Source organism: Calonectris borealis, chromosome 15 (assembly GCF_964195595.1).
Source record: "Calonectris borealis chromosome 15, bCalBor7.hap1.2, whole genome shotgun sequence".
Lineage (NCBI taxonomy): Eukaryota > Metazoa > Chordata > Aves > Procellariiformes > Procellariidae > Calonectris > Calonectris borealis.
Window position 1 is genome coordinate 4,713,658 of NC_134326.1, and position 64,090 is coordinate 4,777,747.

The 64,090-nt window shown below is 49.2% G+C and overlaps 1 protein-coding gene and 1 long non-coding RNA gene across 2 annotated transcripts; both read right to left on the minus strand.

The window, feature by feature from the left end:
• Positions 1-3,799: 3,799 nt before the first annotated feature.
• LOC142088606 (uncharacterized) lies at positions 3,800-6,384 on the minus strand. Its single transcript, XR_012675882.1, has 3 exons — positions 5,978-6,384; positions 5,670-5,706; positions 3,800-4,609 (listed from the first exon to the last, which is right to left on the minus strand). It is a non-coding gene; the product is annotated as an uncharacterized LOC142088606 (long non-coding RNA).
• Positions 6,385-20,226: 13,842 nt separating this feature from the next.
• Positions 20,227-33,694, minus strand: NPM1 (nucleophosmin 1). Its single transcript, XM_075164083.1, has 11 exons — positions 33,507-33,694; positions 32,672-32,751; positions 29,555-29,674; positions 28,644-28,737; positions 27,797-27,900; positions 27,199-27,260; positions 26,630-26,684; positions 24,890-24,979; positions 24,244-24,345; positions 21,562-21,636; positions 20,227-20,583 (listed from the first exon to the last, which is right to left on the minus strand). Exons 1-11 carry the CDS (start codon positions 33,568-33,570, stop codon positions 20,545-20,547), a joined length of 885 nt encoding a protein of 294 aa, XP_075020184.1. The 5' UTR covers positions 33,571-33,694; the 3' UTR covers positions 20,227-20,544.
• Between the last annotated feature and the right edge of the window lie 30,396 nt (positions 33,695-64,090).

A 64,090-nucleotide genomic window follows, 5' to 3' on the forward strand; every position in this document is an offset into this window, starting at 1 on the left:
GTCCAGCTATCTCAAACAGGGGAAATCTGAACCCCGCACCTACTACACCCTTCTACGTGCTCTCCTCAACAACACCCGAGTCCTCCTTGTTTCTCTGAAGCACCTCGCACCTCTCTAGAGCTTTGGAAAGGCCAACCGCAATACGCGCAGGTGTGCGGATCGAAGCCTGCAAGCAGCAGCTCTGCTTTGCAGAGCACAACACACCCAGAAAATGCCAAGCCCCCAAATGCTGAAGGAGTTCACGTTCGTTTCTGCCTCGCTGGGATGGGAATCTGGAAACCAGCCTCGTCCTTGCAAATCTTCCTGCTAAACATGGGTTTGAGGGGTTTGCTGGCAGAGGACCTGTCCCAGCACATTGAAGGGCTGGGGACCGTGGGGAGCAAAGGCAGCATGTGCCCAGGGCAGGCAGCCGCCAGCCGCCGGGGGGGGCACGGGCTGCGTACCCCCATCTGTGTAGGACCAAAACCCACATCTGCGCTGCCCCACATCTGCGCTGCCCCACATCTGCGCTGCCCCCACGATAATCTCGGCCTCGCTTCTCCCGTGAGAGAACCAGAGCGTGCATCAGCACAGGCGCCAGGGCTGCCGCTCACCGGGCCGGGCTTCCCGGCTCCAGCCCAGGCAACTGCTCCAAGGCGTCTCCTGTCCCTCCAGGAGCCTGAGCTCTCCACAGACCGGGAGGCAGAAGCAGGGCACGAGGGGCAGCTTCAGACACGACACTTCACAGACCGGTCAGCAGAGGCGAATGAAAGCCCCTCGTGGCAAGCAGCATGGTCGTTTCCTGGAGAGCAAGGGGGTTTTAAACAGGAACAAACGACTTAAAAGGCCACCAAAGCCTGCCTCTGCGGGTCGCAGGCTGGCGGAGCCACACGAGCAGGCGTTGCACCCGCCGCCGCGAGTGCAGCAGCACAGACCCAGAGCCGTGGACCCTCTCATCAACTCCAGCCCGTGATGGGGTCACGCACTTCAGCAACATCGCTGAGCTCCTCCTCCTCTAATTAAATCAGGCTTTGCTTGTGCAGTTTCTCTTGTCTTCTCACTGCCTAATTATTAAGAGTCGGCTGTGATCGGAAAAATGAACAGAAAACTTCCCAGCCTTTCCCAGATCACCTTTGCCATATTTTGTCCTTCACAGCATCGCTACAACCCGTGCGTTAGCAGCCCCGCACGAGCAGGGTGGGCCAGCCCAGGCGGGCGCTGCGGCGCGGCAGCACCCACGGCGAGACAAGGCTGGAAAGCGGAACTCACTTCAGACGTCTCATGGAGGAGCGCTGCCTTCATCCAAGGGGATTCAGACACCCTCGCGGAGCAGGAGGCAGGTGCTGGCCGGGGGACACTGTGCCGAGGACTCGGTGGTCCCGGAGATGCCAAGCACAGGATCTCCCAGCCTGGGAGCCGCAGGGTGCTGGGCCCCCGCCGAGTCTCGGCACGCCGGGCTTTGCCGCGAGGAGCGGGGTGGTACGCCGCATCGAAGTAGCACCCGCCGGGTCCCACAGCGTGGGCTTCAAGAGCAGTGCAGCGACCCCCAAGTCCCAGAGCCTCCGTCCCTGGCAGCCTCGGCCACCATCGCAAGACAGACGCTCGTGCCACCCACGGAGGGCGAGGGCAGGTGGGTGCCCATCCGCAGGGAGGGCAGACATGAGAATAACCCCGCTGGGGCCGCGCGGTCCAGCACCCTGCCTTCGGTGCCGGCCACCAGGGCGAAGGCAGGGCCAGCCGGGACCCTTGGCTCCAGCACCGCTTCATGCCTGCAGAAGGGCGGCCAGGAGCCCCGGGGCAAGGCAAGCCCGGCGGGCTGTGACACGGCCCACGCTCTGGCTTGTCCACAACGGTGTCCACGGTGCCGTACAGTGGCACTCGCCTCCGACCGCCCCCGGGGAGGACGGCTGCGGAGGAGCAGACGGGGAGAGGGGAGGGAGCCGCTCGGCAGGCTCACGCCTCCGACATGTGCTGCGCGCAGCTTCGCCAGACCGCAGGATCTGGCTCACTGAACGTGTGGAAGCAACACTTCTCTGTGTCTCACTTTACAAAGCCCCAAACAATAACTGTCTGTCGCTGCACAGGAGCTTAGGAGAAACATAAGTTGCTATTGGCATGGCGCGCGGCAGCCTTCCTCTTACACAACACCAGCAGATGTGAAAATAGCCCGGTGCTGCCTTGTGCGCTCCTCGGACCTCCTGTTTGCTTCTGGATCAGAATCCAAAGCTGGATCTTAACCTACAAGAGCCGTAAAAGCAAAGGATTTGGCCCTATCAGGGACCTCTTCATAATCTAAGACAGATGCGCTTCATGTAGAAGAACACGCCGAGGTTTATCAGGGCAGGGAAGAAGCTGAGGCAGCATCAGCCCCCGCTCTGTGGCATGGCTGGGGCAGCCCGCGCCAGCATCGCCCCGAACTCCGGCTGACGAGGCGCTGGAGGCGGCCCGGGGCAGAAGAGCTGGAGCTCTTGCAAACCAGGGCAGCACCCAAAACCTCGCATCCTACCCCTCAGCCTACACCGAAGCTGCCTCCAGCCCCCATCCGCCCCAGCGAAGGGGCACCTCTGAGCTCCTGAGGTCCCATGTCCCCGACCCTGATGTCCTCAGGGCCACCGGGGCTGCCAGAGCCGGCACAGCACGGGAGATCCCCTCCATCCACGCAAGGTGCTCCTGGGGTTTCTTGCCTGCGTGAAGAGCAGGGACTGACTCCAAAACCAAACCCGAAACCACTCCGGGACAAACAGAGGGAAAAAGCACATGGAGGACAAATTGCTCCTGGAAATGTGAAAAGGCAGCGGGAGAATTAAGCTGAAGGATGCTGAAGATAAGCGATAGAGGGAGTGCGGTGAAAGGACATCCCTAAGAACAACCTGCATAAACAAATTAATCTCTCCAGTGTCCCCAAGGATATCCAGTGTCCCTGCTGCCTTCGGGACTGCAGCAACCCCAAGCAGCAGAGGAACTTCCCAAGACGCAAGAGAAGAAAACAAGACAGGGACATTGCTGCCATGGGGGAAGGGACGGGAGAACGAGCTGTCCTCCTCGCAGCCCTGCAAGGTACAGGGCTGCTCTCACGGCCGTGCCGGCGCGCAGCCGCCAGCACCCATCGCCTGCGCTCCAGCAGCGCTCCCCTCTGACCCACCATGCGCTACTCCCCGGTGTCCCTCGGTGGAAATGTGTCACGACGGCAAAGCCCTGGAGGAGTCCGACTCATCCGAGAGTCTAAATCCTGCTCCTGAAAACTCCCGTCCCTCCGACCTCCCCACGGTCCGGGCTGGGGAACGCCTCTCCGGTGCTGCCACAGCCCGCCCAGGGGTGATGCTACACCCGACGGGGTCACCTACAGGCGGCTGCGGAGGCGGGCGCGGGGTCTACGAGAAAGCTTTTAGCCAGCAGCTGAGCTACCACACCACCGAACTGCAGGCAGCTTGCGCGTCAACGCGCCGCAGCCTTGGTACACGAGTAATTAATAGAAGATACAAAATACCCGAGCCGTGGTGTTGTGCCCCAGAAGAGCTCCAGCCCCAACGCACGCTGGAGGGATTTTTACCTTTGCGTGCAGACCCACGGGGTAACCACCAGCAGCAGAGGAGCGCAATTCTAAGACTAACACGTGGGAGGACCCGCTGATCATGGCTTGCACGGGAGGGCGAAAGGCGGCCTTAGAATATAATCCATTTCAGGTGCTCTTAAATCTCCCCAATACAACACAGAGCCCTTTAAGCAAAACTAAACAACTTCCTTTAGCCTAAATAAATATTAAACCTAAGTGATGCATTAATTTACTCCAGTTCACCAAAGGCTAACTCCTACCCAAACTGATCATTATAAAAGAAATCCTATAATCCCTCGCTCCCATTCAGGCTCAAAACATGTAATCCTGTGAATAAATCCAGAAAGAAAGTGTAACAAAACGGGCAATAAAAACTTACAGCATTCACATCTTTTCATCTACCATTAATACTGTAAACACTCTCTCGAAGGCCCTTGAGTATGACTAATCTAATGTTTTGGCTCCCAACGCTAATCGCCGAAAGAGCTCGCCTCTCCGTGTAACACCCAGCGAGATCCGCCGCCCCTCCAGCCGCGGCCCAGGACACCTCCACAGCGCCCATCCGCAGCGAATCCCGGCCTCAAATCCCGCAAAATGCTGCAAAATCAGCACGAAATGGAGCAAGTATGGTTCTAATAGCACCAGAGCGCAGAGCTTTTTTTTTTTTTTATTATTTTATTGCTTTGGAAGCCTGCAAGCTCCAACTGTATAAATGCCAATAACTTCCCAAGTTTTAAGGCTGCTGAAGTAAGAGATCAGATTTTAGCAAGTGCTTTCCAGGCAGCCAGCCAAACTTTTTCTGATTCACTAAAAGCAGCAAAGGGAGGGGGAGAGGGAGGGGGCTGGAGGGCTGATTAACTTCAGTTACCGCACAAGCGCAAAAAAATGTCTCCCCGCTGCAAAGGGTGCCGTCGCTGCGAGCCCTGCGCAGCCTGTTATTCCTCGGGTTTGAAAAAAAAACGCACCGGAGAAATACAGCAAACGCCTTCCAACCGCAGGGTAATTTACGGCTGTGGATCCTCTCCTGATGAGGAGGCTGCTCCGCCGAGGGGAGGCTCTGCTGGTGTTAGGTTCGAGCTGCAGTTTTCAGAGGGGATGAGAAAAAAAATGTGACGGGGGGATTTTTTTCAGGGGTGGGGGAGCAGGGGATGGGGCTGGTTTGGGTTTTAGCTCGGCCGGAGGGACGGAGCCCCCTCCAAGGCTGCGGCTGTGCTCATCCAGGAGCAGCCCTCGCTGCCGGCGGGTATCTGCCAGGGGCGAGCAGGTGCAATCCCGGCCAAAGCACCGCGCGGGGCCGAGGGGGTGGCAGGAGCAGCCCCCAGCCCCAGCGGGACGGTGGGCTGGAGCCGCCGGGGCAGCGGCACCTGCTCTGCCCGGCCCCACAGGTAGGTCTGCTCCGGGATGCCCCGCTAAAATCCCCATCCCAGGGAGGTGCGTGGCCCCGGGGCTGTTGGGGGGCAGCGGCCGCCCCGGCACCCCCAGCCGCCGTCCCCGTCCCACGGGCGCCTGGGCTGCAGAGCCTCGCCGCTCAGGGTGTTCCTCCAACGGCTTCATTCCTGCCGAGGCAGGATCAAAGGCAGGATCTGACTTGGACGGCTTTCTACTGAATAATGGGGAGGGAGCACGCAGCCTCCTTCTCCTGGCTAGGGAAACTCGTGTTTTTCAAAGTATCAGTTTTTGGGAGCAAGTTCCCTGGGAAGGGGGGGGAAAAGAGGGGGAAAAAAAAAAAGGAGGGCGAGCAGGAGAGCGCCTGCTCTTCCAAGGCAAGTGCATCAATCAACATTGTGCAAGGAGGAGAGTCCAGCACTCCCTCTCACATCATTAGCCAGGCTAATGCACTCCAGAGGATCCCGCTACCGGCGCACCCGGCTGCGCCCCAGCCCGCACTGGGCGGCCGAGCGCCCGCGGTGCCCAGCACAAGCGGTCATCGCAAAGGAGCCCAGCGAGGGGGACAGTCCCTTTCCAGGGCCAGTGACACTCCAGCAGCTGGCGCGCGGATCAGTTTAATACAGCTATAAAAACTAGAAGGGGAAAAAAGTGAAAGCCCTAGCCAAAACTGCCTGGCACTCGAGGTCAGCACGCCGCCTTTGTTTCTATTTTACAACCAAAAGCGAAAGAGGACAGAAAGGACACGTACCTGTACCTGAAAGCACAGCAGCAGGAAATGTAAACATCTGGAGAGGAGAAAAAAAAAAGCAACAAAAGATCAAATGATGCGGTAAAATGGTTAAAGTTGATTTTTTTTTTTTTGCTTTGTTTTTGTTTGCAATTTTTTAAAGGGTGCAGAGCGATGCTCCGCTTATAAAAAGGCTCGGGTCCCGATTACCACCTGATTGCAAGGAAAATGCAACCAGAGCCTCCAAAATGAAAGTTTAAAAAAAATAAAAACAACAAAAAATTTTTAAAAATAATAAAAAATATTTAAAAATATGCCATAATCCTTACAGGCAAGTGCAGGCTGAGAGCAGTGAATACATCGCTGGGCGAGGAGAGGGGGGAGGTCAGTGGCTTCACGCTAGCGGAGTGCAGTCCCCCACCGCCGCCCTGACATGGGAGCGATCCGGCCGGCGAGCTCCGCTCTGCTCCGCGCCGCTCCGCGCCGCTCCGCGCCGCCGAGAAGTTGTGGTACCGCCCGCTTTGCCTCCTCCGAGTGACTCGCTTAGGCATCAGCTCTCCTCTCCCCCTGTCTCTCCTCCTCCTCCTCCTCTCCCTCTCTCTCTCCGCCTTTGGGGGGGATGAAGGTGCTTATTGTCAGTAACTTCCGATCATCAGCCCGTGCCCCCCCGCCGCCCCCCCGGGCCAGCCCCGCCAGGCGGATAAAGCCTCTCCGCGGCCCCGCGCCCGCACAGCCCCGCCGCTCCGCGCCCCGCCGCTCCGCGGGGCGGCATGGCGATGCGCGGGGCGCGGAGCGGGAGGCGGGACCCGCCCGGGCAGCCCCCGCGGGGCCGGCACCGCCTGCGCGGAGGGATGGGGCACCGCCTGCGCGGCCCGGCCGGGAGGGCAGGGGCGGCGAGGAAAGGGGTTTTTTAAAGCAAAAGGAAAAAAAAAAAGGGGGGGGGGGAAGGGAGCGGGGCTGCGGCGGGGCCGCGCCGCCCCGGCCCCCTCCGCGCCCTCCCCGGCCCGACGGAGCGGGCGGTGCCGCTGCTCGCCCGAAAAGCGAGGGGGAACCCCCCCACAGACCCGCCGCTGCCCCACGGCCGGGCTGCCGCCCCGCTCCGTTCCGCGCCCCGCTCCTCGCAGCCGCGGCCGCTCCCGCACCGCGCCCGCCCGAGGCGGGGGGCGGCGGGCCCGGTGCGCACTTACCTCCGAGCGGGCAGGAGCGCGTCCCGTCCGCGGCGAGCCCCGGGCGGGCGCAGCGGGGCCCCGCCAGCCCCGGCGCGGCCCCCCGCGGGCCGGGGCACCCGCCCCCGCCGGCCCCCGGCCCCGCCGCCGCTCGGGCAGGGCAGCGCCGCGCCCGCCCGGGCCCATTAGCCCGGCCCGGCTCCCACGGCGGGATATTTACACCGGGGTCAGGTTGTCGGGGTTTGCCCGGCACTTCCCCGGCCGGCGGCCGCCGCTGCCCGCCCGCTTCGGCACGCTTCGCCTGCCCTCCAGCGGCCGCGCCGCCGCTCCGCACCCGCCGCACGGCCCGGCCCTGCCGCAGCGCTCCCGCAGCCCGGGGTAGAGCCGAAGCGGCTTCCCCCTCCTTGCTTTGTTTTAGGTAAAGAAAAAAATTCGCACGCTGAGAGCGTGCGGTAACTCTTTCCCTGTCTCTGAAAGCTCGTTTGTAGCAGAAAAAATGCCAGGAACTGTTAACCTCCACGCACAGCCTAACTCTCCGAAGAGAGCCTAACATCAGTTAACACCTTATTAAGTGAGAACATAACCATAGCTCATAACTCCGAGCTTTCCAAATTCTCCGCTCGAATAACAGCGCACATTGGTGCAGAGCATTTGGCCCTGCTGCTCCCACATCTGTGGGGACCGAACCGCTCGCTCCCCCCGTGTTTTCGGCCACAAATCAAGCAGCATCTTTAATCCCTGGAGTTCATCGCTGGGGACTCTTCAGACATCAAATCATACTGTTTTTTAGCCCATAGTTTCAGGCCCAAGAAGCACGGAAAACATTAAGAAGTTTGAAAACAGTGACCAAAGCAAGGTCTCATAAACCCTCCAGCAATAACACACGTACAGGATATATCTAATGGACTTTACGTTTCTGGTCTTATGGATCCACAAGCCAAAATTAAATCCAAACTGCTGTCAATTACTGATGCCACCGACATCAGTGGCACCAGGCATCCCTGTCACAGTGGTCCCACGGCACCTTGCCACAGCTGAAGGCTCTTTCCAAGGATGGTCAAGACCACCAGAGCCCCTTTCCTGAGCCCTGCAAGTTGAGCTCACCAAGATGCCCACGCAGAAATGGTACAAATAGAATTTGGGAACTCGCAGGATGAGAGCATTTACCTTAGATGTGAAAATATTCAGTATATTCCTAATCATCACCAATGTCTCTCTTCCTCGAAGCAGTTTGGGTGGGGAGGAACCTAGCCTACGCCACCTTGTGCCGTTGGGCGCTGCTCAGTCACCCACGGGAAAGGCACCCCACGGCGTGGGGTCAAGCCCAGCGTTTCCACATGCATCAGCCCATCACCCCGCTAAGTCCAGTATCTGCCGCCCAAGGAGACCCTGCACAACGCTCACGGCAGTTCTCCAAAGCCAGAAGGCAGTAATTCCTCCCTAATACTCACAGCCGCTCGTAGTCATCTGTGAGCATGAGCTTTGATTGCTCCTTCTCGGCTTTCCTGACCACCAACACTGAGAGCAATCAGAAAATTAATCTGAACTGTCTCAGAAACAGCCCCAGGGCAGGAGTCAGGCCCCGATGGGTTCTTTGGCCCTCCTCAAGTAATTTTTTTCCCTTTAACTCTTCTTTAGGCACAAACGCAAGGCTGTAAAATCCTTCTGCTGTAAATCACCTGCCAAGGGGGAAGATGGTAGAGGTTGGCTGTGGGAAGTCCTCATGGCCTCTCCGCCCAGCAGAGCTCGTGAAAAGGCCACCAAGTCTCCCACAGGTGGCCAGCGCACTGCAGACCGCACCAGGCCAAGGGTGTCATCCTCAGCTGAAACCCCATTTCTCCTGCTCCACCAACAGCCCCTGTCACCCTTCTCTCTTCCCAACCCGAGAGTTATCCTTGAGGAAGCAGGATCTATGCAGAAAATGGGAAACGGCAACTCGGGCCCCATCCTTGCCATGATGGTGCCAAGCTGCTGCACTGTTACAATTAGGCATTAGGTTCGTCCTGCCAAGCCTCAAAGCTCAACCCTTCATATAGGTGACATTTTGTGCCAGTTTTTCTCCTTCCACAAGACCAGAAAACACTCAGCAACTGCAATATGGAAGTCAGGATTTCTTGGTGAGGTTTGGAAACCCAAAGTATCCCACACGCGACCTGCCCTCCTCTCCCACCCGAGCAGAGCCTTCCACACACTGAGCGCATCAGCTGCTTCACATTACCAACACGTGGGCTGGCCTCGGGGACCTCAGGGTCTGCAAGTAGGACGCTGTTTTACACCTGTACACCCCAGTGATGCAAACGGTCTCTAAAGGGAAGTTCACGCTTTTCTACTGTCTGCCTTCGTAAGACCAGTCTGACATAGCAATGCCGTTGGCGATGCCCCGGGGAAGGGATGGAAGTCCCTACAGCGGCCGCGAGCACCCATCCCACCACTTCGGGGCTTTGCATGGCGGCAGCCCCATCACCCGCCTCTGAGAAAAGGCTCCTTAGACAGTGGCTGGTGGCGTTGCCCCACACCCGAGTCGGCCCAGGGCTGCTGCGCCCGGATGGAAGCGGCACAGCTAGAAAAGTAATTTGTGAAGCTGCCGCTCGCATTTATAATTTCAATTCCCCCAACAGCAGGGAAAATTACAGCAGCTACAGCAGAGCTGTGAGCTACGCATGGAAACACTCATCACTGGCCTGCGCGGTGCCGACATGCCGTGTGCCGGCAGCACGGCTGCCGTCCACCGCCGCATCCCGACCGGGGCTTCGGCTGCCAAAGGGACCGTACCTCACCTTCTTACGGCTTCACACAGTAGCCTGTCTTGGATTTTATGTTCTAGAAACTGCTGCTGTGACTGCGAGTCTTATACTGGAGGCTGCGTTTTGATGCTGTATTCCTGTACCACTTCTCGAGAAGTATTGGTAAAGATTTTGCACAGAGCAAAAGGCACCGGGACACCTCAAACAGAGAGAACTGCCAGGGTAACACCTGGTGGGTTGTTTTAAAGAGGGCACATTGGATTTTTCTATTTTCAATTATGAAAACATTTCATTTGCAATCACACACGAGTTCTTTATTTAAACTAGATCCACACTTTGTGCCTCAGTAATCTGACAAAGCCTTTTAATCTTTAAAATCCCAATAGTTACCTGGAAAATAATACCAATATTAAATGAATCTTAGGCTACCAGCCTGAAGAACACAGTTGAGCACAGAAAATAGATGACGCAACTCATGTACCTGTGGAAAAACAGAAATATCACTTAACTGCATGTTTCTATGAATATATGTGTGCGTGTGTAGATATATATATATAACATTAAGAGCTCTGTGCCCACACCTATTGCTTCACTGCTGAAGGCTGCTATTTGGTCTGATTCCCAACACAAACCCAGCCAGCACAGCCAATGCCCATGGAAAATGAACACCTTTCTTTTCAGCTGTTTATTTTTCGTACGGCATACTCAGGGTGCGAAGGCCGGCGCAGCCGAGAGCTTGAAGTTCATGACGTTTTGTGAAGCAAGACGCGGGCCAGGTAGGGTCTCTGCGCTGCAGGGCGCTCGCTGGGATCTCCCAGGGTTACTGCCTTTCACTCACCCGTGCAAATGCCTGAATTAAGACTATGTCTTACAGTGCCTCAGTGGCTTATTGGATTAGTGACTGCTCTTCAGCAGCTCAAATCGAAGTGGGAGCAGCACGACCTTTCGCTTGGAGGGCTGTGAAGGTGCCCCCGGTGAAATGAGTTTCCCTTGCCCTGCTCCAGTGGTCCATATCACCCAACGCGCGGACATTTCACAGAGCATGAAACCCCTTCAATGGGGCCAAGGACTTAGCAGCATGCTTGAGTGGGAAACCTTCCCACCCGCTGGACGCCCCTTCGGAATGTGAATGAGAAGCCAGCAAAGGCTGGCGCAGGATCTGGCCCCGCTGCACCCGGCACGCTGTGCCACCGGCGCCCTTTCTCCTTTAGATCCGAGATTTAAAGGAAAAAGAAAAAAACCTGGACTGATGTTTTACAAAGACCAAGTTCAGCTCTACATCTCAGCCCTGCCGCTGGCGAGCAAACCTGTGCGCCGTTTGCTCCCGTCACCTTCTGCATCTCCATCCTTGGGTGGCTTCAACAAGCGGTTCTTACTGAAAATGAACTTGAAGAGGATTTCTACATTTTAAACCCTCAGCAAAAGGAAAGACAGCTTTTAGAAGGGCTGCGGTGCATATTCTGTCTTTATCCAGTTTACACACAAAAAGGCAACTTCATCCCAAGGTAAGACGGGGTTTTAGAAACACTTCTGCCACGTAGCCTGGGCAGGCAGGGCGGGGATGCTCTGCAGTTACTGCCATTTGACAGAAGAGCCGCCTCAAAACAACCCTGAACTGATACCCGGGAGGACAGGACTTAAGCCTGAGCACCGCGACATTCACCCACAACCTTGCGCAAGGAACACGGTGAAGAGCAAACCGTCAGGACTCGGATTCAGCCAGCCACAAAGCGCCGGGCTAAGGCCCTGATCTGAAGCTCTGGAAGCACAAAGCACAGAGCCACACATATAGATAGGTAGAGGGGGAGAGAGAGAGAGAGAACTTGCATGAAAATTCTGCAAGCAATTTGCAAGTCGTCGGTGTCTTAGGTGGCAGCATGGCCAAAGCCCGGGAGAAGAGAGGGAAAGGCCGTACAAAAGGTTAACAAGCAAAGCTGCAATTTCTAAATGAAAACGCATCCCCTGAGACAGAGCCCTGCGAGCAACCGCGTGGGAAAGGTGTTAGCGAGGGGCAGGTCAGAGCAGCCAGGAGCAGCAGAGGTGGACAGCTTTGTTCACTTTCTGTAGCCTTCTTCAGCCCCTACCACTGCTAACGCACCCTGCGACGCTTCCCCGCGTTGGACGGGTAGCAGCAGAAAGCAGCAGCTCCGCACTCCTGCGTCAGCAGGGTTTGAACACAAGAGGAGCACGCGATGGCTTGGTGTCGAGCAATTTTGACGCTTTGCACCCACGGCTGGTCCCCAGCACCTTGCTTCACCGCAGGCCGTCAAACAGCAGCTGCGGGGCTGGAAAGCTGCTGGGTGCTGGTGCTCAGCCCCTGGAGCTCCCGGGTTTCACTGCATACCAAAAGGCGCAGGAAGGCTCACTTATCAGTTAACTCCAGATGGAATTTCGGTTTTAGCATGCTGAACTTTCTCCCTGGACATAAACAAACCAAGCGTGGAGGAACAAAAGCAACCCAAACCATACATCGTCAGCTTTTACACTGGGATTTCACCAAGCCCCGAGACAGACGAAGAGCCAGGGAGATCAGCAGAGACCCACTGCGTGTCTGCAATCGCTCTGCTGGTTGCCTGGACTTTGAAAATGCATGGAGGCAGGGGAAATGAACTGAAACTCCGAACAAAGGCATAAATACAGTGAAAGCAGAAATGCTGAATTCCCACACCAAGCATTTGAAACACTAAATCAGAACATGCGTAACAGAGCTTTCCTTCACTGCACTAAAAAAAGAACCCAAAATAATGCTTTTGCTGCTGGGTGCCTTATGCTCACCGAGCTTTTAGCTTGTGACCGTTGAGCTGTGCTTTTTAAGCCCCACAAATCAGATGCCAACCTGGAACACGCGAACTGCCACGCCAGCCAGTGGGGATGGCACCAGGAATTAGAGACATTAATCCTGCAAATACAGAAGCATCAATCCCATGCGGTGACCCAGGACCTGGGTGGGTCAGGGTCTTGGTCAAGAGACCTGAAGACTGGCACTGTTGAGACGCAGGTGTGGCATGACCCCAGCTTTTTAGCAAGAAGTATTTGCTATTTAATAGCTGCTAGGAAGAGGTGAAGGTCTCTATCTGGAGCCTGGATAAAGACAACACATCCATTGTTCAGCGTTAAGGAGAGAATAGCTGTGAGGAATGATCTGAAGTCCCTTAACGGTGAGCAAGAGCTCACACAGATGTATCAGTACAGCTCCATTGGAGTTTTCCCTGCCACGACCAGGGGAGGCCTCTTTTGGCCACCAGGAACTCCCGCCTTGGTCTGTCTTGGAGAATGAAGACTGAAAAAGCACATAATGCACGCCAAATATAAGCAAACATAAAATAACAGAATAATGGAATAATATAAAATAAATAAGAAATACATAGAATAGGATATCAAGCATGGCAGCTTTCATCCTGTGGCATTAATAAGGGACCACAAACTGGGACACCCTTCTGCAGACTGGGAGGGAAGGGAGCTGGGGCAGGGCAGAGCACCTCCCAGAGCCCTGGGAGGACGGAGGCGGCCAGGAAATCCCCAAAGCTGCCACCAGCCAGCCCAGCGCTGCAGACAGGCCGTCCTGGCTCCAGAGAGAGCAGGGATGCTCCTGAGAGCTTCTGCAGCCAACGGCCCTGCCTGGCCTTCTTGGGAACAGAGGCAAGAGCAGCGTCTCTTCCAGCTCTAGACCATCTGCACGTCTCATGACCCCATGCAAAGGCAGAACCCAGCATGCTACAACCCTGACTCGGATGTGTATCATTATCTAACAAAGCCTCTTATTCAGCAGCCAGGATTTCAGGGTTTGCGAAGGTTTTTCTCCACCAAAACACCTCCTGAATTTCAATGGCATTTAGGAACTGAAACCTCCGATTCCTCTGAAAGCTCCAGCACACTCGTTAAACAAATCTCAGTGCTTTATCAGCAGAGGAATGAGGAAAACCAAATCACTGAAAATGATGGACATCAAGCTAAAGGAGAGACCAGTGGACTCGTTCAATGGGCTGTTCTCCTGGGTAGCCCACCTCTGGTGCCCAGGACTCCTCACCCCATGCCCCCCAGCCTGGCCACCCCTGCTCCGCTGTCCTGCCTGTCCTGCACAGGAGGATGCCCATGGGCTTTCCTTGGTCCCACCACTCCAGAGCATTGCAGCTCCCCTCTGAAAGCATGTGGCAGCTGCTCGAATGCTTCTGAAGGGAGGCAAGAACAGGCAAACTTCTGCAGACAACCCTACACAAACCAGTGGGAAATTCCGCTTTCCAGCCTTTGCACTGCATTAAATCCTAGGGCTTGGCTTCTTGGATTTATATTCCTCCATGGTTTCATTTTTCCCTTAAAAAAAAAAAAATCACAAGCTGTTAAGCTTCAAAACTTAATATTTCCTTAACTTGGAGCTTTTCAGCTCGACAGCTCTTAAACATAAACCTCTTTGACTGAAGTCTCCTGAATTAAGCTGTCTCCAGCAAGTCACCATCTCAACCCTCGTCTGCAAAGCCTCCTTCTCTCTGGGATGACCGATCCCTTCCCACGCCACCGTTGTGGGCTCCTGCCCGCTGCCCCTGCACTGCTCCGGGTGCTACCTCCCAGGCAGGACCTCACATGGAGCAGCAGGACCACACGTGTCCCCACAGCTGGCGTGTGCCACCCCTGGGGCAGTTCGGGGTTGATGCACAGACAGCTGCAGGCGCTGAGCAACTGGTGACGGCCTGGACCTCCGTGTCACTGTCTTCAGTGATGGCACAACTGAAGGAGCAACTCGGAGCAACCTCGGAGCAACTCAAGGTGGCCTTGAGACAGACACGGGACTCTTTCTGGAAAAAAAAAAACCACAACACTGAAAAAAGTACGTTTCTACTAATCCTTCTGAAGAGGAGCTGTAGGCCACACCTCGGTTCAGAGCAAAACTCAAAAAATATAGCAGATGGGTGGGTCATCTTCTTTGCTGTTTACATAAAAATATACCCAAACACGTCCTTTTTCTGGAAAATCAATGTCACAGGTCAGCAAGGAGACATCTCTGGAAGTCCCATTCTCCTGGGCACGCACAGGCACCTCGCAGCCCTACAGCAGGTAAGGCTGGATGCTCCATCCACTTGCGGTACAGCGGCAGGGCTGGGCTTTTATCACCAGCTCTCTTCCCCGTGACTGAAACAAGGGCACCCGCCTCTGATGGGCTCAGTGAGACTTTGCCAAGCAATGCAGAAGGGGGAACGGATTCACGCAGGAGCACCGCGTTGGCAATGGCGTTCAAGGTTTTTCTAGAGACTGAGGGAGCAAGACTGACCAGGGAAAGACAGTGCTGCTCACAGCTCTGGAGGAGAACTGCTAAGGATCCGAAGTAAGACAGAGAGGAGAAGCCTGAGGAGCAGTGATGGACCAAGTTAGCAAGGAGAAGATGTAGAACTGCGAATGAGTTGGAAGGGACTATCAAGAACCATAAAGCTAGAGGGAACAAGCAGAAGCATCTCTCCTAGTTTGAGACCCTAAAAAAAGAAGCCAAGATCCCCCAATCTCCCTGTCCTTCTATGGTCTCTGGAGATCACAAGGCCTGGGTCCCCTTCATTATGGTGATCCCATGACACGTTATTGCTCTTAGCTACAGAGGGGGTCATTTAGTTAAAACTTATTTCCATGTGGAAAATTTTAAGGAAATGCTTAAGAGTATGGGAAGAAGAGCTAAGGGGCAGGGAAGAATGTCCTAAAGGCCCAAGGTGGCCTTATTACTAAATTGAAAGCTTTGCCTATTAGCCGTAGTTGTCCACTGTCCTCAGTGTCCACACACGCATTTACATACAGGGAACAGCTAAAGCAGCAGGCACTTTGGGAAGCAATGCTGGGATAATATATACTGTGATCACTAGCAGCCTCTCATCAAGGACATTCTTGGGAAAGTAGCACAATTAGAAGCTTTGGGACAAATGTAAGGAATAATGGGAAAAGTTACACAAATCAGGCACTGATAAAGGTGGCTACAGCAGTGAAATGCCAAGTACCTCGACAAGCTATAATAAGCCTTCAACCCTCCCTGCACTTATTTCTCATGAGAAAAGATCAATTAGAAAACCTCAGGCTTAATTTGAAAATAGCTTTGAAAATTTACATCCTCATTCAAGAGGAACTTATTTTCTCTTAAATACCAGATAAGTCAACAGAATTGGATGGGGCTCGGCAGGCTTAGGGCCCCAGCAATTAGTGGAAGGGATCTTGAGTAAGACTGCAGGACCTTCTAACAAAATCACCTTTAGTTTTAAAAAAAAAAAAAAGACTGTTTCTAGTACCAGCATAAATCAAACACTAAGTCTAAGATGAACCAGGTGCATCAATTCTGTTTTGAATGGCCTAATTATGTTCCCTCCTTCTGCCATTTGCTGTTGGAGTACGCCGGTTTCCACCCCCTCGGCTGGAGAAGCCTCTGGGCAGCAGCACATCGCTGCCTGCGGGGCCACCTCTGGCAGCGGCAGGCACCGGTGGAGGTCCCTGCTGAGCACCCCACCGAGGGTCTCCGCTCTTCCCATTCTCACTCTTGACCCTCAACCGCCTTTTTAGCTCTTTTGATTCATTGCCCTTTCTTGTTCTTTGTTTTCTCCCAGGATCCTTTTCCTATAGAGGCTCTTCTGGCTCGGTAGGGAGAGCTGAAGTGGTGGAAGGGGAGAAGAAAGTTTCTGAACAAAGTAAGGAGCAGAGCAAAAGTCATCCCCGTACAACTGACCACAGGCCATGCATGCATACAATTAGAAGAGTCCAGTGGTCTCCATGGCACACTTACGTTCATCTTAATTAACATTTAATATATTTGATTGATTTATTTGGTCCAAATTAGGCATGGCTTAAAACCCACTTGCGTAACTGAGAACCCAACAGCCAGCCACTGAAGAGCTGATCCAACACCACACACAGAATTGCTCCCAAAAGTGTAAATGTAGATAAAAAACCACCGGCGAGCAGAGAGCAGGGGATTCCCTCTGCTGCCTGCCAAAGGAAGGACAAGTCAGGCCCTTTCAGACACACCTGGAAGTCCCGAACAGCTTCTCCTGTGCCCCATCAGGCAAGCTCAGCTCTCCTCGTTCAGATTGCGAGAGCCAGGACTCAGACAAAGCAACCCTTAATAAATACCAGATCAGAAAACCTCCAAACCTCACACAACAAAACCAATTGCACTTGCTGCTGCTTGCCAGGACCTACTGCCCATTAGACAAGGCCAGGGAATAAAGGCGCTCCATCTAACACTTAGCTCCAAACCACCCAATTCATTTGCAGCTTTTTCTATGACATTTCGAAAGTAGGATCCAGTCTTTAATTCCCCTTTGGGAAAACGGCAAGAGGAAAAGGATCTATGTGCTCGTTCCACAGGGAAAGAGGGAAGGAAAGAAGTTGGGAGAGTTTGGCTGCTAGTCAGTAATGGCACACTGGAAGGAGACAGGACATAGCTTGGGGTATCTGGGTAAGATTTCTAGAGAGGGAGAGGACAGAGAGCATGTTCCAGCATGAACTTAGCCCCTGAGGGACTGTCTGGGTGGCAAGAAGCCCAGAACCGCCACCCATCCTGGCCCTGTTTTCCATTACCTCAGCCCACACACGCTCCCTTCCACCCTCCTGCCAGCCATGCTCCAGTCGTTCCTCTCCAAAGGCTGCAACGAGCTGAGCACAGGCAAAATAACAGAGCCCCATACTCATCATAGCGCTTGGGGTCAGAGACACCGTTTTAGCAAGCTAGTTCGAGTCACAGGAGCAAACAGAACCCTGAGACAAACCTAAGGTGGCCACAAGTACTTTTCTTGAACACCCCAAGGAGTAAGACACAGATCAAGACCTGAAGCTGGAAAAGGTTGTTTTGCTGTAGGACAGTATCCCTCTCTTACCACCTCCTCTGAAATCAGATGCCCAGAAACGCTGGGGACTTGGGGACAAAACAATCCATACGGAGCAGCTGTAGCTGCAGCCAACACTGCGCAGCAGAGGACCGCGCTGCTGCACACCCTGCGTGGTCCCGCACGCCCGCCCAGCTGTGGGGCCTTCCCCGTGTCCTGCGCAGGGGACCGCCACCGGCTACCCGCTCATTGCAGGGAATGAAACACGGGAGGAAAGGAAGCATGGAAAAAGCAAGGAACAGAAGGGTCCTGCAACAGGAAAGGCAGCAGGGGGAGAAATTCATGGAGAAAGGAGAGGTCAAGGGACAGCCACCCAGAGAGGCATTTTACCATCCTGTAAAGGGAAGGCAAGTTGTTTTCCCATGTAGACTGAGAAAGCCTCTATTTGCATCGATGCACTTGACCATGTACCTTCCATGCTCTCAAATAAGCCATCCTCAAGGACCAGGATCACACAACCCTCAAAACTACCAAAACATGAGGGCTTTGTTGCAATCATGCCATTATTACCATGGTAAAAACATGTTTCAACTCCGCAGAAAGTCGAGAACAGTACTTCAATAACCCACATCTGGTATTTGGGATCTTCTCTTCAACAGGTATTTTCACATCTGAGCTCAAACTAAGATTTTTGGAATTCAACCTTCGAGGCTCTGTTCAAAGTAGAAGAACTGGCAGCTGCATGTAATATCCTAGAGGATGCGGCTGCACAGCCCAGCAGCCCCACAGGAGTCATCGGATGGCCAGTCCCAACAGGAGCGAAGTGTTTGGAGCCGTGGCTGGCAGGAACAGGCGAGGTCTGTTCCTGGGAGGGATGGGGCAGACCGCCCGCAGCCGGGAGCAGGGCAGGGGACAGCCACGCTGACCCCCTTGCACAGCCAGAGCTGTACGAACACACACTGGCAGAAAACGGGGAGCAAGCTAACCGGGGCCAAGTGAAGTTATCATTTTTATGCCATGATGCAGATGCCTCAAAAGATGCCTCATGATGCTTAACGGCAGCCTGACAGAGATTTGACTTACATTGTACCTTGGCTACAGCACAGGAATACGTCTTCCTTTAGAACTGCCCATACGGGCTCCATCTTCTGCAATCCCTGTGCCAAGTGTGGCTGCACCCCGCAGACCTGCTTTGGTCAGCGACCTATAGACAGACAACACCCTGGCTTTTCTTAAAAGTTTAATACTCGGAATATTTTATTGGCTGGATAGCCTCTTACTGAAATTACTGCACAATTTTCACTTGTTTCAGCCAAAATTGAGAGCAATTTTGCTTAAATAAGCCTGTCTGTGCCATTAGCTCTATTTCACCAGGGAAATTTGCTCTCACTTGTGCATATGACATAATCTATTGACATAACCCCACCGAAACAGGCATTTCAAACCCTTATACTCTGCCATTTCACATACTGCAATTATACTCAAGCTTAAATGAATCTTTGACACTAGACTTGCACTGCATTTCACTTCTCTACCATGCACTTTGCTTGGCTTTGTTTTCCCAAGAACTATCTGCTTCTGGAGACTTGCGTTGCTTTCCATCATGCTCAGAATCTCAACTATAGAAACTAAGGTTTTTGTAATAGCAAACCTTCAAAAAATATTTCCAGTGACAATTTTACAAACCAGATTATATATTTTGCTTCTAGAACACCTTCGAAAAAAGAACATCCAGCAAAAAGAAAAAAAAAAGACTCCATGCCCAATTAGCACGACCCAACAAAGGCGTTTACCATGTCCTGTGAAGGTAACCGCTGTAGGACCCCACTGTGCAAGTCCTTCAAGTGGAAAAAACCTCAACCTGCTAAAGCCTGCTTTAATGCCCTGCTGTTCTCAAACTTAAAGATTTTCCTGCTGCGAAAAATAGAAGCCAGTTGCATTAATTCTCACACATAGCAAGGATTAAATCAGTTTAATAGTTACCATGCAACTGCTTAAATGTTTTAAGTATTCTGTCTTCATACCATTACTGCAGTTACTACACATAGATACAGCTTCAAGCATTTGAAGTGAAACAGCATTTAGACAAGAGTCTTGAGGAAGAGCCCAGTGCCAGGCGTGATATCCACGTACCCTTCTACCTTGGCATTTCTACTTCACATGACAACCAAGAATGGTCCAAAAATTTGTTTTAACTCAGCCTCTTAGTATCATTGGTAGGCAATAATCAGGAAAAACCCAAGGAACTGTGATAGGACTACGTACCCACCTGAGCTTTGGGGATTTGCTGGAGGATTAGCTCCTCATCATTCCCAGGAATTTATCCACTGGCATTGATCTCCCTCAGTGAGCTCTCTAGGCACACCCTACAGCATTCAAGCTAATTCCCTTCTCCACAAAACCCTCACAGGAGTCATTAGTGAGACAATCTCAGAGACTGTAGCCCCTCAGAGGAACAGCACAGCCAGCAATTCCCAAATCAAAAGTATTACATTTTACAAGTGGAGTCACAAGCCCTACCAACAACTCAGTTGTTAGAGAGAAACCATAAACCAAAGAGCAATGAAGCGGGTCAGAAATCAAGATGCAGGAAAGGCTGGTTTAGGCAATTATGTAATTAGTGGTCACTTCCAGACAAGAATAAAGTCCCACTTACCACTTAAGTCTTCTCACCAATCATCTGCTCAGTAGCTGTAAAGCTCATGGAATTGGAGTAAAGTTGTTTTTAAAGTTGACAACATAAATGAGACTATCTGATGTGTACTCGGTAAAGTGAAGTAGCTAAAATACTTAGGAGTAGTTGCTATGAGAACTTTAAAGCGCTCTTATGTTCTGGGTTCAGTATGCAGACTACCCCCAACCCATAAAAAAGAAACGATAGTACTTTATTAAAATACTAAATTTTATTTTTTTTCCACGTACATTTAGTCTCCCCACCACTTCCATTTGTCTGACCACCACCACCACCATGCCTTATCAAAACATTCCATACATACTTAAAATGAAGCTGAGGGTGGAGTCCCGTCTTTAAAAACTAAACAGGCATTTTGGACAACACATTCTTGGCAAGGTAATCTGGATGACATTTATCAGACACGGTAGGGAAAGCTCTTTCAGCATTTGTAAAAAGGACAGCCAAATAATGGTTACAGAAGTAAGACTGCAGATTTTAATGAACTGTTTAAACTGTTTTCTTTTCTTACAGAGTCTGTCTCCACTGCCAGAGAGCTTGAATGACCTGGAAGTGTACACAAAAAGTTAGAAATTGAAATCCATTTTTCTAATTATTTTCAGTTTACTATCGCCACTTACTCCACAAAATATTGACATTAAATTACAACCAAAAATGCACTCCTTTCAGAGAAAAATCAAGTGGAAAGCAAGACGTTAGGTCCTTCTGCTAGGAGACTGTTATTCACTGTAAGTCACAATAGTCAGAATTCAGTGAAGGTAAGTGAGAGGATGGGTGTGGACCAGCTAGGCAAATATTGGCTGAACTCTGCCTACCCTGGCTAATGTCAGACCAACTCCAGTAGCTGAGGCTAACTGCTTTTAAACATTCTTTCAAGAACCTATCAATTTGTCTATCAGACAAGTTTACTCTGAACCACTGAAGGAAGCAGGAAAGCATAAGGAATTCTGTCACTGGAAGAAAGTTTTAACTTAGAGGAATTTTGATAGGGAAATCTAAGACACATTTTAGCCTAGTGTATGTTGAGTAATAACTAATTCAGAAACTTGCTTCCTGATACCACCTTTTGGCTTGCCCTCTTACAAGAGTTCAGTTGACTTTGGGAGAAAATGTAGCAAGAAAGCCATAATCTCAATCGCAAAACAGTTCCCCCTCCCAGACACCCTCCCCAACAAAAGGCTGAACGGCAGACTGGCCTAGGTGGCCAAACTCAGCAGCAAGGAAAACCACAGCTCATTTCCTTAGCCAATATGGTGCCAAAAGGAAAATTCTGTGGGTTTAGTAAGCAAGAGATAATTTACCAACCATATAAAAGCTGGAAAAATGTAATAAAATATTAGCTTTCCTATCTAAGCCAACTAAACCCTTAAAACCGTTCCCATTTATTTAATTTGAAGTATTGTTCGTGGTTTGTAACCCTTTTGAAACAGTCCAAAGCTTGTAAAGATTAAGAAGTGGAAAAGAATCCCTAAGTCAGGTTATAAAAGTTTTTGGACTTTATCAAGTTCCAATAAATTCAGTTACCTTCTGGTCCTCCGTCCTGAAGCAATTCTTAACATAGTTGGCAAATTTGGGTTCCAGCTTAGGAAGGGAAGAACCCTATTTTGAAAAAAGCAAGCTTTAGGTGTATGCAGGTCATTTAACGATTCCAATAAATAACTTATGAAGCTTAAACCCTTTGCAATACATATGGAATTTTACTGAACTCACCTTGCAACATCTCAAACCAATCTGCTTTTAAGCCATTTTAAAAAGTTTGCTTCTCTACAGTACCCAGGTATTTCTCACAGGAGTGAGTGCCTACGCACCAAAATGGCTGTACAAGCGTCTTTGCTCATGCTCAAAAACGTAAGAGCAAGCGTTCACCACTTAAGATACCCTTGTTTGTAGTCAACATTCATAAGCTATTCAGATAAACCAGAACTAATTCCATTTTTATGGATTCTTACTACAGCATGCAACTTGAGACATTACTATCCTTCACAAGTAGGTTTTCAACTTCAGCTCTCTAAACTAAAAAATTAACTGATCTCCCACCTACCCTTTAAGACTCATTCTAATACATTAGTTCTATGAATTTAAAGAACTGTTTAGAGACGTTTGCTTGTATCTCTGAAATTGTCTTTGTATGTACTCAAATGTACAAAGCAGATTCAGTAATTCATGCATCTAGGTTTATCTTCACGTCTTCTATCTCCAAGCAAAATAACACAGCACACTATTTTAAGAGACATCAATTTACACTCACATGCCCCATGAGTAATGTTTTTCCCATTTTTCAGGTGCATCAGTTGAAATATACCTAGCCAATTATGACAGTACACTTAGCTGCTACTCGGCACATTGCAGAAGACAGCAATTTTATGTTCAAAGGAAACAAAGCTACATTAGGAATATCTGAAACTGCAATACTGCAACCAAAAAGCTTAGATTTGGACAATGCCTTACCCCTTGGATCTGTCAAGTACTGATGCTTTTCTATTAGCTTGCTGACATCTACGTACTACATAATACAGCAGTTCCACTCTAATAATTTAATAAAGTGATTTTTTTTTTTAAAGCTGCTAACTTGCTGGCTGTCAGCTAGAAGTGCTATTGTATATGGCAACGCACAAACCTTTTGCCTCACTAAGGTATGCTCTAGCACCATCTTGGAAAACATTGAATTAAGCTGCCTGCTATTGCTTCTACGAATTTGTGCTTACACAGCATTTCCCAGCAAAAACTCCTCAGCAACAGAAAGTATATTCTAAAGCTACTTGCCAGTTATCTGGTCTGCATGCTTCCCTCCATAGGGACATCTGTCTACTGTGAGCAGCTCAGCCACTTCTGCTTACACTGCAGAAACAACACTGATCGCGGCTCCTCTGAGTCATGCAAAAAACCACCCTAGCATCCACTAGATCCAAGAGGTTAGTTTGACCTAGCAGAACGATACCATCCATCACTGTCAGGTTCACAATTTAGGGATATGCATTTTAATCCTGATCACAATCTGTCGTCACTCCCCCTGCACCCACTCTATATTGAAACACTTTTTGTCTTACACTTTTTGTCTTATTTTGCATTCCTGGGACAAAACTGCCTCAAAACATTAAGAAACTAAGCAGAAGATAATCCTAGATTGCCAGTGTAAGGGGGGAAAAGTTTATAATCTCAGACTAAACTAAAAAAAAAAAACCACACAATACACAAAACAGAATTCTTCGTAACACTGACATCACTGTAGGCTTTAGCCAAAAATAAGTCTCCAACAGAGAACCTGGTTCAGTCACAAATGAGCATATGATCTATAAGCACGCTCCTGAGCTAGTGAAGTAAAACCAGAACTCTCATAGTCTAGATGTCAGGTCCTCACTACCACCTATTCCGCAGTACACGTGTGTACTGAACTTCACCCCTAGCTAGCACACAGGTTTCCAAACTTGGCTAAGGGGGAAAGAATTGCTACTACCTGCTACACTTTTACCCAACCAGCCTATAACTAAAATGCAATCTTCTTTTTTATACTTAAATAGCAGCTAAGAAGAATACTCATATGCATAACCTTGAAGTGCTAGTCAAAGCTGATAGCAACCAAAAGCCGAGTGACTGCCCTGTGACCTTCAAAAGATGAAACATCCATTGAGCGGAGACTCAATTAACCCCAGATCTCCAGTTCAGAAAGCAAATCCTTTCAGGTCTTCGCTGATTCACTAATGCATATCACAAGCACCTATCTCCCCCTTCTGGAAGTTATCAAGCCTTACAAGCATCTGGATATCCAAGTTGGATAGTGCTTTAAGACCAAGCAATTCCAAACATGTGAAGAACTCTGCTTTACTCTAGTTGCCTAAAATAAAATGCGTACACTAGTTAAGACAACTTTAGAATAAATATCACCCAAAGTTTGCTGCTTTGTTTATTGTTGTTTTGTTGTGGTTTTTTTAAAAATTTTAACTGCAACAGTTCACTAAGAAATACCAAATTACTAGACACCACTACTGGAGGAACACAAAAACAAAGTAGGTGTTTTTGTTTCTCCTCAGTACAGAGGCTTCTTTTTGTCCCAAACAAGTTTTCATTTCTCTAAGCTTCAACATCAACATACTCTGATAACAGCACAGCAATCGGTGACGTGCAACCATTTCTTAAAAACACCCAATTCTTCTGGTATGTGGAAGTGTAAAAATAAGGCTGACAGACCTGAAGTTTCTGAAAACTCACCTTATCTATGGACGCTTGCATTTTTGCTTTAATCTCCTCTAGCGACAGAGGGACTTTTGGTGTTTTTGGAGTTAGAGATTTATCCTTCTTGGAATCTGGAGTCTGAAAATTATTCATTTTGTTAGGAACTTGCACATACATAAAGCTGCTTAGTATACAAGATCAAGTTTTCTAAAAACAAGAATATTAAAACCTACTGTAGAATTTATATGGAATGAAAGAACTAGCTATTACATAAGCTTGACAACTACAAAGCAACTGAACAAGAAAACTGTTAGTTCTCAAATGGAGCAGTTAAGTGAGACTTCCTTATTAGCAGCAGCCTCCTGTGGTACTGCAGTTGCCACTCATCCTCTTGTACAAGCAGCTACACAAAAAATAGTCTTGTGTTTTAAACCGTGGGATCACCAATACTCACAAGGGACAGCATGTCCAATTTCGGATCTTGGCTGTTGTAGTTATATATTGATCACTATAGAGTTTCACAGGGGAACACGAAGCAATGAACAGTATCCCCAGCATGCTTCATATTAAGATTCAAAAACCTAACTTAATGGTTAGTACCTTATTTAAAGTTACCATTAGGCAAGAAAACTAGCTTCCACACTAGAATAAACATTTGCTTTACCCATTTGTCTTCACTCACTTTTGATTTAGATGCTGGTGTGGATGGCTTAGAGTCTTTTCCATTTTGCTTTGCTTTCTGCATATTTTTTCCTGAAGCCTCACGGACAGGCTGAAAAGAAAGCACTTAAGTTCATTTCCCATGAAAAACTGCTAATAAACGTTAAGCTCGTTAACATAATACTCAAGACTTAGTGACAAATACATACTATTTAACATCAAACAAAAAAGTATTCTCATTGCCCATGCAACACGATCAGAGTGCATTATTTAAGCAAAAAGCATGTATGCTACAGGAACTCAAATGAAAAATTGTTGGTGCAGCACAATACATAACATAGCCAAGATCAAGTTTTGTTATGATGCCATACAGCTATGTGGGACCTCCACTACATTTTCCTTATATATTACATCTTTCCTTACATATTACCATGCAGAATTCTGGGGGCAGATACTGCATCAGACTAATTCTAGATGGCACTGCAATTCCAAGATCTGAGTCAGTGCTACTTGTTTTTTGTAACACAACCATTACCTCTTGTTTGGCATTTCATACAAAAATATCATCTGGGATGTCCGTGGGCAATGCCACTTGTATATTTAAGAACTGGATTCTTATATTACTATATAAATCACGGGATAGGATTTTGTTCAGCCACGCTAGATTAGATGGCAGGAAATCTGCAGTTCAGATTGTCTTTACGAGGCCTTAAACTATTGTGCACTATCACCTATAGAAATTCATTAGGACAGAGCAGCATATAGTGAAGTAAAACATTAAATGTTTGCTTCTAAACAGCAGATATGTAAACATAAATTCAAGCCAAAGTACACAAGTTCAAAAAACTACTACCTCTACCTCTGCAGTTGCCAAGTCGTCTTACAGTTTATTTTACCACCAGGTGGCACTCAAGGGTTGATGTAATTTCACATTCAAGCACTTGGCTGCCTGAAGTGAACCTTTTCCAACAGGCTCACAGATTTAGATCGTTTTTATTGAAAGTTAGGTTGCTATAAAGACCTTTTTCACAGCATGCAGGACTAACTGAAATGGCAAAGCACAACCCACATCTTTGAGCAGGACTTTGTTTGCTGCCCGACAGCCATACATGAAATCATACCAGTCTGACAACTGCACGCGCGCATACGCGTGCTGTTAAAAACCCAGCCACTCCTCCGCAACAAAGTAAATACAACATGGATTGGATGCGCATTCACACTGAAGTGTTCTAATGTCTATTAGAATTTCTTTATACAGACTAAGCTAAATCAAAAGCATCCCATTCACACATTCCAAATAGCTGTGCTTAAACTCATTGATTTAAGGGACTATCTGCCTATTACTGTCATCCCTTGTATTGATATCTAGTCCATTATAAAACAGAACACTGCCCAAAGACAAGGACACTTCAATTACCTTCTGCATTACAATAAATGCAGAGTTCAAATCTGAACAGCTATCTCACTTATGCAAACACAGTTCTCCCCCACAAACACTTCTGCTTTAGGGATCTTCATATGAATCCTCAAAGATGACTCAAAAATCAGGACAGTTAATTAACACCTATTATTAAGTTAAGAGGTGTTAGCACTCGCTCCCCCTGCCTGAGTAAACTTAGCTGAAGATATTAAGTCCATCTGGTGTTATCACTCACTTCCTTTCAAGTTCATTAAAAAGGCTGTTTAATCCTTCGTGGGTGAAGTGAAGATGGTCACAATGTGTGTGAATATATATATATATATATATATATGTGCCACTTACTTTCTTCATTGGTGTTTTAATTTCTTCCTCATCATCCTCTAAGTCATCCTCATCACTACAATTAGAAAGTTAGTCACTCACCATAACAAGATTCATACAGCTTTAACCACATCAGGAATTAGTCTTCCCTCCCCCCCTCCCAGTAAAACGTTTTATTCATGAAAGAAGCGAGTATAATCTTCCAAAGTCTACCTTATACCTTGTTTTAACACATGGCGAGGTGTTAGGCCAAATACTCTACTTACTACTGCTAAAGCAGTTAAATGCATTCCCTTCTGTTTTAATACTGAAGGCACATCTTATGGCTTCCACTACTATAATAAAGAAATTCTAAATTTATTAGAAGTTAATGAATTACATGAAACTACGTTTTATATCCCAGTATGACATATTTGAGTAACACTAATTTAGATTGCATTGTGGAGATAAACTTGAGGTAATTCTGCTTTTTTTGTAGCCAAGATAAAAAAGTAGCTTCCTCACTTAACATGTAGTCATGTCACACAATTCATATTCTGAAGCAGTTAACCCTGTATTTCAAAGTACGTTACCGAAACATGAATACATACTCATCATCATCCTCCTCATCTTCATCATCATCCTCATCATCTTCTGATAATTTTGCTTTTTTCTTAAAAAAGATCAAGTATGTCAAGCGTCAATACCATTTTGTCTTAATAAACAGCAACCTTGATCCAAAACAATTTGTGGCATAATTACAAGACTATCTTCCATGAATTTAGCTAAAAATCAACAAGTTACAGCTGACAAGTCAAATGCTATTGACAAATTTACAGCATGCTCTGAGGATATGAACCTTTCCTTCTACACTAGAGAGCTTCAATCAGCATTTAAATTCTTGCAGTACACTGATGTTTATAGTAGAATCTGCACACACTCAGTTACTGTAGTGGACAAAACTTCCACATAAAAGTAGCCTTCATATTAGCCCCCTCCAGCAAAGCTTTGGAAACTATCTGTACTTAAGGACACTTCTGTAATTTAGTACTTGTCAAGACCCAAGTACAAAATAATCCTTCCTCACAGATGTCAACAGACCATGTATTAAGTAAATCACAGCAAGCCATCTAACTGCTTACTCAGAGGCAGTGTTAATACCAAATCAAAAGAAAATTCTGCAGACAAGCTGATTGAAAGTATATATACCTGTGGTGTTTTAGCTCCTCCTCCACTTGCTGGTCTCTTTGTTGAAGTGTTCACAATTTTTGTATCATCTTCCTCATCGTCTGATTCTGGTTCTTCCTCTAATGCTGATAAAATGATGGCAATGTGTAAAAAAACCCCACCTCATTTAACAGTAGTTAAAACAACATTGCTAGTAAGAAAAACGGAAGATATCACCCACAACTAAATAGGCACAGTCTTACTGAGGTGCTGAATTGACAGGAGGAAGCTTCCTACTAGCAACCTAACCACTGAGATCAGAAACTTTTCCAGTTGACTGTATGCAGATACTACTACACTGAAATCCAAAATGGATACCAACCATACACTGCCTGTAACGCTCCTCACCGAAAAGAAGCCACATAAAGTCAGAAATAGAATTTTCTCCATTTCTAAGGAGACACATTTAAGAGAACTTCTAGAGAGAAAGATCAGTTTCAAAGGCAATTCTACAAAGGAGAAGGCTAGTCCTGGCTTAGTTTTTAGTGCAAACTCAAGACTATTTCATGGGCAGTCTTGTCACACTCTCAGCTAATAACTGAGACACTAACACCGGGAACCTAATACCCATTTTTAAGAGGAGAAATTAGAATTCACATTGCAAGACTGACAAATTCCCCTTACCCATACAAAACAAGAGGCAAGAAAAGATATGCAAGCATTCCTCTGAACTCCTTTGTCCTACAGTTACCTTGTGCTTCTGAGGACAGTGAATTAAAGATGCAGAGGGTCAGTATTAGAGATACTTGAGACACCAGATACATCACCCAGGTTCTGTGGGTGCTGACAGGTAGCAAGATCACGGATTAGTAACCAGAGTAACACATACCTACGAGATGTTGACCACTGACGTAAACGGGCCCTGAACCACATTTCAACCTCAAGACCACCGGTGGTGTGATCTCAAAGCCACCTAATGAAACCTAAGGAAAAAAGCATGTTATTTATGCAAATGTTAAAGGCAAAGCGTGCTTAACAGACAATTCATTCAAATGAAACCAAGAGCACCAACATCTGTAGACTCCAAGTCTCCAATACCCTTACTCTAAGTTTCCATCTGACAGAATATTCTGGAAGTGCTTAGTCAATTCAGGGTCAATACGCTACAACAGGGTTTACTACACTCTTGTTGCTTACCGTAATTAAAGCACACTTTTCAAAGCCAGACCAATCCACATTTGTTTCTACTCATCTTGGCAGCCATGCCAATTTGAACATTATCCATCACACCTGCCCCCAGCATTGTGCAGTTCCACTTGTACATCAGCAACACTGATTCAAATTACATTCCAGATGGCAGGAATGACAAGTAGGGTTGCCCTTAAATCCAGAAAGGATAGCAGTCATCTTTAGAATCTCTCAAAGAGCTTGGGACCTGCAGTAAAATTAATTTTTCTCATCCCAGGCTCAAAGAAAGCAATGCAGGCTGTAGATGCATCTGCTTGCAAACGCATACATTTGTATACATAGAGATGACACCATAATTACTATCGCTTCTTTAAAAAAAATGCATAGTTTGAACAAAAGTCTATCATCTCCAGATGACTAGAGTAAGACTGCTAGGCACAAAAAACAATATTCCTATTTAGCTTGTATTTACTACACATGCCAAAACCAACACTTGTCTGAACCCACTGACCACCGTGCAGTTTCACTAAAATTCAACCAAAACCTCTTCTAACTTGTCTTTCTCACCCGAGACCCAATTTACAGTAAATTTTTCCAAGTTCCTGTACTTACCGTAGGCTGCACCGACATTTTCAGAGATGCCAGTACTACTTTAATAGGATTGCCTTCATAGTCCAATGCTTCTGCTTCTACAACGTGTAATTCGTCTTTGGCTCCAGCCCCTAAAGTAACCTGTGAAGTAAAGAACAGTGCGCATTCTGAGAATCTTCCCAGATATTCTGAAATCTTTTAAACCCCATTCACTGTTCTGCATCTCTTCTCTCAAGACCGAAGTTTGTATTTCTGACTGCTAATGATTCACTTGCACTCCTCCCCGAGTCAGTGTCCTCTTTCCCCATAACACTGGCACTTACAAGATGCAACTCTAGGCATGTGCTTTGATGAGAGTGAAAAGTACACCTTTTGCTACTGGATTATTGCATTGAAACAGGTCAGTGACAAGTCCAGTCCGCACTGAAGCTGGCCCAAGGGAAGAAGTATAAACACATGCCTAGAGGAAGGGAAACAAACTGCTATCACTACTCCAGAATCACAGCCTCTATCCTTCCCCTTCGTGCCATGTTTCATCTGCCAACTACTTAACTACCACTTACACTACACCCTTTTTGCTTACTTGACGTTCAATGAGGAGGTAAGCCTTAACAACTGCTCAGTTCAGTACTGTCATTTATGCATATGCCTTCCACACTAGTTCACCCAGGACTGAGAGCTGCTGTCCCAGAGCGTTTTAAAACTCAAGTGCCTGGATTCCTTACACTGGGTACAAGTCTGGCACTTTCTGAAGATTCAAAAATCATAGCTGCAGGGAGGCAAATGAGTGACAAAACATGGGACAGGCCTGAAATTCCAGTTCTCTGAAGCTCTGGCATCTGCGTCAGGATTACATGCAAGACCAAGAACCCCTTGAAGTACTATAATCATTCCCGAGACAAGTGAACAAGGCTTTCTGTTTTCTTTTCCAATGCCCATGAAAAGAAAGCTTTCCATCCTCCATGGAAGATGTGGGTGTGAACACTTCAAGCAGAGGCATACAACTCAAATTTCCATTCTCCAAGAGCTGAGTTTTAGGCAGGCTGTAATGATCCAGACTGATGAAGATCTATCAGACTGAAAGCTGAGAAATAGGTTATTGGATTCACTACTCCTGGCAAGTTTTGTTACTGTAGATTTAAAGAGGTGAAATTGCTGCTCTGATCTTACCTCTCAGCAACAACACTGAATCATTCAGCTGGTGGGACTACCCAACAGGCCAAGAGTTTAAGAGCATGCCCTCCACCCCAGTTACTCCTGCCATTTGCACCAGTTCAAGCAATACTACGGCACTTGTGTCTGGCAAGTATCCATTCTCGTGCTTTAATTTCTACACTGAAGGAATGCACGCTAACAATAAATAGGTAATGAAGCAGTGACCATCCCTCTTTATGTTCTCAGCTATCATTAGTAAGACATCTACAGAAACCCTCATGCCACTTCCTACCTCTACATGCATCAATCCTTCTCCCCTTTCACTTTTATGCTTTTTTCTCCCCACTTCTTTCTGTACCTCATACCCAAGTCCATTGTCACGTGTACCTGAACTGACATGTGTCAGTCAATCTTTATGTATCTAGTCTTTTATCAGGTGCACAGATCTGTCACCAGGTATTTGCTACCTTCAGACTTTGTCTTCCATCAACTCCTTCCTCTGCTTGCCAAGGCATTTTCTGTTTGTAGCTACTTCCAAGATCTTCCAAGCCTCTTAAGACTTGTAACTTGTTATTTCAAACCCCATTTCTCCTGTGTATCACCTTTTGTCTTTAAAAAGACAGGTTACTGAATTAGACTTTTTTCCTACAACCCTAAAAACTAAGTACTGGTATGCATTCATTCTGCTTCATCCCCCGTGAAGAGCACACAGCATCGGAAGAGATGCTATTTTCCAAAAACAGGATCTTTGGATAAAGCTATACCACTCGAGTATCACTCAGTGACTAATTTCATCTGCATGACAAACTATGAGTTCTCACAGCTATGAGAACTATCCACATGAACTTGTCCTATACATACTTCACTGTTATATTCTTCCCTCAAAAGAAATTCTAATTAAGAACAAATTACTCGTTGTCAAGTCCAGGCTGTAATTTTCATAAAATGCAAGGACTGAAGACACATGATTCACAAAACTGTAATGCCTATATTAAAGTGTTGTAAGTATCACTGTGAATAAGTTTGGAGAGCATTATTATGCAAGTCTCCTGCAGGAAGCAATTCTGCTGTCAGAAGTAATCCACAATTACAACTCTCTTGTTTCCAAGTATCATCAAGGTATCTCTTTGTATTTAAATAAACACAGTCATAAACCATGAAGTAAAGCGAGGCTACAACTCTTCAATTCCTTGCCTGTGAAGTTGTGGCACGTTATCTTTCTGCTAAGCAGAAGTAATGTGCTCAGCCCAGAACAAAGGCCTTGAAATACTGTATCTTGCTTGTGTGGCAGCAGAAAGATATAAGGACACAGCTAAGAATTCTCAGTGTACAGATCCTGACTTCCAGGAGTATCCTGCTCAGTGAGTCTGTTAGATGAATTACCTGAATGAGAGACAGCGTTTCCCAGTTACATCCTTAGAGAGGACAACACTAAGGTAAATAAATCAAAACATAATACCACCCCCGCCCCCCAATTTAGATTTGGTTATTAGCTGCTTATGGAAAAAAAAGGACTGGAATTATGTTTGAGGAACATATGGAAAAGCTTTTCAAAATAAAGTTTCTAATAAAGTCTACTAAAATGTGCCCATCCATGATTCGTACAAATCTATCCTCCCCCTGTGCTCCTGCACTATCTGAACTATTGCATTAGAGATGTCAGTGTATATTCTGGCCTTTAACTCCGTTTAGTATACATTTATTAACTGTGAATTAATTTTTAAACTTTTCCAGCCTCGCATTGCTTGCTGTAAACAACAAAACACTAGTGGGTATTTTAAACTTTTTTTTCAACACAGCAAATATTACGTGACATGGTATATTCCACTCCTAATAAGAGCTTATTATGTGACAGATTCACATAAAAACACTTACCACTAAAACAAGTTTAAGGAAATAAATTTACAGGTTTAAAAACTCACTTCTTGCAACATCGCACACCACTGATGAAAAATATAAACTTAAAAACCAAACAATACTTGCCGTTCTCAAAGACAACTGATGCTCATTTTCTTCGTCATCTACTTTGAACTGATACTCCTTATCTGCTTTAAGCTCGCAGCCTGTGAAAAGACCATTTAATTATAAGCATACCGTTTCATTTAGACGCAGGTATTTGCTAACCACTCATTACTTTAAAACTTGCTGCTTCAAGGCTCTGTACTTGCACCGAAAACCACCAGCACTCCAGGCACATGAGAAACACGTGGGGTGGGGAAAATCCCAGGCGAGTCCGCGGCCTACTGCCGACCACGCAGCTCCTAGCGTGGTCCTTTCAAGCCCATCCGATGTAAGACCATCCACGTTCAGCGTCCCCCGCGCTGCCCGGGGGTATGCCATCTCCCGGGACGCCCAGCGTCGGCGGCCGGGCCTCCCCCGGGCCGGCGGCAAGCAAGGCGCGCCGCGCCGCGGCCCCACCGCGCTCCACGTGCTCCACCTCCCGCCGCGCTGCCATGTGCTCCGCGGCCGCCCGCGGGCTGCGCGCTGCCAGCGCGCCCGCGTCCCGAGCAACGGGCGGGGAGGCTGGCGGGCGGCGCGGGGAACAAAAGCGGGCCGGGCCGGGCCGCGCCGCCGCCACGTGCGAGCAGCGCGCCACGTGCGGCGCGCGCCGCGGGGGAGCGCGCGGGGGTAACGGCCGCGGCCGCCGCGCGCCCCCTCCCCCGACAAGACCCTCCCCGCCCCCCGCCCCACTGAGGCGCGGCGCAAGGCCGGCGCCAGGCCGCGGCCCCCACGCGGGCCCCGCCGCCGCCCGCCCGGCACCGAGGCCTGAGGGCGCGGAGGGGAGGGGCCGGCAGGCACCGGGAGCGCGGGCCGTTACCGAAGAGGAAGGTCTGGGGGCGCAGGGGACCCATGCTCTCCATGTCCATGGCGCTGTCCTCCATCTTCTCGGCCTGCTCGCGCGGGAGGAGCGGGGCGGGATGCGGCGCTGCGGGCGGACGCGCACTAAAGGAAGCCCCGTGCCCGCCCCCCTCCCAGATATAGCCCGCGCGCTCTCGCGAGACCCGCGCCCCGGCCACGCCCCCTCGGCCCGCCGCACCGCCTCTGCGCACGCGCCGCCGCGCGCTCACGCGGAGGGGGGCCGCGAGCGCGGCCCGTGGCGCCCTGCGGCGCGCGGGGGGCTGCGGCCATCACAAAATGGAGGCGGCCGGGGCGGCCTCCGCGCCCACCGGAGCGGCTGCGGGCCCGCCGGGCCGGGCCGCCTCGCCCGCGGGTGGCTGTTCTCTCACGCGTGGGGCCGGCGTGGCCTCGCCAGCACGCCTGGCGGGGAAAAGGTGGCGGGCGCCGCCCACGCAGGTGCCCGCTTGCCGCTATCACCTGAAGGGACCGGCCAGGCGGCGGCGTGAAATGGCTGTCCGCGGGCGCGTACGGCTGCCGGGCGGGAAGGGGCCGACGCCGGAGGGTCCTGCGGCCCAGGGGAGGCGCAGCCTGGGCGCTCGGAGGCTGGCTGCGCCCCGCCGCTCTCCTCGGGTGCCTCCCCCGGCCGGCCGGCTGGAAGGTGCTGGCGAGGGCGAGGCGCCCTGCCTGGCGGTGAGCGGGACGGCCTGCCCGGGCAGCTGTGCCGGCAGCGGGGTGCTGTGGGCAGCCTCCCTCGGCCGGCCCTGCGCCCAGCACAACTCACGGACCCCGGAGGCTCCATCACCGCCCTACAGGCCAGGGCCTTGCTAATCTCAAAATTACTTTTACCTGAACACCGGCTCTTCAGAAATAAAAGTATATAGTCTCTTAGTGCTCATGTCTTGCCATTAATTTGAAATGTGTAGTTTGTATTCATACTAGGTGCATTCATATTCATGAAGTAAGAAAATTAAATTCTGTTGCTGAAGATGAGACAAACAAAAAAGAACTGACACAGCAGTAAAATAAATCTGTCAAAACATGGCATTCACCTTCTTTCTCACTCTCCCACAAAGCTCACCTCTTTGAAAAACGGTAAATACAGTTCCACAGTACATACACGTCAGCTTATTTTCAAATGTAAAGTCCTACTTGCAAGATACAATTAGTTTTCCAATTACAAGGTTACTTGAGCCGTGGGTTCGCCGGGATACGTCCTCCTACAATCCTGTTAACATTAAAGCAGATTGTCTACTGAGGTGCCGTCGAGTGGATTGCCACAGGCTAACTAAAATGCAATAAAATCGACTTGTGTGTGAAAACAAAGTCTAGGAATAAATAGTAGTGCAGCTTACCAGGTGAGCGAGGAAGGGAGCTGTGGGAGCCCTCTTTTAGAGCCGCAGGATCATTTCGGCTGGAAGGCGGCTCTGGTCCGGCACCCTGCTCACGGCAGCACCAACGTGGGCCATGCTGCGAGGGCTCCGCTCTGCAGTCTGAGCCAGCTTGCTACAGCGGAGCAATAACTAATACTAATTACAACTGATTTGGAAATGCTGATACGGGTTAAAATTAGTGGTTTTTTTTCTATTTCTCATCTTCCTACCAGCTCTTCTCTTTACTTAAATATAAGGTGACACACTTGTAGCATGTATTTCAGCAAAACCAGAAAAACTAACAATCTTTTTTTTTCTTCCTTTGCATTCTATAGTACAGACATTAATTTGCAACCTGTGCACCACTTGTATGTGTAGAAATAACTCCCCAATGGATGTCAAAGTCAAAAAAGAGGAGAGCAGAGCGATCACTTCAGCATCATGAACCACCCTTCCCATTTACTCCACTTAAAATCTCCCTAGAAAACCAGAAAAGGAACAGCATTTATTTCATTTTCTAACCTTTGGTTTGGTTCATTTCTTATTATCTTTAAGAAGCAATTACTTCTAAGGGTGGCCTTTAATGTAGGAAGAGTGACAGTTTGGCAATGCAGCACAGAGAAGATACGCAGAGGGATTCGTGAAGCGGCAGAGGCAGGAGAACCCACTGAGCGTGGTGGCTGGTGTCACCGGCAGAAGAAAGGCATCATTAACTGATCAGACATCTCAGCCAAGAAGAGCCGTACAGACGCAGATAAGACATTTGTTTGATTTGGCTTGAAAATGGGAACTAGTATCAAAATTTAAAATGAAGTTTTGGCATGACCCGCATGACAAACAAAGTGGAGCGGGAAGGTGAATACTACATGGTGATAGTGAAAGAGGCTGCAGCTGTTTGCACGTACATTTACCTGGTGTAATGCCAACAGGAGTACATGGATACTGGTCAAACCCGCCCAAAAACCTGCTCCACGCAGCACTTAGCAGCTCACAAAGCAACTGCGGTTACAGAAGTCCACCCAGCGCTGTTGAAGGGGAGCGGTGCAGCCACAGCATGTTCTTGTGCGTACAGAGTCGCTTTTAATTCAATTACGGTCTTCCATTACTGAGGAAATAAATGTGGGAGGAAACAAAGGACAGACACAGAGAAGCAAAACAGGGGTAGGAAGTAGGAGATATACGCTTACTGCATCTCGTTTGGCTCCGTAGGGCTTTAGAAGGGCTGTCATACATCATGACATTTATTATTTCTGTCATGTACTAGGATGAGAAGTCCATTACAATATCGATCATTTTACTCTGCTCAACTCTACGCTATGTAATACTCAGCATAGCTGAAAAAGCTTACAAGTGATTTAGAAATAGCTGTACAGAGAGAATTGAGGAAGAAATCGGAGTCAACATGGTTCCCCTTAATGGAATTCTCTTTTCAGTAAGCTTTTACAAAACTTAGGAAATTGCATTTTAAACACGGTTAAAGCCACAGCACAGGTGCAGTCAAGCAATCAGAAGCTGCAGACACAATAAAGATTTCCTATGCAATCTTAATTTACACGGTGACATAATGACATAATCTTCAGCTGTGTTGCCCCATGGCTGTCACAGAACATCTTCACCAGGCTCCTCCTCCTTTCACCACTCAATAATTTCTGCCCCAATGAACTCAGGGCCAAAATCTTAAAAGACATCAAAATATTCACCCTTCCTTGATATGAAAAAGACCACTTGCAAACCTGAAAATCCAAGTATTTCAATTTAACCTGAAATAACCGCGGATTGCAATCATCAGATGGGGCAGCACAAGGGAGGCGCTAGCTAATATTATTAATACGCCATTAGCAATACCAGCAGGAGCGGCACGCTGTTGCAGCATCGCAGCGGCAGCAGGGACAGAGCTGTCCTGCAGGGTGTCAGGCCAGCCTGTGCCCTAAGCACAGGTGAGAGCTGCCCTGCCCAGCGGGGTTGCTTTCAGAAGACTTCTCCTTGGCGTTATAATTTCCCTCCACTTCCAGGTGGGTTTGCAGCCAGCTCAGGACAGGGAGATGTGACGGAAGACCATCCTTACCTGGTTGCCTTCTTTCTTACCTGCAGTCTGCTTTTTATTGCTGACCTGCCATGGGTGGACACTAGAAGTTTTCTTCATCGTTCTTCTTTAATGTACTGTTCCATCCCCAGCTTTGCCTGTAACACATTATGTATGCAGAGCAGCATGAAGGTCTGCACAGAAGGTCCTTCAGCGCTGGAGAAAGCTGCAGACTGGAAGGGGAGCCAAGGGAGGCATGACAGCACGTGCTGGTGCTGCTCCATCTCTTCTATATTCTTGCATATAGCTTCCAAGGGATCCTTCTTATGTTAGGGCCCGCTTTCAGACGTTCTTCCCTAAAAGGGAAGTTACACAGATAGATTACACCAGGCGTTAGCGGCACAAGAGTAAAACTTGAGATAGCCTGAAATGTCTCTTTTTTTTTTCTTTTTTTTTTTTCTTAAATACTGTAAAAGCCATACAACAGACACAGGATCTAAACATTTGGTATGAATGATCAAGCCTTGAGTATGGGATAATTGGCTCTAGTTTAGAAATAATACAACATGTACCTGAATATAGGTCCCTTAACAAAAAGACATCAAAATTGTACGCTTGGGTGTTTTTGCATGCGGCTGAGGTTCAGATATGGCTCTACTCCTGCCCAAATGGATGGTACTAGCCTGGATCTCAGCCAAGTGTTTGCAATAGTAAACAGTAAAAGTCGGATTTTTGTGGTGACTTGGACCATACCAACAGGTCACGGGCCAGGATACGTACTAGGGTCAGGGCTCTGAGTGTCACAGGAGCTAGATGTTCGAGTACCTGGGTTAGCATGGCCACACGTTGGGGACGGAGGGAGGAAAGAAGACGGTGTAAGAAGGATGCTTCTCCCATGGAGTTATATGACCTGATGCAGGGATGAGCTGTCTCTACTTGCCTGCCTTCCTGCTGGACATGCGTTAGAGCCATACCTTTAAAGAAAAGAGGGAAAAACTGGGTACCAGATAGAATTCAAGGGGAAATAGTATCCTGAACATTTTCACCAGCCCTTGCCAATATTCAGGACAGTCCTTACCAAATTAGAGTCTCTGGTCCTTAAACAGGATATAATCAGCAGATAAACTGAATTCTACCAACTTCTGTATATTGTGCACATACTGCTTTGCAGCAACATTTTAGATCAATGTGACAGGTTGTCCCTGGCTGGACGCCCGGTGCCCACCAAGCTGCTCCATCACTGCCCTCCTCGGCTGGGCAGGGAGGGAAAACATAACGAAAGGCTCGTGGGTCGAGATAAGGACAGGGGGAGATCACTCCCTTCTTCCCAGGCTCAACTTCACTCCCGAATTCTCTACCTCTTCCCCCCGACTGGCGCAGGGGAACGGGGGTTGCGGTCAGTTCATCACACGTCATCTCTGCCGCTCCTTCCTCCTCAGGGGGAGGACTCCTCACACTCCTTCCCTGCTCCAGCATGGGGTCCCTTCCACGGGGTGCAGTCCTTCAGGAACAGACTGCTCCAGCGGGGGTCCCCCACGGGGTCACAAGTCCTGCCAGCAAACCTGCTCCAGCCTGGGCCCCTCTCTCCACAGGCCACAGGTCCTGCCAGGAGCCGGCTCCAGCACGGGCTTCCCACGGGGTCACAGCCTCCTTCGGGCATCCCCCTGCTCCGGGTCCTGCACAGGCTGCAGGTGGATATCTGCTCCACCGTGGACCTCCATGGGCTGCAGGTGGATATCTGCTCCACTGTGGACCTCCGTGGGCTGCAGATGGATATCTGCTCCACCACGGACCTCCCTGGGCTGCAGGTGGATATGTGCTCTACCGTGGACCTCCATGGGCTGCAGGTGGATATCTGCTCCACCGTGGACCTCCCTGGGCTGCAGGGGCACAGCCTGCCTCACCATGGTCTTCACCACGGGCTGCAGGAGAATCTCTGCTCCGGCGCCTGGAGCACCTCCTCCCCCTCCTGCTTCACCACCCTGGGTGTCTGCAGGGTTCTTTCTCTCACATATTCTCACTCCTCTCTTCTGACTGCTGTTGTGCAGGTTTTTTCTCCCTTCTTAACTATGTTATCCCAGAGGCACCACCAGTGTCGCTGATGGGCTCAGCCTCGGCCAGTGGCGGGTCCGTCTTGGAGCCAGCTGGCATTGGCTCTATTGGACAACAAGCTTCGAGCAGATTCTCACAGAAGCCACCTCTATAGCCCCCCCACTACCAAAACCTTGCCACACAAACCTATCAGCACTCCCAGGTGCTGTTTCCTCCCCATGACTCCAACGCATGTCTTATGCACAGATTCCTTCTCCACCTGCACTGTTTTCTGGATTTTTTTCCTGGAAAAATTGGCCCTAGAAGTCAACATACTTTGAAACTTTCTGTGCCCTGCTGGTTCCAAAGGTGAGACCACGTCCCAATAGAAAGGAGTAGTAAAAGTTTGGAGTTGGTGGGGCTGAGATGTCTCAGGAAGGAATATGGCAGTGAAGAGCTCCGTAAGCCATGTGCATGCGAAGCTGGCGAGGCAGACTGCACCTTACCTTTTCTGCTACTCTGTTCTGGAGATGCCAGATGCCCTTGCCCCATGAGCTTGTCTGCAATGCCTCCCCCTGGAATATCATCTGCCGCTGTGCACTACTACTATACCTGTTGCCAGCCCACGGCACTTCTCTGCTTGTTAAAATCAGTGAGCTTGATCCCAAAATGATGCTCCACATCACTGCAGACGTGCATGAACCCTGCTGACCACCTACAGGCAACCAAGGCCACGGAGATGGGAGCGAATGCATGGTACTCCACATAGAATCATAGAATCATTAAGGTTTGAAAAGACCTCTAAGATCGAGTCCAACCATCAACCCAACACCACCATACCCACTAAACCATGTCCCTAAGCGCCTCATCTACACGTCTTTTAAATACCTCCAGGGATGGTGACTCCACCACTTCCCTGGGCAGCCTGTTCCAAGGCCTGATTTCAGTAAAGAAATTTCTCCTAATGTCCAATCTAAACCTCCCTTGGCGCAACTTGAGACCATTTCCTCTCGTCCTGTCGCTTGTTACTTGGGAGAAGAGACCAACACCCACCTCGCTACAACCTCCTTTCAGGTAGTTGTAGAGCGCGATGAGGTCTCCCCTCAGCCTCCTCTTCTCCAGACTAAACAACCCCAGTTCCCTCAGCCGCTCCTCATAAGACTTGTTCTCCAAACATAAAAGTAGCCTGTTCTGGTGGTCACTTTTCACATCTACTTCTTCTGCAGTACAGGCTTTAAAATATCCTCCCCCATGCCCCATGGTTCCTGCAGGCTTCTGGAAGGGCAGAGCTAAGGCCATGGGGTGGGGCCACAGCACACGCTTGTCCAATTCCTGATTTTCCTGTGTTCATTGTACTCCTTCATCTCTATAGGTCCACTGTCAGAGTCTGAAGCGCAGGTCCATTTGATGTTTGGGAAGCGTGTAAGATGCTGTCAGTCAACCATAATCTTGGGCAGATGCTCTGGGTACAAGTCCAGGAGAGAGATTTCCTCTTCTGAGCGCTGTCTGTTCTCATTTCAAGATCAACAGCACCATCTAGTGACCCCAAACCAGCTTCCTGCATACCTGCCTGCCTTCCCTCCCACATCGCATACATTCCTCCAGGTCTCCCAGGTTTGTCTGTCTGTGCCTATCGACACCTTTCCTGCTAGAGGGTTGCTTACGAGAAGGCCTTGCACGGTGGAGGCTGAGGGCACTCAGCCACAGTCACAGACCTCTGAGCTGGGATGGGATGATCCAAATTAACTCGCAGGCCAAGAAACATCACTGAGCTGTGTGCCAGACCCCATTTCACTCAGTAAGAATCTTTTCTGCCTTCCTGGGCACCTCTCACAGCTTCCACACTCAAAAGACATCTGCTCAGGGAAAGAAAATAATCCTCCCTTATCCTTCCCTTGGTTCTCTGCTGTGTTTGACCTTGCTCACATGTCGTGTAAGGACCTCAAGCACACCAGTCAAAGGTCATGTTTTGTCCCCAAGATCCCACTGGAGTACGTAGCTGATAATACAGATGTCAAAAGAGTCAAAAGCACGGCCAACATTATTTCTGGTCTTTCAACGTAGAGCAACAGGCAGCTCCACATCTCCAGCGTGCAACAAGCCCTTCTGTTCCTCTCCCCATCACCCCTCCCTGCAAAAAACCCACATAAAAGAAAAAAATCTGCAGAATCCACACACAAACCTGGAGAGGCCGATGTTTCCTTATCATCCCAGCTCCTGCACTGCTGCATTTCACCTTCTCCGCAACAGTCTCCAGGGCCCCCATGCTGAGTATAAAGACAGAAGGACGTCATGTTGATGGCAGTATCATTTCGTGCCTCCTTTTTTGCCAGCCAAGACAATGTGCAAATTTTAATCCTCTCTACTTCACTACTGCAGTCTCTCAGTTCCTTGACTCTTCATCAGGGCACTTTGCAGTCTGAGGATGCTGCAGGGAAGGAAACAAAAGGACGCCAAGTTTCTGACTGCTCATGGTAAGGAATTTCGATGCATCAAGCACCTCCTCCAGTGTCAAGGTCATGGCCAGGAAAGCCAATGTGAGGTACGTGTGGTGAGCTCTTATACTTCTATTTGCTCGTTAGGCTAAAACAGGCCCATGTTCCCGGCTTGTGCTAGAGGGCACTCTTAGAAGCCAGGAATCTGGAGCCATGTGGTTACACACAAGGATCTGGATCGCAGCTCTCAAGTTTGCAGAGACGAGCCTGGGAAAGGTCTTTCAAAAGAAACCGCTTCAGAATCATGAAGAAGAACAAGAGGGATGTTTAAAGCCATCCCCCTAAATCAATTTCTTTCCTGGACTTTACTGAGCTTATCTAATGTCAGCAATAGTATTAAACCATTCTGCATTCGGGGTTATATTTGCCCAGCTGGGGCAGCAGCATGGGGTTTTTAGCAGCAGCATTCCGGGGTGGTTTACTGGCTCCTGCACACAAAACACCCTCAGTTCACCTTATATGCTTATATATAGATGCTTATATGCTTATAGGTTTCTGGAGGCTTTTGGACAAAGATATTTACTGAACAAATGAGCATTTATTGTATTTTCAAACTACCGCTGTAAAAATTTTACGGATGAAACAATGGGCTCTGGTCTGATCTCTGATCACAAATATGACTGTAGAGATGTAATACACAGCTCTGTGATCTGTCTGAAGCACTGCAAAGGTCAAAAAATCAAATTGAATGTTAGGAATCATTGGGAGAGAAACAGAAAATATCATTAGGTCAGTGTATGAGGGCAGGATACAACCACATCTTGACTACTATAGGTAGCAATAGTCCTGTTGTGAAAAAAACACAAAATAAAGGGCTATTCAATAACAAGAAGCATGGAGAACGAGAAACAACTGTCTGCTGTCTCTCCTAATACAAGAAATAGAGGGCATAAAATGAAACTTGTAGGTGGCAGATTAAATAAAAAACCCGAGGAGGCAGATCCTCACCCAACACGTAGCAGAACAGTCCCTGCTGAGGACACCAGAACTTTAGGTGCATTGGACACACATCATAAAAGAAAAATCATTCAGAGGAGGGTAGACAAAAGACAACGTTCTCTGGCTCAAGAAGTCCTTGAATGCCTTGAGAAGATATTCTGGGGAAAATATCACTGTAATCTTAACCTGCTCTCATACATTTCGCCCAGTCACTGTTGGCAGCCAGACACTGGGCTGGCTGAGCATCTCATCTCAGCCAAACAGGGAGCAGGCGAGGGGCTCCTCAGCCAGGCTCAATGCCAGAAGTTCCAAGCAAACCTGCAGCTCAAGAGCCCTTCGACCCAGGCTTGACTCCAGCCCTATATACGCTGCAGTGCTGGTTACAAGACCCAGAGCCAGAATCAAGTTCAGTTTCGAGGCTGATCACACACTGCACTGGGGTTTCAGGTCTAGCAGCAGAGGTTTAGGATATTTTGGCTGGCCATTTCCATCCAGGCATAGCCATCTCTGACAATCCCACAGTGGGAGACTGTTTAGTTATGGCAGGGGCTCCTACGTGCTTGTACTATCACCTACATTGGAAACCTACTGCAAATGAAGTCTTTGTGTTTTAGTGCTGCTTTAGCAGCAGGTCAAGATGGAAAGGTGACAAAATATCACATTATTATCTCAATGCTCATCCTATAGTGGGGAAAACTAATCCCCAGAGCAGTTACATACAATGGCAAAGTTACCCAACTCCCTCGGCTCCTGGATGACACAAAGGAAAACCATGTGGACCTCCTGTTTAATTCTCTGCATTTCCCATACCAGTTGGGAACTCTGGTCATGAACGGTGCATGTCTGTGTGGCCCAGACTTCTAAAAAGCAGGTGATGGGTTTACCAGTGGTTGGGGTTCTATGGGATGTTGGTTCTCAAAAGAATGTAGAACTTCCTTTACAAGAAAGAGGATTTCCAGCTTCCTCAGGAAGAAAGAGGTGATTTTTCAATACTTCTTCAATTTCATCTAAAATTCGGAAGCCTAAGTGCTGACAGCAACATCAAAATAAGAGTTCCCATCTGTCTTGTACTGCACTTTTCAGGCTTTAGTCTATTTGCAAATCTCTAACAAGTCGCTGCAGAGCTCTTTGCCTCTGTGCCAACATCTTTGTTTTGTTTTGTTAAGTAAAAACGTTAACTGGTCTGACACAACCAGATGTACTGCACACATCTCAGCAGCTTCCTGCTGCTGCTGCCAGGTTGGGTCCATCAATTTCATTTGCCTTCATTGTGATGCCTTTTAACATTTAATTACAAAGCAGCACTTGTCAGTCACTTTAGTTATCATCTGCCATTTCTGTCACCTCAGCAAGAGCCCAGAATCCCTCCAGCTTCTTCACCAGCGGGGTTTCGAGGTGGGAAGGTCTGTCCCAGGAACACCTTTAATAGCTAGCTGTTGACAGATCAGTTAGCGCTTGGCACTCCCAAAGTTAGCGTTGTCCACGTGCTGTCACTGTGTCGCACTTGCTTGCAGGATGGTTCATTGCTCTTGTACCTTCCTGTCTAGCAAACACGCCTGGCACATGGCAGGGACACCTTCCCTGTGCCCAGGCATCCCTCAGAGCAAGCGGCACGTGGCTATGCTGGAGGTGAGCAGGAGACCAGGTGGATCAGCTCTACAAGGTCCATGAGGTCCCTCTGTGCGCTGTCATGGTCGTCATGGTGTCCACCAACAGGTTGCATCAGACCTGATCTAAACGGAAGCAGTCGCAGTCAGCTGCAAACCCACAATGTATATGTTGGCCATAGGGGAGCAAAGGTCAACTGAGGGGTTCCCAGGCACCCGGTTGTTAGACCTGACATGCCTTATTGTCACCTGCTGCCAGCATCCAAGGTCCCTGCAGAGCCATGGTACCTCCGCTGGTCCTCCCAGCACCATCCCGTAACGTGCCTGCTCCTCCCTGTAGTGCTGAAGGGTGTGTAGTGTCTGGTTCACGGAGGCTCCACTGGTTTCGTTTTACAAGACACAGCATCGTTGTAGACTCATGTTTCCGAAACTTACAGATCTTAACAAAAGAAGAAGTCACTCCATGTAATGAAGAAAGGGATCAGACAGAAATGTCGTTAGTCAGTGTGAGAACCTTATCCTCCAGGTGTGTTAAATCCACGGGAGATAGAGCAAGGATGATTTTGGCTCACTTGTTTCCTGTTAATACATTGGAAAGCAGGGATCAGTTCTGCAGCCACGTTCGTGCAGCGAGGCTCACCGCCTTCGGTGGCACCGCGCCGAGGAGCGTCACCGCTTACACAAGCTGCTTCTCAAACTCAAGTAGGGACCCACGCTCCAGGTGTTTTTCTCATCAGTGGCAACGTGAGACCGTTCTCGTCACAGTTTTGGGCTCTGATTTTGCCGTCGGATAGGCAGAGCCCTTCGTTAACTAATGCGAAGGCTGGGAGCTCCCGGGGCGCCCCAGCTGAGGTCATGTCGGTGCACGCGCAGGATGGGGACTCGCCTCTGGGGCTGATGCCCCCTCCTAGGAAACGTGAGGCAACAGGGAGAAATAAATGGAGAGCGTTACAAGCCAAGTGGATTTGTCGGAGGGAAGAGGCACGAGCGAGGGCGATGCACTGGAGATGTCTGTACACCAGAGGGCACTCTGAAATTACATATGTCGAAGGGAAAATTTATCAAATTATTGGGGCTGGGAAAAATGTAGGAGAGCAGGAGGAGTGGGGATTGCACCTGTAAACAAAGAATTTGTGACCTTTATGCCACCACGTAAGGGTGACTTTAAAATATTAAAGCCTGTATGAGAGAAACAGAATATTTGGCTAACAAAATATTTTTGAAGTCCTGAAATCAGCATCAATCCTTGCAGTGTTTAAGTTTTGGCTTGATTTACCTTTCAGTTACGAAGGTATAACTTAGCAGCAACTTTGCTGGAGTCAAACCCATTTAATCAACATTAAGTCTGGCCTTTTGGGTATCTTAAGCTGTTACGAACGACTCTTCATTTCTGCAGAAAACAAACTTCACAGTGCCATCATCTTTCCTGGAAAGCTATGGAAATATGGGCACCCGAACCAGGCAGGGAGCACCAGGAGATTCCGTTGGGTAAAACCCCCGTGCTCTCCAAGCAGCCCTGAATAAATAAATGCCCACGATTGCAGGGGCTGCGGCAGCCGGACCTCCACTGGCGATCTCGCCCTAGAAGGCAAAAGCAAATACGCGGAGGACCAGATTAGCTCTCTAAAGCCCCTGCTTCCAGCCCTGGAAACACTCCCCTGGGGCGCATGGCATTGCCACCCTCGGCTCTGCCGACAGATTTCTCCTCTATCATTACGAGTACAGTATCTTTCACCAGCGTTAGCACTGAAGATGATTTCCTGCTGGCACTCCAGCAACCTAACCATGTAACAGCAAACCCAAAATGGATGTTTTTTGGATAGCAAACCCAAAAAGGATGAAATCTGCAGGAAAGTGCAGGACTGCCGGCAGGTTCAGGTGAGCCCTGGAGCAGATCGAATCCCACAGGTTTCCTGGGGAAGGGAATCCTGGAGGTGGAGGGATCTCTGTAAGTCAGTCCGAGGATCCCAGCTCAATAACAGAGAGACAGATAATAGCATTTGAACACTATCTTCTCCAATTCAATTGTATTGATTTATTGCCTGTCCAATGAAGCCATCAAGTGTACAAAATGGTTAATCTTGTATTTTTTTTCCTGCTGTCTTCTCAGAGGAGTGAAGTGGTAAACACAGACCCATGCAAGGGCGGCGGGGGGGAATATTTGACTTTTTTCAAGGCAGATGCTGCGGTGTGTCTATATGCAAAGCGAAGCCCATTTTAGCACAGGGCAAAGGAAGGACACAAGCCCTTCCCACGTCGGGCTCCCACTGCAAAGCTGCTCCACCGGAACGTGCTGACAAACCTCACCGGCGTCACTGCGCTGGCTCAACCTCCAGGAGCCGGCCGGAGCATCAGCATCGCCAGCCTGGGCAGAGCCTGCCCAGCGCCGCCCTGCCAGACCCCAAACCAGCTGGGGGGATGCTGGGCTTCCTCCCTCCGGTTGATACACGGGGCTTAGCAAGGCCCGTCTGACCTGCACAACTTGCCGAATTGAAAGCCTTACCCGTCTAAGTGAGGGAAACACTATTCCAGCCCGTACAAGCAGACCTAAAACACGCAGGAGATTGCTGTTGTTTGAGACACGCCACTTCAAAATGGAGGGCGGCACGTCCGGCTGGGGCGAGCGGGTCCCCGGCTCCGGCGCTGGACGGCTGGGAGAGAAGGAAACCGATTTATTTTTTAAAAAAGTATTTTCTTTCAAAATGTACATTTGCAATTAAAGGCTAAGTATGCTGTATATTTTATTAATGATGTGGGATAGGGAGGCATTTTAAAGCTCTCTTTTGTTTTGATGATTTTTTTTTTGGAGGAGGAGGGGAAGGAATTGAAATGGAAAGCTTAACACTTATAATTTCAAAAATTTGGCTTATATTTTAGGTTCTGGTAACATGCAATTACAGGCACTTAGAAAGAATTCCCTTTTTTATACTATGCCCTAGAGCATAAAATTAAGAGGCCAATTCAGGCTTTGTACTGCTTTCAGAGGCAGTTTGCTTCAGCATAGATCAACATGGAGACTGACTGTCGCCTTTCTATTGAATTAGGTCTATATTTTTGACAAGTATGGCAGCAGTATCATCACTTTAATCACCAACAATCCATTGTGTCTCTTTATGCTAATAAATAAAACATTCTGTGTTAAATATTTCCCAGTAAGCACTTGAAGACTTGCAATCACCACTCCTTCTATATGTTCCCAAGTAAAATAATATAATGGTAATAAAATCAAATGATGTCTAGGAGTTTTATAGACAACTAATAGCAGTTATTGCAAAGTGCACATCAGATACCAATTGAAGGTTACATTTCTCTTTAATATAATATAGCATGCATATTTCACTAACTGTCTCTGTATATCAAATGAATTAAACAATATGATGATATCGGTCAAAAACGGAGTTCTTTAGGAGAGGCCTTTAGCCAGAAGAGTTTTACGGGAGCTGTGTGTTGAGTGGGAGCCTCTGGAGCGCTGGATGCAAAACATGGGAAAATCATTCAAGTTACAGAGAAATTGCCAGAGAAACCTCCTGCCCTTCCCGGCCAGCCCGTGCCCTCCTGAGAGCAGGGCCAGCCCTCTCCACCCGCTGGGGCTTTGCTCGAGGCGTTGATGATGGCAAGGGTCTCACAAACCATCCCAGAAATGGCCGGGAGGGACCCCCAGCCCATCACCCTCTCCTCTGTTCTGGAGGAACACACCGGTCTAAGACTCCTGGAAACATAATCGCGAAGCAGAGGTGTAGGTCTTAGAAGAAGTACAACCAGATCAACAGCGAGCAGATGAGGGCACCCGAGGATCCTGGCACACAGGGGGAGTCCAGGGGGACTCTGCCAGCAGCTCGGCCAGGGCTCGGGGCTGGGCTCCCACAGCATCCCGCAGCTCCCGGGACACAGGGTGCACCCACGGGGTCCGCCGTCCGCACTACTCCCCCACTTCCCCTGCTCCCACCATCCAGGTTACCCTGGACTCCCCAAATCCTCCTCCCCCTGGCTGCTTGCCCGTCCCAGGGCTGTGCAAGCCCTGCAGCCCCCTTTGCCGCTGGAGCGGCTCCCGCACCGGCACCGGGACCGCGCCGCAGCGTGGGAGTCCCGGCGAGCTCCGAAAACACGCCTCGTCCTCGATCTCCCCGATTTCCCCGGCTTTGTTCCCACACTTCACTCTGCAGTCCGGGAGCCGTGGAGTCACCCTAAAGAAACCCTTCCTAAACTTCAGATCAGCTCGTCGAGAGATTTTTCCCATCCCCGTTACTAATATACCTAATATATTCAGGGGGCCCCGCCTCAGTCAACATGAATTGTAAACCATTTCTCTAATCCCCTCAACAATACCCTTCCCCAAACCTTTTTTCTGTCTTAATTAGATATTCTATCCCTTTGGTTTAAAATAGTATTTAATTTCACTTAATGATTTCAACAAAAAATATTAGGATTCCCCAAACAGACATGTTCCCTCTGAATTCTCTCATTCTTTTTTCAAGGGCTTCAGTTTCATCTTTTTGTTGCTTTGTCAAAACACAGCTAATTGACTGTCCTAAAAGTACAATTTTAGTAATTTCTCTCAATGAAGCATCGCCGCCTCCTCTATTAACACTGCCTAATTGGACTTTGAATCCCCAGCCAGTGACTTCACCCATGCTACGGGCCCGGATCACTGCAACAGTAAATATCAGCATCCCAGTTAAATGTAGGTTGGCTCACATTCCCCCAAAATTGGCTTTCTGCTCCTCGGAGTCCAATCTGATGTAATATTACATTAACCATTTTTTTTTTTTTTCTAGGGGAATTGGAGGAACGGAGGAGAAGCTGAAGCGCAGATCTGCATTTCATCTCCTCGGTAAAAGCGCGTTTGCTCCCCGGCGCCGGTGAGGAGGGAGCGCTGCGGATCCGCGGAGCCTGGCGGGAGCCTTTACGGCCTCCCCAGCCTCCCAGCCGTCGTTTCCAAGTTTGTTTCTAGCAGCTCTGACTCCGGAGAGCACACCAGGTAAGGAGACGGCAGCGCCGAGCCCCGTGGGGCCCCACAGCTCCGGGGTGCCCACCACCCCGTCCCCGGCACATCACCGGAGATGGATCCCAGGACAACTCTGCTGTGGGCAGCGGAAACCATTTCCCATTCTTCCCCCTCCTTCTCCAAAATACAGGCTACATGGCACATGGCTTTCAACCAACCTCGGCACATACTGGGGGAAGGTTGTCCGGCCACGCCACACCGCGTGCGGCAGCAAATCACCCCCGGTATTATCTGCAGTGGCTCTAATTATCTTACAGCATCTGCTATTAGAATGCAAGCATCAGGCCAAGCTACAAGTAGAAAACAGAAACAGAACTCGTTGATGCCTGTAATAGGCACCAAAGGCATATAACTCTGCATAATTGCTAATTGTTATTACTATTGCAGTTGATGCCAGAATTGCCCAGAGATGCCTCTTGCTGCTCGCTTCCCTGCGGGATTTGGGAGGGCGCTGAATCCCACCACGGATTCCCTCGGCAGAGACACCCCCGCCCCGGGGCGAGGGAGGTGGAAGCCACCCCCGAGCCTGCTGACCCCTTTCAGACAACGTCAGCGCCTGCCGCACCAGCAGCGAAAATCGCAAGGGACAAAGTTAACTGCAAGTTTAAGTGCGAGATCAAAGCGCCGGAGGATTTACAAGGGACGGGCCTTTGAAGCCCGAGCGCCGGACAAAGCTCTCCCCGCCACGCCACGCTCCGGCTTTCAGCTCCGACAGCGAAATCCTCTGGGGCCTAATGAAGCCACTTGACCTCTTGCTACCCCCATTCTCCAATCTGCAAAAGAGGGTATTAACACTTCTGACATCCAGGCAGTCGAGGGGACTGGGATGGGTTTGACAAGGGCTGGCAGGGCTGCCCCAGCCCTGCTCACGGCTTCGCTGGGGGGCCGGAGCGGTGCAGCGTAGAAGCACCGTAAGGTACCACGTTATGTAGGGTTTGGAGAGCTCTTTAAGATACAAAAACTATCAAATGTTTTTTCCCCCTTTGCTGCTGCATACCTTTGCCCTCAGTAGGGATCAGCCACAACCTACGTCTGTATTTCTGAAACGCACTGGACTTTCAGTCGCTCACGCTCAGACGACTCCGCCGTCCGCACTGCTCCGGCTGCGAAGCCCTTACAAATCCTACCAAGAAACCCCATTTCTCCTCCATACTGACACATCCCACTTACAAATCTCCAGCCAGCCGAGCCCTCGCTCCTCCAAAGCGATTCACCGGGCTGCTTCTCCTTGCCAAAAGCCTGGCGTGGAGGCAGACAGCTGGCGGGGCTGATTTTTAGCGCTGGTCCGGATTTGGTCCCAAGGCGACGGGGCTGTGCAGCACAGCAGAGGGCACTCCAGCCCGCTGCGCCCGCCCGCCCGAGCGCGGAGGACCCCGCTTAAAAGATGTAGCTATCAGCTCTTTCCTTATTGCAGGCAAGTGCTCCAGCGATAAATGTTTTCTTGTAAACATGCCATAGATGGAGGTAGGAGCCAACAAAATGGAGATGCCAGAAGCTTTTTGTCTTCGTGATTTAGTTTCTTATTAGAACATGCTACTGGGAAAGAAAAGATATCATTGATAAGACTGACATTAGAGTCAGCCAGTAAAATTAAAACCCCAAGGACTGGCCTGGCCCTTTTCTTGTCAGGCAGGAATACAGATTCTCTGCCAAACTAACACTTTAAAGTACTCATAAATGTTAGGGGCAAAACTTTCAAACGAAGAAAGAAAGGATTTTTGCTGCCTTCAGTTTTGGCAGACCAGTTTCAGATGCTGTAAAGGGCCTGGCTTTCCATCTGAGCACTCGCCCTCCTGCCCCAGCCCCAGGGAGGCACCGGCAGCCGTGGGCTCGGGGCTGGAAGCATCTGGTGTTTCTGCATCCTTCCAAAAAACTTGGGTCTAAATGATGCTAGAGAAGGCAAGCCTCGGAGCACCACAAGTGAGCTTGTGGTTGCATCCAGAACTTGAAAGGGCACGCGCACGGGGTGCTGATAGAGAAAACCAGTTCAAATGCCAGTTCCTCTTGACGTCTGCAGGCTCGTGGAGGTAGAGCAGGAGCTGTCACTAACTCTGAGCTCAGCGGTGCTGGGGGTTTTGTTCCTGGCCAAATCTCCAGTTACTTCTCGGAGCTCAGATAAATGCTCCGTTTTAGTCTCGCTGCCCTCATGCTCCTCTCTTGTTTTTACACAGAGAACACCTTGCCCAGAAAGCACATTTTTGCACGACAGGGTGAACAGTCCGTTCTGTGTCCGGGTCCTCTACCTCAGGGCACAGAGGGTCGAGCTTTTAAATCCAGCCGGCTTGTGCCCAACCCTGCTACCAGCAGCGCACACCGAGGCTCCAGCTGACACCAGCCCGGCGTGGACAGACCCACTCCCCGCGGGCGCCGTGCCGGCGTGGACAACAGCTCCCGTTGTGCTGTTTGGTGTGGTTTGGACTTTCCTGTGCCCCCCCGCATCGCAGGTGCCTCAGCCAGCTCCAGGTCGAACGGGGCTCTGCTGGGAGCACGGGAGGCTGCACGCTGCAGGGCAGAGCTCTGCACATCTCATCTCGTCTGGCTACCGCTTCATCTTCTGAGAGCAAAGGGGGAAACAGCAGGTTGATGAGGAAATATGGACCTATATGTGCACTGCTCACATATGGATCTAACTGAGCACCGCTCCTTGTGCTTGTGCGTTTTAGGGACGTGTTTATCTTATAAATAGGCCCTTACAATAATCTTACAGCAAGCACTTAAAATAGTCTTACAAATAAGCACTTCTGTATGTGTTCAGCCGTAAGCACGAGGGAGGTGATGGGACTTAAACCCACCTCCGATTTTGCAGCACCAGCCCCGTGGCCACACACCGGGCCGTGAAGCAGCAGCAGCTAGCCGGGCTCACAGGAGGGCTTTCTTAATAAATTCTGATTAATAGAGAACAAGTTCCTCCCCATCCTGCCCCTTTCCCAGCCTCTCTAAGACCAGTCGCCCAAGCCCGCTTTGACACGTGTGTACCACCTGAGTCTTACACCAACGTTACATGTCATTAACAAAACATAAACCAGCGGTCATATCTTAACGGGAAAAGTTAAATCTCTTTATGCAGTTAAATAAAGATACCTTGTCCAGTCATTAAGAAGTGATTAGCTTATCTAAGAAATAACAGCGCTAGTGCTGTCAGACTGGCACACAAACACTAAAAAGAGCAGGGATCAGATATCACATTAGGCTAATTATAAAGAGAAGAAAAGACAAGCAGAAGCATAAAATAGCCATGTGGACAGTATTTTGCTGGATTTTTTTCTTTGCACGGAAAAGGCTAAACACATTCTGCAAAAGAGAAATTTGAGTATTAAAAAAAATTCCTCCTCTGCTTTTATTCATTTAGTGCTGTATGTAAGAAGGCAGCGCGCATGCGTGCGGTCTTCCAGGTTGGGTGAGCCAGTGGCCAAATCGTGGTAAGGACCGACTTTCTTAACCCTAACAGAAACCCTTAAATCTCTGCACAATCAACCTGCAGCACAATCCCAGGTCTTGGAGTCTTTGCACAACAGAAGGAGCAAGGCAGCACAGCCCGTCCCGCACACCTCCCGCTCGCCCCCTCGCCATGGCCGAGGTCCTCCTCCCGCGCAGCCACAGAAGCTCCTGAGCATTTTTGGAGACTGGGTACACTCAATTTCTTGCCAGTCCTGGTGTGTTCTCTACAGTCACCTTGCCCAGCCCCAAAGTCCAAAGATGCTTAATTTTCATCAGCAAGAAGCTAAGCACCCTTCCTGCAATTTCTACCCTATTTGCACTCCTAGAAAGAAGGTTTACCCTTCCACTGCTGTCCACCAGCTGGGTGGCTTCTACCTGCGTGTCCCCCTTCCCACCGCGCTCGGTGGCTTCCTGTGCACGAGCTGAGCATCGTTTCTGCAGCAACCACCCCATCCTTGAGCCCCATAAGGGGCCGGCTGTCCTGACACCTTATGCATTTCACTCCCTGGTTATATTTGGGGAAAAAGCTCAACTTCTAAGACCAGGAGGCAAAATCCAATATACCAAGCCAGAAGCTGCCCAAGAGGAAAAAGCTGCAGCAGAAGGCACCAAAGCTCTCGGGTCCTCACTGGAGAGGGGGGTCTGCTCCTACCAGGGGTGATGGCTGTGGCTGCTCTCCCTGCTCCCAGGTTTGTAAACCACATGAGTCTTTTCTCACTCAAAACACAGAGGAGTGATGCTGTCCTTAGGATGCCAAAGACCCAGATTGAAGTCCCTCTTCTGCTCAAATTTCATCAGAAATTTGACCCTGTTTTCTGAAGGATGCCCTAAACACTCGTTGCCTTATAGAGCCAGTTCCTTCACCCAGTAGTCCTTGCTCTGCACCCACCCGACCTGCAGACCTGCAAGATCCAGTCAGCTTTTTTGGGAGCATCGGGTCCCAGACCAGGGGCCACCCTACCACCCATGAATGCTGTCGTGCACGCGGCTGAGCTCCTGCTGCTGGGGCAGCGCACGACCAGCGGGCAGTTATCTGTGACAACGTTTGAAACCTGCAAAAATCTTGGCACTTGAGAGACTTTGGAGGCCGGCAGCTGGGTGCCTGGCGGTGTGAGGAACCACCAGGATTAAGTGGGGGTTGTGAGGATCTCGATTTTGAATTTAGGCTTAAAACATCAGCTTGGCAGGAGCAGCCGAGATGCAGACGCAGCTGTAGGCAGGCAGCTCCAACACCCAGCTAGCACAGAGCTGTGCTCCCCCTCCAGCCACGGCCAGAGACAGCCCCCAGCGCCGCAGGGGATGTGCCCCTGCTGAAGAGAGACCCATCCTCTCGTGCCACGGGTCAGGACATGACCCACAACAAAGTTTTCCAACAAAACTAAAGTACTGGCCAAATAAGCAGAGGTCAGGACCCACATCTGTACCCCCTGTACAGCCAGAAATATCTCGTCACTGTTGGGGGAGAAGGGAGGTGTTTTTCCATTTTTAACACTTGCATCCTTTTTAAAGTTTTTATTTGCCAAAACCTAATATTAATAATGATGGCAGATCCTACTTTCTTTGAGGTAATGCCAATTTTAATGCATTTTTTTTTACATAACTATAGTATTATTGAGGAACAAGTAGTAAGTGATAGATACTTTAATGTAATACGAGTCAATATGTATTTATATGTGCTTTATGACTTAATCAATATTGCTACATTAGCAAGAATAAATATGGTGTTTCCTTTTCTGGCCTCGGAAAGAGCAAATAAGGAAAGTCACATTATGAAGTTTAGAAATGAATAAAATCTCTGCATTTTCCAGACAATTCAGTAAATCTCTGACATTCGTTTGTTCTCCAGAGCAGAGCAAGTACCTCCCGGGGCAGGGCACTGGGCAGGCGGCACCCAGAGACTCAGATTGTGACTCTGGTTCAAATACGGCACAGACAGCTCTCTAAGAAGAATTTTTAAAAAAGGAAACAGGCCCCAGCACAGAGTGTACATCCACTCTGGCATCCCGAATCTCAAGATGAAGGGCTTCGCTCCCTGACCAAGGAAAGGTTTTACCACTGAAGAACCAGAGTGCACAGCTCTCATTACCCCCGTGCTTCTGCACCCAGCACCTTCCCGAGCTGCAGGTAGCCCAGCACCCCAGCAAAAGGGAATGAGAAAGTGCTCCTGATTTAATACAGCTCAACCCATTCACTGCTGCAAAACGTATAGGTTGTGACAGGCATGGGACATCCATTTTTATTATGGACAGAAACTCTTCCACCAATTATTTGTTCTGGGGTACTGGCCTCACCCAATGCAGCAAAGCAGCTCAGCCTCACCAGCAAGGTGTTCATCCTACACACCCTACATGTCCATCCCACAGTGGCAGGCCTTTGGCTGGAGCAAACCTGCTGGGGAAGCTCATCCCCAGCTCCTCTCTGCCCTTGCTGCCCCCGAGTCGGAATTCTGCTCCCGACTCCTCCTTGGGTACGCACCCTGCATAAGCAGTTATCTGCACGGTGCCCTGCCATGTCACCTTGGTCCTGATGGACCAACGCAGGGAGCGAGAGCCAGCATGTGCAAACCGAGTTTGAGCACCCCGATGGGATGCCGGGCAAGACTGGCTTCTAATATTTGCTTTGAGTATCCCCAAACCGTGCTGGAAGGGAGAAACCCACTCCTGTCAGTACTGCTGGGAGCCAAATCCCGGCAGCATCTGAGAAAAAAATGAAGATCACAGCGCCTGTTCCTGCCCCAAAATCCCCCAAATCCGGGCAAGCAATATGTATTTCTACTAGGACTTCCAAGAACAATGGCACTTCTGGGTGGAGCTGAGTATTTAGCGCTTTTTCTTACTCATGATCTACCCTCTGGGATCTAATGGGATGGATGCAGAGTGATACTGGTCTAAAGAAACAGCGCTGGGAAGCGGCTTACAGTTCAGCCTTCTCTAATGGCACTGGAAGTGGCTCGAGCTCCAGCTCTTAAGGCTAATGTTTCCACACCACTTAAGGGCTTTGTCTTCAAGACCCCGGTGGGACTCCTAGCCAGGTACGTTCCAGGAGTTTAAGGCAGGATCCTAATTTATCTCATCCGACTAAAGACAGAGCGGGTCTCGGCAGTGACCGGTGTCCCTCCACGTCACCCAGCACACCTCCTGCCCACGTGGCTACAGAGGGTCGTTCATTTAAAAACCTCCTTCCAACATCAGAAGACCTCTATCTGAGATGGACGATTCAGTGCCTTCCCTCACCAACCCTCACCCGACCAGCAGCAACCAGCCCAACTCCACGGGGACCCGTCCACCTTCGCTTCTGGTCGGCCGCGGGCTCAGCCTTTGGCAGAGGCTGTCCCTGTGCCGCACGGGGCCGAGCTGCAAGCTGAACCTGAGATGTTTGCGACTTGAGTTACCATTTGATGTGCTCCTCTAGAGGGATTAACCTCTGGAAATTCAGCTTATTACTTCTACCTTTAGCTGGAGCCAAGCTGGTTCTGCCTCCATCCTCCACCGTTGGCCTCCTGAGCTACTCAAAACATGGGCTTTTTTCCTAGAGCTGGGCTAGAAGGTTGTGTCCTGCAATGCTGAAGCTCCTGCTGGACCCCCCTTGGGCCGGCCGGGGTTTGCGTCTCCCCGGCAGGAGCTGCCTGCTCACATCCCAGTGGCACCAACTGAATTAAATGCAGACCCTTCCACCGCGGTGGGCTTCTCCGTCCCCTCCCATCACGGCAGGATAACCCCCCACGGCTATCCTCTTGCCATTCTGGATTTACTCTGGTTTCCGTGGGGTCAGAGCCTGACCTTAGAGATCACTGAGCTGGGACTCACGTAAGGACAGGAGCAGGAAAAAAAAATCTCCTCTATCCTCAATTCGGAGGGTTTGGCAGCATTTGTTTATTTTTAACGGATCGCCACCACCACATTTCAGACCTGTTCCTGTTGTGATCGTTAGAACTTTTAACTGGATCATAAATCTTTTATTAACATTTGGTATTATACTAATTAAAACTGTTCCATATATGTATTATTAATTTCTCCAGCACTTCTTGCGAGGGTGACGTTTTTAGCTGGCTTAGCAGAATGCACCATAGTAAATAAGGAGAAACTCATTTCCAGGCAATTAGGCTTGCAGAAAAATAAGTTTCTTAATGGAGGGCACGATCATTACAAATTTTACCTAAATAAACAGGGTTTCTTAATGGTAACTCTTCAAGCTAAGTAAACAGATTGGTGTGGTAATGTCCTAAGCAATACTTAAATGTAACTGTTTAATAAATTGGTAAATTACTCATTTCATCTTAGAACAAAATGGTAATACTGTAGTAATAACCTAGTATATATTCTGTAAATATGAAGCATTATCACTTTAGCTCTGAAGAAATCACCACAGTGATATGTCAGCATTGATCTAAAACTGCAGCATTTTATCTCAAGTTTATTACCCATTTTTGAGAATCGCTGAGATTTTCAGAGCATAATGGCAATAAAAGAAGAATTTAAAAAGCGCTTAAATGTGCATAAGTTAATCAGAGGTATCCTCGGGGGGAAAAGGAAATTTGGTAAAACATGAATTATAAGCATCATTTAAACTTACTTTGGACACTAGAGATAATAAATGGCACCATAATTTAGAAATAGCTTTTAACATCAATGACTGTAAGTAGCACTTTACTGTTCATAAGAATTGCAAAGCAACGGTGCTGAGGCCAATTTTATTAGCCATTTTTTTCTTTATAAAAGCAATCCAACCATTTCCAAACTGAGCAGACAGGAACAAGAGTTACGTGTTAATATGCAAAATGCATTTGAGTTTTTTTTAAAATAGCCAGCAATAAATTTACCAAAAGATACAGTCTGGAGACAATTGAAAGATCATTGAAGAAGAATAAAGCTTTCTCAGAGTTTACATATTTGGGAAAAGCAGATAAGAGGAGGAAAAGGAGGGAGAGAAAATCGTCCATACATCCCTATTTACTGGGGAATGTCGCGGCACTTCCGAAGCGAAGGGGAGCGGCAGTAAATCAGAGGGAGGCAGCGCCGGGGGAACAAGGCTTCTCCTTGCTAACTTTTCACGACAGACAAAGCCTCCGAGGATCACAGCGGTCCGTACAATACCCCATTAACACGCCTCCTTTCCCAGCGACAGAACAGCCTACAATGCATCTTTCAGAGCTATCAATTATCAGCCCTCGCACCAATAAATTTGGGCCAGGCAGGACAAGAGCCCCTTTGACCGAGCGGCAGCACCCGCGTTATTTGGGGGGAGCTCCCGGGCTGCTGTGCTGGGGGGGGGATGCCGCACCCGAGCCTGGCCCTGGGGAGCAGCGACCCGGCCCCCCGATCTCCCCGCAGGACCTTCTTCCGACAGCCAGCCCCCCGCGCCGTGCCGGTGGGCAGCCAGCAGAATAGATGCGAACACAGGCTCTACCCTGGCAGCGCCAGGCGTGCGCGCTCCCGGGATTGGCAAACAAACTGAGCTCAAGAATTAAAATTTATTTTAATTGTTTTCAGACTAATCCTGTGACTCGAGAATAAGAGAGATTAATATTCTTGAGACTTTCCGTGTCTGAAGCATCTGAGATCCTTGACACATGAAGTAGCCCTGCTTGGCAGAATGGGTTGTTAACTCGGAAACTCAGGAGAAAGCAAATATCTATATTTTAATTATTTCACTCCTGGCCACTTTAGCGTAATCAAGATCTAACTACAGTCGTTATCCCACATTGCCAAACCGACTCCTCCACGCTTTCAGAGCTGCTGGGAGTCTTAGCTCTCCAGTTTGTCCCCCAATAGTTTCTGGGATGTGATGTGGTTATGCACCGTCCCTAAGATCAAATAAGAATAAGGTCACTTGTATTATTTCCTGGGGAAACAAATTCAAGCCATACTGGTAACAGACTGTTGCTAATTTTGTGTCGATGCTGGGAAGATTAATTCAACCACTAAAAGAAGAGCCTCAGCCCAGAGACTGAAGCTGTACAACAGAATATGTAAGAAGGGTGAAGCGTCACACTGATTCATGAGAGCATCCTCTGCTCCAGGACTTTGCCTTGGCCTCCAGCAAAGCACATTTCCAGCGGGAGAGACCCCTCTGGAAGTAAAGAGAGGGGACGGGAGCACTTTCTGTTAGGTTGAACAAAGGGAAAACCAGGAGGTGAAGCAAATCTGCGTCTCCTCTGTAGGACTCTGAAATGGCAGCATCGAGCAAACAAGTGTGCCACTGGTTCCAATGGCTAGAAACTAAAATTATACAAATTCAGGCAAAAAAAAAATGGGAGCAAGAGATCCATTTTTACTGTGACTGTGATTAGGCACTTAAATTTTAAATCGATTCGCCATCATCAGGAATGTTTCATTCAAGACTGGATTACTTTTTAAATGACATCTCTTAGCTCAAATAAGGCTTTCTTAGGAGAAACGTAATACCTGCGTTATTAGGCACTGCATTAAGATGAACTTGCCGTGGAACAACGATATTTTAATTTACTCTTCATAATTAAAAGCAAATCTCTAAATACCTTAGGCTGATTTGTTTTAAGCATCCATTTAAACCTTCCTGTTGTTTTAAGCGGACATCTTAAAACACCAGCGGTAGGTACCAAGAAACTTCTAACACCGAAGATTCCTTGAAATCTGGCAACACATTTTTAATTAGAGAACTCGAGTGCTGGGCTCCGTGAGTTGGGAAAGCTCAGCTGAAGGGGTGAGTCTTGCAGCCCTTTTGAAGACTGGTTTAAGATGGGAGACTGGGGTGGACAGGAGGACGGACAGACAGGCTTCCCAGAGACGCCGTGCCCCCCAGGAAAGGTGCTGCACCACCTTCAGCTCCCGGCAGCAGCGACTCCTGTGAAACCAGCCCTGCCATACAGTATCTGGCACCAAAACGAGCAACGTGGAGCTTGGCTTTTGCATGAAGACAGCAACATTTCCAGCTACTCTTTTTGCTTCCACGCTAGTAGATATTTTGGCTTGTCGCATCAGAAGGAAGCTTAGTATTTTAACGCAACTATAGAACCGGTATCTTTGCATTCAGGTCCGTGTTTACTCACTGCATCTGCAAGCGGTACAGACCAAAGGGATCATCTCCAGCACCGCACTCGAGCGGCACACAAAGCCCACGCGGGGGGGTAGGTGCAAGCCCAGCTAGCCAAAAATGTACAGCTCAGCCTGTCCTCTCAGCAAAATCTGCAATCCCGCTGCCTTTCCCCGCTCCCCACACACGGCTGTCGGTCTAGACAAGCATTTGTACACGCAATCAGGAAAACTAAATGCATGCAGTTATGAAGATGAAAACTCAAACCAGAAACGTGCGCTGAAGCATTTGGCAACGAGCAGGATTGTTAAATGGTACCCGTGAGCCAGATTTTCAGTAAATCAGAACAGCTCTATGAATGCTCTGTCCCAGCGTACGAGTAATTATCAAAGAGCTCAGAAAACAGACTTGTACCGCAAACGTCAGGACACGGCGAGTTCCTCCAGCTACCCCGAATCAGACAGACCTTGTTGTTCCTAGCGGGCACTTGCAGAGAGAGGGGAGAAAAAATTCCCTATCGGCTCTCCCTGAGTTACGGCAGGGCCGAGCAGAAGTGAACGAGTTTATTGGTGTTATTCTGAATTGGCTTTGGCCTCTAAACCAGAGCTGACTGCTGCGCGAGTACTTACTTAGCACAGGCGCGGGAGGCTGTGATCCTCGGCTGCTTTCAATCGCTCTCAGTCCATTCACTCCCCGGCAAGAACGATGCCAATTCAGATCAAGCCCTATTGTACAATAATGACATTCAGATAGCACAAGCCAAGTGCTGAGAGCAGCTGAGCTCTCCCACTGCCTGGTGGGTTCAGGAAGAGTTACAGGTGTAGGATTTGGCTTGGCTGCTTTGTTTTTTCCTCATCTATTTTCATACATGTTTGAGCCTTCCGTCACACATTGCTAAATTCCAGACACAAAAATTAGCTTAAAACAGATTTATTTTTTTGTAATGAAGGAAAAAAACATGCACTGCTCTCTAACCAAGCGAAATCTATAAAAGGTAAAAGCACAGCCCTTCCACAGCTACTTTAAGAGCCCCCCTCCGATACAAACCCCGGTGGCGGGTGTCGACCCCTCGCCCTACCTGGGGGCACCCCACCGGCCACCCTCCCCTGGGGCCAGGATGCAGCGGAGCGTCCGCGGCGGCCCCGGGGGACGGGCGCACAGGCGGCCGAGCAGGTGGCTGCGCGCGCTGCCTCTCCCACCTGCTGCCCCGTGCCGAGCTACAGTCAACTTGTCAGGCCGTGCTATTGTCACCGAGCACAGATGTCGGCTGGGCAGCCATCGCCCGCGCCCCGCTTCGCCCGGGCGTGCTCCAGCCACTCGCTGCGAGTCGCTGGCGGAGCCGTTTTTAGGAGCATCCTGTTGTTCGGAGGGACATTCGCCCGGGTTTCCTCACGCACCATTTCTCTTCTTTCCACCCGCCTTCTTCTGCTGTTCGTGGAACCGCTGCTTTCTCCACTCTGCAGGATTTTTGAGTCATTGTTGCCCTGTTTTAATGTGTTTGCTGGCTTCTGGCTTGCTCAGTGACACAGTGGTTTCACCACGGAGCTGTCCCACCGCTCGCTATCCGATGGGACCCCAAAACACTATGCACAGAAATTACCCCCTTCCGCCCCTCTGTAGGGACTCACACCAAACCGTCTCCATTTCTAGGGTGGCTTGCTCCCATATAGCCCCACTGCACGGTGGTTTCAAACACAGAAAGATCTCTTTTCCAGCTGAAAGGCCAGCAGAGTCCCACAGCAGAGCTTCCCGCTACTCCGGGCAGCCCCGTGGCCCTTCCCCACCGCTGTGGCTCTGCACAGCCCTTCCCCTGCTCTCTCCCAGCCTTTCCCATCACTCCCACCTCCAGCTTTGCTCTTTGTTTCCATTCCTGGCTTCCTCCCTCCTTCTCAGGTTTCCGTGGATGGACAGAGGTCTGGGATGTCTCCTCTTGCTGATCTTCCCCTGCATCGCTCCCACTTGCTGCACTTCCACCGCTCCCTCCCCTCCAGCCCCCCCAGCTCTTGCTCCATCCACCCTCCATCCGTCAGAGCTTTTCCACGTCACTCATCGTGCCACGACCAACACTGCCAGAGTGTGAATCACACCTCACATGGATTTCTGCCTCTGAACTATGGCCATAGTTCATTTTAAGTAATAAGAAGGAAGAGTCTTGGCCAAAGAAGATGACAAAGAGCAAAGCAACAAACACCCTCGTGAAGAGGAGCCAACGCTACGGGGAGGTGCTCAGTTAGCAGTTGGAAAGCTGCAGACTGGCATCAAAAGCAGGCAAGGAGGCAGAAGTAAACAGAGATGGACAAGACTGAGGCAGGTTCTCTTTTTTTCCACCTGAAATAGTGAACAGTGATTTGTGCTGCACACTTTGACCCGGTTTCCTCTGGTTTAGCTCCCACTCGTGGAAGTCCCACCTGAGCTGTAGGTCCACAGCCTAGATCTGGACGAAGGACTGAAAGACTCTGCTGTGCGCAGCATACAGAGGAGAAGACAACTGCCTTTACAGATCTGTCAGAGTACCTGGCAGAGTCACCAGGGAAAATCGGTTGTCCAGGTGAATTTTGAACAGCCGAGGAAGATAAAAGCTTGAACTGGGGAAGGGGAGGTTTGTGTCAGACTGGAGCCTCCTCTCCCTAGGAGCAGCTTGAGAGTCAATCACGGAAAGGAGGTTGGAAGCTCCATCTAAGAAGGGTTTTGGACAACTGTCTGCAGTGTGGAAGAGAGTCCTGACATAAAGAAGGGACACAGGCTGCTTTATTTTCCCTGCCTTATTCAATGTGGCAGTGAAAAGAGTGTAGTGATTTCACCCCAATCCCCCATACAGCAGAACTATATTCTTTCCCCTCCAAGCACCTGGCAGAGATCGAAACGGAGAAGGGCAACTTCATAAAGATCAATGTAGGAAAGCCACAAGCATGACAAGGCAGAAAAAAAACCCTAAACCCCTATGATTTCTACCCTTGATGAGTTTAGAGGAGGATCACATTTCAGATCTCCAAAAAGGTCCTGCAAGTGTTTTTGTCCTGAACCCTTCACTTATTCCAGGTACTCCAAAATATTTCAGCCCGGGAGGGGTGGAAAAGCCTTTTTCCCTGCTTGGCCTCTCAGAGGTGATCTCCTCTTGCCGCACGGAGAGGTAGCACAAGGTGTGTATGCACCGGGCTTGATGACTCTAAAATGGTGCTTCAGAGTGAAACCGCTAACCCTGATGTGCCAAACAAGGCACAGAAAAGCCTCCTTACCCACCAGCCCCACGCTCGCCGTTGGCCTCCTGCTGCATAAAGGGGTCAAATTCAAGTTCAAAGCATTCCTGATGAACAGTCTGAGGACACGGGAACCTCCACAGCTCGTGACAAGCTGGAAGCGATGCTGGGTACAACAGCTGCTCCGCTGGAGCACCGAAACGGCAAAGCTCCCCAGTGCAACGCGACAGCTTCAGCGAGCGAGTCCCCGACTGTGCAAACTGCTTTCAGAATCAATTACCCATCTCAGCCTTTTCTGGGCAAGATGCAACATCCCACTTCTTTTTTTTTTCCTGCAACCCTACAAAAAGAAGACAGAGCAACATTAGGATGCCATTTTAGTGGTAAAATGCTAAGGGGGCTCTTGGCTCCAGGCGGAGAGCAAACACGTGCGCCTGTGCAGAGCGGAAAGCTGGGAGCAGGGTGCTCAGCAGCTACCAAAGGACTGACGGAAAATAAAGGCTGAGGAACTGCACGAGACCAGAAAGACACAGGCTGTGACCTGAGAGAGGGCAACGCGTGCCGCGGCCAGGAGCGGAGAGGCAACACGGAGACAGGACGCCTGCAGAAGACACAGACGCCATGAGGAGGAGAAAGAATATTTTAAGGAACTCCAGGAAAAGCGTGGCCAAGCACTGCTTTGAAGTTCTGCTCAGGAGCACAGATCGGGAGAAGCAGGGTGCAGGACTGCAGCTCCCCTGACATACTTTTAGAAGCCAGAACCAAAACAAGATGAATTACCCCCAGGTCTCTGCTGCCTCTGAAGGAACAGTCTTCTACACATCAACCGTGCAGATAGCCACGTTCTGCCGCTGCACCCGCCTGCCTGCCCGCGTGCGAACCTCGGGGGTATAAAAGGTATAAGAAAAGAGATTTGACAAAAAAGCTTGAAGGAGCACTGTTGCCTTCTCCCAAATCTGCAGCTCTGTGACAGCTAGAGCATCCCTGTCCTCTCTGCTTCACCTCTGCCCCCAGAGCCAGTGCTGGGCACACATTTGGAGGAGACAGGCGAAGAGCCGGCGTGGAGGAACAGCACAGCCTGGAGCCTCTGCCCAGGCTGCTCCTGGGATGCCTTTTGTCTTGACTTAGAAACATTTCCTGCGGTGGCAAAATTCCCTATTTTCCAGATTTCCAAGGAAAACACAGCTCACGCTGTGGATCGTGCCATGGCTACCCGCAGCGGTGGGGTGGTGGAAGGGAAGAGGCGCTGCTCCCCCACCCAGCCCCAGCCCCTCCTGGCAGGGTACCGGCACGGCGAGGGCTGCGGCACGCGCCAAGCCCCGACGCAGGCGCCCTCGGAGCTCTCACTCCTTCCCCTCAGTCCAAGGGAAAGATTTGAAGGCTTCTTTAATTATTAACCGTCTTGCTTTGTTTTCCCTCTCCACTTGAGAGCACCGGCTCTTTGCAGG

Bases quoted from the DNA above. Each gene is read 5' to 3' on its own strand.
- NPM1 (XM_075164083.1), bottom strand. From the start codon at position 33,570: ATGGAGGACAGCGCCATGGACATGGAGAGCATGGGTCCCCTGCGCCCC. The intron at 28,738-29,554 runs GTAAGTACAGGA...TTTTTTCCTTAG, and splicing joins AAATGTCGGTGCAGCCTACG to GTTTCATTAGGTGGCTTTGA. The intron at 26,685-27,198 runs GTATGTATTCAT...TTCTAATTGTAG, and splicing joins GATGAGGAGGATGATGATGA to TGATGAGGATGACTTAGAGG.